The following is a 72089-nucleotide window of genomic DNA, read 5'->3' as shown; positions in this document are numbered from 1 at the left end:
GTTGTGTTAACTTTTCTTCATAAAGGTGCACGGTTCAAGCAAACATGTTTTCTTCGCTATCAAATCTTTAAATGAATGCTCTTCACACTCCTTTGATGGTTCAGTTAGTAAATGTACTGACCAGAATGAAACTGAGACACCCTCACCAGGGAAATTCTAGGCTCAGTCTGTTTTCTATCTTCAGCCAGGGTGGCACCATGGGTGTTACCATTGGATTCATCTCTCATGAGCTAGGGTGGGAAGAAAATAGACTAGTGGCCCTGCTCTTGATTGCTACTCAGTTATCCTTGCTGAAAGGTGCATATGTGTTCCTTTGATTGTCATGCCTTAAGACTGACCATTCTGATTATACTTTTTCATTGATGCCCCGTCAATCGGTTTCCTGTACCCTCAAGACTGGAGAGAAGAAAATTGGAGGAATAATAGTCTCCACAGATTTAGATATATACAAAGTCCTAAGAGGGAGGAGACATGATGAAAAACCACTTAATATGCAGACACATTACCAGAAACATGTAAATAATCTCCACACTACTGTTTTTCATTATATGTAGTACAACCTTTGAAACCAAATGAACCTTCTTACAGGCAGTTCCTAATAATATAATGATAAGTTTCAACTTTGAGAAGGGGCAGATGATGAAACCAGTGGTCTCCCTGAAATAAATACAATTTAATAACTACCCCATCGCCAAAAAAAACATAGACTTTTTTATATTTCTACTTATCAATTTTGTACACTCCAGTTTTTTATGTTCAGTAATAATGCAGCAACAAGCTATCATTACTTCTGAGCTTAGCTGCAATGGTAAATCCTGTAGAGCATATTACATGATCTTTCAGAAGTTTCTCCAGCCAATGATATACTAAGCTAATTTCCTGTTATTATTACTTGCTGAAAGATAATTACATACCATCGAAAAGATGGGAGTTTGCATTGTAGTTACTTTGTGACTGGGGTTTAATATCTGGCCTGTGATGCTAAAGGTGGGGATGATGATATGATTTCAAGCTTACTTATTAATCAGAGAAAGAAAAGTTGTCTATTGAGTAAAATGTATTCCATATGTTTTTTGTTAGTAATGAATGAAGCATTCTTTGTCTGTCTCATTCATCACTAATAAAGCAACCATTGAATAAAAATGCATTTCAATGGGGGAGTGAACAGACAGGGACTGACACAAGGTCATGTAGTTCCATTGTATGAATCTTGACCTGGATAGAGTATAAGCCTGTACCTTGCATATTGTGATTTTGCCAGTGGACGTAGCTATTCTGCAAGGATTGGAAATTCTTGTGTTAGCTTATGAATTGGAGTAAAGAAGAATTGAGAACCATGTTAAGGTCCCTGAAGCACTCACAGTTTCATGCTGTCTTGGGGGTATGGTTAAGAACTGCTACTGTGAAGTCAACGTGAATAGGCAGATGACAACTGGAAACAAATTAGACATTGTTATGTTAAAGATAAAGGAACCAACATATCTGCGTCCATAACTTAAAGGTATTATTGATCTCAAAGTATGAGTATATCAGAGCTTTCGTCACCCATTGTTTATGAAGCTTATACCAAAATAAATACTACTATCGTGAGCCTCTCACTCCACAACACTCATAACCTCATGTTCATTGCTGCTCTTTTCAACTGTTAACACCGACTATTTTCTATTAACTGTTCAACTGGGTGACATATTTCATGCTTAGGTTGCAGGTGAGAATATAATCACGGTCTTTAAATAAAACATGCTTTTATCTATTCAAAGCAAACCTGCTCAGATAAATCATTCTGGAAAATGCTCTTTTTTTTTGAACATTGGGTGAAAGTTTTACTTTCGCTGTTCGGATTGATTAACTTTGAGTATGTCTGAAGTGACAGTGCCACTAGCACACGTTAATATGAGAGGAAATTAATAATATTAATAGAAAGGTATCTCCTGGAGGGGCCTTGAACTGAAACCCTGGAAAAAGGAGAGTTGTGGGAGATCATAGAAATACAAGTCAAACCAGTACTGATTTGTGTGGAGCACAGGGTATTGAATAATGCTAGAAAGATGTGAAATAAATGGTGAGAAATGGTTCTCAGCTGCATCTGTACTTATCCTCTCCATTAGACAGTGCAACCTATTCCTTTACTAAATCAGCAATGACTAAAGAAACTGCACAAAACATTGTTTAAAAATATGAGCAAAATTATATCTTTATCCAGTGTAACGAAGTATCAAATCGGAAGCAAAGTTTAAGTAGGAGCTGTTTTACTGGGATTCATTACTTTACTTTTGAAACCAACAGTCCATTTTAATATTCACATCAGTCTACAACCATCAGGGAGCTGGCTTTTCTTAAATGCCATTTTTTCTAAATCTTTCTTTCATTCTCAGCAGCCCCTTCAGGGCAGGTTTCATCACAAGATAATTTGTTTAATCCTTCCTTTTGATTAACAACCACATCAACAAACAATTTAAAGAGAGCTGGCTTATATGAAGTCTAGACAATAATAAAATAAATCATATTCTTTTCCAAAACACTTCTAGTCCCCTCAATATTAAGTAATACTTTTAAGTTAATGATGAAATTAAATTGCCCTTTTTAGTAATGAATTCCAAAGATTAATCTATGAATTATATTGCACCACATCCCTGGCCTATGAGCCAGCAAGGCATTCAAAAAAAAAAATCAAGTGACTGTCGTTTATTACTACCCAGCATGCACGGTGGCTCCAAATTGAACATACCCGAATTAGGAAAATTGGAATCGACTTGTGTTTTTCTATCCGTAGGCATTTCTTTTAAATTTGCGTGCTTTTGGAATGAACATGGAACATAAAGTCAGAACAAATCGAGCATTTGTGTGCACTTATTCCTGGGAACACTGCTACTAATACTTCACTGGTTAGAGAAGAAAATAACTTGCTTTTATATCCCACCTTCCCTGGCCTCAGGACGTCCCACAGTACTTTACAGTGAAAGAAGTAGATTTGAAGTGTAGCCAGTGTTGCAATGTTGGGAAGTGCCACAACCAAGTTGCTTTTGAATATCGCACATAAACAATCATTGATGGACAGGGTTAGAAAATGCCACACAGCTGTTTTTTACTGGGGAGGCGGTGGCTTAATGGTATTATCACTGGACTAGTAAGCCAGGATAATGCTCTGTGGACCCAGGTTCAAATCCTGCCACTGCAGATGGTGAAATTTGAATTCAATAAAAATTTGGAATTAAAAATCAAATGAGGAACGTGAAACCATTGTCGATTGTCGTGAAAACCCATCTGCTTCACTGGTGTCCTTTTGGGAAGGAAATCTGCCATCCTTACCTGGTCTGACCTACAGGTGACTCCAGATCCACAGCAACATGGTTGACTCTTAACTGCCCCCTCAAGGGCAATTAAGGCTAGGCAATAAACGCTGGCCCAGCCTACGACACCCACGACTCATGATCAAATAAAAAAACTGGATTGATTCACCTGAGGAAGGAGCTGTGCTCCGAAAGCTAGTGATTCGAAACAAACCTGTTGGACTTTAACCTGGTGTTGCTAGACATCTTACTGTGCTCACCCCAGTCCAATGCCAGCATCTCCACATCAAATAAAAAAAAGTTCACGCTGCATCTCTCCTTCAGAGATAAATTATTAATTGCCAATGTCATTAGCCATTTACAGCAAAATCTCCGTAATAATCCTCCGGTTTGTATGCAGAATATAGATCCCAGAGTCAGAATGTCTACCAATTAAATGTAACCATCTTAAGTGCATTTAACCAGTTACACACTTGTTAATCACGGTCTCAACTTTTTAAAATGCTTTTAATATTTTAAATGTTAGGGTACAATGTGATAATGACAACATCATCAATGAACTACGGAATGCTGCACTGTTTTTTAGCCCAGGGACCTTCATACAGTTGCTCCATAGATGCCTTTATTGCCTAAATATTGCACCTATTGAAAAATATCCCCAACAAGTCTCAATGTTGTGTATGCAGAGTTTATACTGACCTCCTTTGTTTAACTTGCAAGTCATCTGTTTCATAAATATTGCATTTTCTGAAGTAAATATATTTGCATGCTGTAAAACTGAAAGAGAGCAAGTAACAGCTTGATTTCAGTGACCCCTTTTCTTTGCTCAGCATGATCAAAGGATTAGTGACAAATGCAGTTGAACATGTCAGCAATCTTTTGGCACTGCTAATTCTCTGAAGTTTCCAAACAGCTTTTATTTGAACTGAATATCGATTGTCAACATTAAACCTACAAAAGTGAAACATCTGTTTTTAACTTATGACTAGCATTGTTTTGGGAAAAAAACAAAAGCACCATAGTTTAGAAATCTGACCAAAAAAGAAATGTGAGCAGCAACTGTTACTCCATTCAAAGCACAAAATCTAGCATTACTTAAGATTTGATTAGCAAGCAATTTGTTTGAACACAATCAAGTTTACTGTGGGAGAATAACATTACTGAACATGAAGTAAATGCCACTCGGTCAAACAGGTAAAGCTGGTTCAAGTGTTACATAATTAAATGCTGCTAAGAGTCTAGTACAGACATGATGCACCAAATGGCTTATTTCTGTGCTGTAACTGTTCTGTTTCTGTGGGCGGTATTTAGTGAGGCCTGTAAGAGCAGGATACATGATGAGATTGTGAGATAGTCAGGGGCAGAGCGGACAAGATATTGCCAGGTGGTGGGAACCCATTTACCATTCATTTGCATACCATGAATACTCATTATTCGGGATTAGCACACCAAATTAAGTCCTACCTTCAAGATTAAATCAGTGGCGCATGGAAAACTCATGCCTCCTGTTTTCTGATAGTTTAAAGGTGGTGTGCACCGCGCAACGTTATTCAATCTTTGGATCTGAAGTGAAGTTTTGTCTTTGTCTAACTCTGTGACACAGGGGAGTGAGGTGGGAGAGGCTGGACAGTCTGGTAGCTACAAGATGAAATGGAGGGTGATGGGGTCCTCAAACGCCACAGCAGTTGGGCTGACAAGAGTGTGGTGTTGGTGATCAGGTCCATAAACAGCAGCACTGAAAGGTACTGGTAAGTTTGTGGGGGCAGAAAAGGTATCTGAGAGCATCTGATCTTTGGCCTGTAGGGCAGGGTCATCATTGCAGTGGTCTTGGCCTGTGTGGCCAAGGGAGGCAGCTGCATCACGCATGGCAAGTCAACAGTCAGGAAAGGGACTTGAGTGACAAATACCCAGTTCACAAAGGCCACCAAATTTATCAGGTTCTCAAGATGCTGATAGACAGGCTTCCATAGCAGTTGAGTTCAGGGCCATCACGCAGATAACACAGGTACAAGGCATAATTGATTGCACACATACGACCATCAGATCTCCTTGGGAACAGCCAGCAGCTTTAAGAACTCAAAAGGAGTTTCACTCCCTTAAAGTTCAATCTGTCTGGGATATCCAGAAAATAATTAAGCAGGTGTGTGCTTGTTTCCCAGTCAGCCCCCATGATGCATACTTCTTTAGGAACTCCCAGCTGTCGTGACTATTCAATGTCCCTGCCCATTTGCATGCTTGGATCCAGGATGACAAGGACCATTCCCTAGAACATCAGTGTGTCATTCTTAAAGCCCTGCAGAGGAGGGTTACAATGTTTTAAACTGCTCAACAAGGGCAATCATACAGCAGATCACAGGACTGCTCAAACTGCACTTGATCAGCGCTTTACAATATGCACCACAGCACATGTACAGGACTTTCAGCATCCACTGTGCCTTGCATAACCTGGCATTACAAAGGGTAGCAAAATTGCCAGTCGAGGACTTGGTCCCTCAGACCACTTCACTCAACAACAACCGCCAAAAAGGAAGCATGACAGTGCAATATGCCCTCCGAAAGAGAATGTCGCAATAAATACACACAATGGTCGATGAAACAAAGTATATTGTGATGTTACAACACTGTCTCAACATTTGTGCCACCATTGTGCCCTAAATATTTCTTATTTTTTTCTTTTACCACTACTACACCTTGGCACAACCCAAGATCAGCAGCTAATGAGGAGGCAGGCTGCCAAGAGTGATACCCCATTGTGTGTGGTGACCTTGGCGACATCTAGTGGTCCGAGGGTTTGAGCTCTCTGGTCTACTGGGGACTCCTGCATGGGTGCAGGGGCACCCTCCTCAGCTTTGCTTATTGTAGGCACTGGCATCATCAGCAAAGGGCATGAATTGCAACCACTCACCCTGGAAGTACACTGAAAGGATGCTCCCAGGGTAGCTGACTAACGCTTCTTCCTCTTGGTGAGCAATGGAATATTCCTATACCACTCGGAGAAGGTGCACATTGGAGAGAGGCCCAGTTGCCTCATTCTCCTCTCACTGAGCCATTGCTGTACTGAGGCCATGGCCAGTGTGATGGAATGTAGCTCTTGAATGCAAAGATTGTCAAACACCATGGAGAGCCACGTCTACCATACAACCCATTAGTGTGTTGGCTCTTTTATACTGGAGGTGTTGATGGATTCCTCCACCATCCAGGCAAAGTTAGAACTCTCAGAAAGCCACATGAGTGTAACTATGCTGTTGGAGCATGAATGTGAGGCAGGCAATGGTACAACCTCTGGGCGTTCTTCATTTTCACCAGTGTTGGGGTAATCTGTTAACACTACCAGCTTTGGCCTTCTCAGCAATGGGGTGGCATGGTGGCACAGTAGTTAGCACTGCCAGGGACCTGGGTTCAATTCCAGCCTTGGGTGACTGTCTGTGTGAAGTTTGCACATTCTCCCCGTATCTGCTGAGGTCCCTCCCTGTTCTCCAGTTATCTCCAAGCCCTCTGTTCCAAAGGCAGGCCCACTCTCAGATCAGCCACCCCTCCTCCTGTCTTGACCCTCTCCCTGGCATTGAATGTCTCCTTATCCTGCATGAGAAATTGGAGACATAGTGGCATGTCAAGACACACGGAACTCTCTTGTCCCTTTGCAGCCCTACACCACATACTGTCCACACAGTCTAACCTCGCATGATGATGCACAACTGCCACAGTGTCTGTCCTCTTTTGCCATGTGGTACAGTTGCTGCGTGTGCATTTCCAGTCTCGCCACTTTCCCCACTTGCAAATTCCCTTACCTTGTTATTGTTTGGTGCAATAGAACATTGCCACTTATCCTGGCTGATCAGATGAGGTTGTCCATCTGTTTATGGTACTGGACCCAGGATCCTGGATGGACCCCAAAGATGCTCACCTCACGGCGATGCCCCTCCAAGATGACTTTGTCAAGCAGGAGGGTCTCCTATTCCTATCCCTGGAGGCGAGCACCTCCATCCTTTTCCAGATGGCATGAAGGAGAACCAACAGAGGAGCATCGCTGAATTATGGGACTGCAATTTGTCTGTGGCAAGACATCTCTGTAAATGAGGAATGGGCAGAGGCAGAAAGGGATCCAAAAAGATAACCATGCAGATGAAGGGGGGGGTGAGGAGAGGGGGTGTGATGGAGTCAGCTGATGCAATGTGTCGAGGGGTGGATGGAGACTGCGAGTTGCATAAAAGACTTTCAGGTGGTCATTTTGGTCAATGAACACTTCTCCCAATTGGAACATGTTCTTCCTGCCTTCAGAGGCTCTGGTGGGATTTTCTGATCCTGAGGCTAAGTGTTTTACGACGGCATCAACAGGCCCCCAGGATCAGCGATCCTGTGACGCACAATGGGCCAGCACGACGCACGCAGCTCCAGCTGCTGATAGCGGCGACAAACGGGCGGCACAGGCCTGCGCATGCACGCTGCAGTCAGCACAAACTCACGCATGCGCGTTACGACCGGCATGAACTCGCTCAAGCGCGCTAGTTGCCTTCTCCGCGCCGGCCCCGAAGCAACATGGCGGAGCGCTTCAGGGGCCCGGCGCGGAGTAAAATAGGCCCCCACCAGAAGAAGCCGGCCCGCCGATTGGTAGGCCCCGATCACGGGCCGGGCCACGGTGGAGGCCCACCCCCGGGGTCGGATCCCCCCCCCCCCCAGGTAGAACCACATGTGAACAGAGCCGGTGGGACTCAGTCTATCTCAGCGGCCACTCGGCCCAACGCGCGCGGAGAATGGCCAGGGGGACCGCTCGACCGGCACCGTGCCAACCGCGCCGGCACCAATGGCGCCGATTCTCCAGTGACCAGAGAATCGGCGGACCGGTGCCGGGGCGGCGTCGCGCGAATCACGCCACCCCGCCCGGTGATTCTCCGACCCGGCCCAGGGTCAGAGAATCCCACCCTAGATGCCGGCTTGGAATTGACACTTCCTGACAGCCCCCAGCGTGTGACTGCAGATCACAATGTAATAGGGTGCATGGACAGCTCCTGACAAGTGAGCAGAAGCGGCCCTCTGGTTCCGTAATCGAGAGCCACACTCTTATTCAATGCTGCCTGACATTTCTATGTTCCTCCTCAGTATCTGAGTGCTCTCTTAGCCTTGCTTCATGCCACTCTAACCAAGCCTCTCAAAATGGATACGAAATTTTCTACATCGAGAGAACCCGCCACATAGTTTAATAACTTTTTACAAGTGCTTGAATACTCATAAAAACAGACAATGGACAGGATTCTCCGTTGCCCGACACTGATATCGTAATCGGCGATCGGGTGGAGAATCCAGTCCATCGACCAAATCGGGGCCAGTGCCGATTTGACGCTGGTCAGCCGTGCTCCGCCCCCATGAAGTGGTGTAATCGCGTCACGCTCCGCACGGCGTTGGAATGCCGTTGGCGTGTCATCGGAAGGCCCTCCCGTGATGCTCTGCCCCCGATGGACGGAGTTCCGGACCGTGTGGTTGACGTGTGGCCTGAGAAGTCAGGAACCCGGCGTGGCGGCTGCGGACTGTGTTGGGCGCCCCCACACTCGGCTGGGAGCCAGGCCGCTGTCCGGAGGTGGGGGCTTTCGTGAGGGCTGGGGGGACTGGTGGGGGGGTGTCCAGGGGGCGGCCAAGGGGTGGCCTGTCTGCACATGGCTGGCGACATGTTGCACGGCTCAACCGCTGCAGGTCATCGCCGTGCGCGCACCCATGGACCCGACCATTCTCCGACCGTTTCCGGCGCTGGAGCCGGGAATTTCACCCGGCGCCACTGCTAGCCCCTCACTGGTCCCGGAATCGGTGAGCGTTCGGCACTGCTTTTGGCATCGTAAAACGCCCACAAATACTTATTTCAGCCGACACTTAGCCACTGAAACAGAGAATCCAGTCCAGTAACTTTTGACGGCTGTATGTCACAAACTGATATCAAGCAGCAGAACCTCACATCTGCACATCATTAAACTTTAAGGATAGATATTGTAAACAACAACAAATATCCTCCCAGAACTGAGAGAAGTTACCTGAGCCTCTTATGACATCCATAAACCTCAAGGCAGTACAGTCCTCCATATTCAATGATAGAACAACTGCTTTGCAGTTATAAACCATCATTTACAATCCACCCACTGTGCAGTTTACTGGAGGCGGGGCAAAGGGGTGAGCAATCAACATGCTCCGATAAGGGGAGGTTAGCAGTTTAAATATTTAATGAACTAGGCAGCCTCTGATTTGATCTGCTGGTTAGGCAGGAGTCAGCAGGACATTATTTAAATGAGACCATCCCATTAAAGTTTGGCAGGGTCTCCACATTCCATAATCACTGGGTTCTTCCGAGGCTTCCCTGCTCCCCGGCACCTTTCCTCGCCATTAACATGAGGCTATTGATTTTTTGAGTATTGTGTTTCCTACAACATAACTACACCTGTGGGCAGGATTTTCTGGCTCACTGCAATGGGTTTCCCAGTAGCGGGTGCAGCGAGCTAGCCAAACGTGCATTGACTTCGCCGCCGGGGATCAGTGCCGGAACATTCCAGCCTATGTCTTAAAATCACTTCATGGGCTAGAGAAAATAGGAGCAGGAGGAGGCCATTTGGCCCTTCGAGTATGTTCCACCATTCATAATAATCATGGCTGATATCCAACTCAGTAACCTGTTCCCGCTTTCCCCCCATATCTCCGGGAAACATTCTGGGCGGGTTTCTCCAGTCTCCGACACCAAAATTGCGTTCGGCGATCGGAGACCGGATAATCCACATTGGTACTGAAATCGGGGGAGCACCCCTTTGCGATGCTCCGCCCCCTCCAAAATGGCGTACTCTAGGAGTATGCCGCACGCCGTATTGACGGCCTCAGGACGTTATCTGAGGCCCTCCCCCAATGTGTTCCCTGACGGGCCGAGTTCCCGACGGCGTGGGTCACTCCTGCTATCATGCTATTTTTTCTCGGTGTGGTCGTATGCATTAGGGGTCATGTGGGACTGTGAAGCCGTGATGTCATTGGCTGACAGATCCCGGGTCCTGGTTGGCTGTTGACCTCTAGCTCCGCCCTGAAGGCGGAGTATAAGAACCTGGAGCTCTCCCCCGCAGGCCAGTCAGCTACTGAACTGCGGGGAACAAGTCACGCTTAATAAAGCCTCATCGACTTCATCTCTATTCGTCTCTCGTGAGTCTTTGTGCGCTACAATTTATTAAGCGTGCTTAAAAGAACTATGGAGCTCAGGATCATCCCGGAATGCCTGAGGATCAGCCCCAACGCATTGAACTCAGCAGCAGTTTTCAAACACTGGCAGACTTGTTTCGAGGCCTACCTCAGAACGACCCCCGGCCGGGTCACAGAAGCCCAGAACTACAGGTCCTGCACTCGAAAGTATGCCCGGAAATTTTCCCTCTCATCGAAGACGCAGAGGATTACCAGACGGCGTTCGCAGCACTAAAAAGCATCTATGTTCGCACAGTGAACCAGATCTACGCACGCTACCAACTCGCAACGAGACGGCAAAGTCCCGGAGAATCGATAGATGATTTCTACGCCGCGCTACTAATTTTGGGACGGGCCTGCAGCTGCCCGCCGGTAAACGCGATGGAACACACGGACATGTTGATGCGTGATGCTTTTGTGGCTGGTATGAACTCTTCCCAAATCCGCCAAAGACTTTTAGAAAAAGAGTCGCTAGGACTCCCAGAGGCACGGGCCCTTGCAGCCTCACTAGATGTGGCCGCGCGAAACGCCGCGCCTATGGCCCCGACCGCGCGGCAGCCCCTTGGGCTCCGTGGACCCCCATCGCGACAAACCCCCCCTCCCCCCCACCCCACAGGCTTGCACGGTTCAGACGCCAAGTCGTCCCGGGGGAGCCCGCTGCTATTTCTGCGGCCAGGCGAAACACCCCCGGCAGCGCTGCCCGGCCCGCGCAGCGACTTGTAAGAGCTGCGGGAAAAAGGGCCATTTCGCGGCTGTGTGCCGGTCCCGGGACGTCGCCACAGTCCCCGGCGAACAAGGATTCCTGCGCGCTTCTAACGCTCCCCAACCCCCCCCAGCGCCCCATGTACGACCCGCAGGCGCAACCAGTTTGGGTCCCGGCCACCGCTGTCCAGCGCCCCATGTACGACCCGCAGGCGCAACCAGTTTGGGTCCCGACTACCGCTGTCCCCGGAGAACAAGGCGATCTGCGCGTTTCTGACGCTCCCCAACCCCCCAGCGCCCCATGTGCGACCCGCAGGCGCCGCCATTTCGGGTCCCGGCCAGCACGAGGGGAGGAGGGGCGCCGCCATCTTGGGATCCCCCAGACCTGTGCGACGAATGGGGACGGCCATTTTGTCCACCCCGCCGCCATCTTGTGACCCCCCCAGCCATGTGCGATGCATGGGGGTGGCCATTTTGTTCACCCCCGCCGCCATCTTGGACGGCAACAACGGACCCCAGTGTCGACGGCTCCACAGGGTTCGAGGAAGACGCTCAAATCACGTCTGGCCTCAATGACGCTGGACCAAGCACGGCCCCGGACGCTCCAGACGACGACAACAACGGTGCTGATAAACGGGCACGAGACACCATGCCTGGTCGACTCCGGGAGCACGGAAAGCTTCATCCACCCCGACACGGTAAGACGCTGTTTTTTGACCATCCGTCCCAGTGCGCAAAAGATTTCCCTAGCTGCAGGATCCCACTCCATACAGATTAAAGGCTTCTGCATAGTGACCCTAATGGTGCAAGGGAGGGAGTTTAAAAACTACAGGCTCTACGTCCTTCCCCAACTCTGCACGCCCACATTACTGGGATTAGATTTCCAGTGCAACCTGCAGAGCCTAACGTTTCAATTCGGCGGCCCAATACCCCCACTCACTATCTGCGGCCTCGCAACCCTCAAGGTTGAACCCCCATCCTTGTTTGCAAACCTCACCCCGGATTGCAAACCCGTCGCCACTAGGAGCAGACGGTACAGCGCCCAGGACCGGACATTCATTCGGTCCGAAGTCCAGCGGTTGCTGAAGGAAGGCATAATCCAAGCCAGCAACAGTCCCTGGAGAGCACAGGTGGTAGTAGTAAAGACAGGGGAGAAGCAAAGGATGGTCATAGACTATAGCCAGACCATCAACAGGTACACACAACTACCCTCTCCCCCGCATATCCGACATGGTCAATCGGATTGCCCAATATAAGGTTTTCTTCACCGTGGACCTCAAGTCCGCCTACCATCAGCTCCCCATCTGCCCAAGTGACCGCAAGTACACAGCCTTCGAGGCAGACGGGCGATTATACCACTTCCTAAGGGTCCCATTTGGCATCACAAACGGGGTCTCGGTCTTCCAACGAGAGATGGACCGAATGGTTGATCAACACGGGTTGCAGGCCACGTTCCCGTACCTCGACAACGTGACCATCTGCGGCCACGATCAGCAGGACCACGACGCCAACCTCCAAGAATTCCTCCAGACCGCTAAAGCCTTGAACCTCACATACAACGAGGACAAGTGCGTGTTTAGCACAAACCAGCTAGCCATCTTGGGATATGTAGTGCGCAATGGGATAATAGGCCCCGACCCCGAACGCATGCGCCCCCTCATGGAATTTCCCCTCCCGCACTGCTCAAAAGCACTAAAACGCTGCCTGGGTTTTTTTTCATATTACGCCCAGTGGGTCCCCCAGTACGCAGACAAGGCCCGCCCCCTAATACAGACCACGACCTTCCCCCTGTCGACAGAGGCTTGCCAGGCCTTCAGCTGCATCAAAGCGGATATCGCAAAGGCCACGATGCGCACCATCGACGAGTCCCTCCCCTTCCAGGTCGAGAGCGACGCCTCCGATGTAGCTCTAGCGGCCACCCTTAACCAAGCGGGCAGGCCCGTGGCCTTTTTCTCCCGAACCCTCCACGCTTCAGAAATCCGCCACTCCTCAGTGGAAAAGGAAGCCCAAGCCATAGTGGAAGCTGTGCGACATTGGAGGCATTACCTGGCCGGCAGGAGATTCACTCTCCTCACGGACCAACAGTCGGTAGCCTTCATGTTCGATAATGCACAGCGGGGCAAAATTAAGAACGACAAGATCTTAAGGTGGAGGATCGAGCTCTCCACCTTCAACTATGAGATCATGTACCGTCCCGGAAAGCTGAACGAGCCGTCCGACGCCCTGTCCCGCGGCACATGAGCCAACGCACAAATTAACCGCCTCCAAACCCTCCACGAGGACCTCTGCCACCCGGGGGTCACTCGGTTCTACCACTTTATAAAGTCCCGCAACCTCCCCTACTCTGTGGAGGAGGTCCGTACAGTCACACGGAACTGCCACATCTGCGCAGAGTGCAAACCGCACTTTTTCAGGCCGGATGGTGCGCACCTGATCAAGGCTTCCCGTCCCTTTGAACGCCTTGGTCTGGATTTCAAAGGGCCCCTCCCCTCCACCGACCGCAACATATACTTCCTGAACGTGGTGGACGAGTACTCCCGTTTCCCCTTCGCCATCCCCTGCCCTGACATGACAGCGGCCACAGTCATTAAAGCCCTTAACACCATATTCACACTGTTCGGTTGCCCCGCATACGTCCACAGCGACAGGGGGTCCTCCTTTATGAGTGACGAGCTGCGCCAGTTCCTGCTCAGCAACGGTATAGCCTCGAGCAGGACGACCAGCTACAACCCCCGGGGGAACGGGCAAGTAGAGCGGGAGAACGGCACTGTCTGGAAGACCGTCCTACTGGCCCTATGGTCCAGGGACCTCCCAGTTTCACGGTGGCAGGAGGTCCTCCCGGACGCTCTCCACTCCATCCGGTCGCTACTGTGTACTAGCACTAACCAAACGCCCCATGAGCGCCTCCTTGTCTTCCCCAGGAAGTCCTCCTCTGGAACGTCGCTGCCGACCTGGCTGGCAGTCCCAGGACCCATCCTGCTCCGAAAACATGTGCGGGCGCACAAGTCGGACCCGTTGGTCGAGAGGGTTCGCCTCCTCCACGCGAACCCGCAGTACGCTTACGTGGAGTACCCCGACGGCTGACAGGACACGGTCTCCCTGCGAGATCTGGCGCCCGCCGGCAACACACACACCCCCCCGACACCAATCACCCCCTCCCTGCCACCGGCGCACCCAGCGAGCGCCCCCTTCCCGGGGGGATCGGCCCTCCTCCCAGGTCCGACCAGAAGTGAAGCGGAAGCAGAAACCGTAAGGCTCCCAGAGACGACAACACGGGAACAAGCACCACCACCGGGGCCGAGGAGATCGACGAGGACGACCAGACCGCCCGACCGACTTGTGGCATCAATGTAACACTACTATATTGTGGACTGTAACGAGAACATTTTCCTTTTCCCACTTTTACTGTAAATAGTTCAAAACAAAAAAAAAAACCTCTGTACATGCAAAAGTTTTCCTCCCAGGACCAGCCTTGTAAACCCTTACCACCATACGAAGCACCACCCCGCCGGGTTCATTTTTAACAAGGGGTGAATGTGGTAGTATGCATTAGGGGTCATGTGGGACTGTGAAGCCGTGATGACATTGGCTGACAGATCCCGGGTCCTGGTTGGCTGTTGACTTCTAGCTCCACCCCGAAGGCGGAGTACAAGAACCTGGAGCTCTCCCCCGCAGGCCAGTCAGCTACTGAACTGCGGAGAACAAGTCACGCTTAATAAAGCCTCATCGACTTCATCTCTATTCGTCTCTCGTGAGTCTTTGTGCGCTACACTGGGGAACTCGGCGTGGTGGCTGCGGACCAAGTCCAGCGCTGTCACAGTCGGGGAGAGCCGATCCGCGGGCCGGGGGGGGCTTTGGCAGGGGCTGGGGGTACTGGTGAGTGGTGGTCCAGGGGTGGCGAGCCTTAGCAAAGGTGAGGCAGCGTCCGTACGCGGCCAGCGCCGTGCGCATGCGTGGTCAGGGACCCAGCAATTCTCCGGCCGTATCCTCAGCTAGAGCCGGGGGCTCTACGCTGCATGCCTGCTAGCCCCCCACTAGACGGGGGATCGGTGGCATTTTTGCGCCATTTTTTTGGTCGTAAAAGGCCACCGTACCCACGCCGACGTCAGCACTTATTCTCAAAATCGAAGAATCCAGCCCCCTAAACGAATTTATGGCAGGTTTTACAGGGACTGGTGAGTTCCCCACCGCTATCCAATAACATTTAGTCACTTTTTTGGGCCCTGGGGAGTTTCTCACCGGTTTGGCACACACTTAGGGCTGGATTCTTCCGTCCCGCCCGCCCGCCGCAAGATCGCCACAGGAGGGACGCAGACCATGTAAAGGTCCATTGACCTTGGGCGGGAACGTCCGTCGCCGGTCCCCCACGTCACCCATCCATGGGCAATGTCACCCCCCACACACATGGACACTACCCCACACCCTCTAAGTGAGGACACCCCACAATGGGGTCCCTTGGAGCCCCACCTTCAGACCCTCCAAGCCGCCTTATAGCAGCACCTCCCTTTCAGCACCCTCACCGTCATCCAACCTCCTGAAGACCGCAACTTACCTGCCCTGCACATCACCACCCTTCAAACCCCCCTCCACCCTCCTTTCATGAGTATGGCCTCCCTCAGCCCCTGGTCCTTGGCAGTGCCACCCTGGCACCTGGGCAATATTGCACTGGCACCCTGGCACACAGGCAGTGTTCCAGCCAGCTTGGCAGTGCCAGGGTAGCAGTGACAATGTGCCAGTTGGGTTGTGCCAAGAATCCCACATTCCAGGGGGAGGACCAGGGGCCACGTTGCACTATTCCTGACCAACCAGGGGTCTCCGATAACCCAGGAGACCCCCTGGGTGCCTTTCTGCCTTGTCCACGTTCTTGTGAACCAGTACTGATTGGCGCCTGGCTGCAGCCTCCCTGGGAAGGCCGGAGAATCAAGGGAGGCCGGTGTATCCCAGGTAAGTAGGCCTCAAGTAGGTTTAAGACCTGCTTCTATGAACACCGTTTGGTCCTGTCCCTTTTGGGCAGAATTCTTATTTTGTTGCCTCACGGGACTGGGGTGAATCCTGCGAGGCGAGTAGGCTGCTGGGAGATCCGCAGGACAGCGCTCCCGGGATTCTCCGGCCGCATTGCGGCCCCACATGGACCCCTGTAAGAGTAGGCCCCCCCCCCCAGAAACCCCTCTAATAGGGGACCCCCACTGCCTAATGAGATACCCCCACAGACTACCCACCTCCACAGAAGCCCCCCCCCCCCCCCCCCCAGAAATAAGACCCTCATCTAGAACCTAGAGAGCAGTCCAGACAGGGGCAGTGAGAAGAATTACAGCTGTAACACTTATCTTGCAGCTCCACATGTCCATTCCTGGAGGGAAAGCAGCTATGACCTGCCTCTGGTACCCACAGATCCATTAGCTGCAAGTCTTTCATAGCTTTCTAGTGGTGGTCTGTGATTGACAGCTTCTACAAACCACTTTGATTGATACATCTCCCTTCACGGTTCAGTGGCCTAAGTGGTGAAACCCTAATATTTGTAAACATTGACCACAACAAAGAGAGGTAAGTGCATTCCAAACCCCGACTAATGTTTTTACATGTTCTCAATTATCTTTAACGTTTTCCCCTATAATTCCCTGGTGGTTCAGGTATCTGCAGGTTAGGGACTTTATTAGGAAGGAGATGCTGTCAATACCGGCGCTGCTGCCCCCGGTGCTACAGGTTAAGCCTCTGTCCAAAGATGAAGTTGGGGAAGGCAGGTTTGCGGACATGTATGGGGAGCTGATGAGGAGGGAGATTGTTCCTGTGGAGGAGGTTAGGCGCAAGTAGGATTAGGAGTTGGGGGGGTGTTGAGGGCTGGAGTGTGGAGGGAAGCTCTGTGGCGGGTGAATGTATCCTTGTCGTGTGCTAGGTTAAGTCATATTCAATTTATGGTGGTGCACAGGGCCCACATGACGGTGTCCAGGATCAGTCGGTTCCTTCCGGGTGTGGAGGATAGGTGTTGGCGGTGTGTGGGGACCGGCGAACTATATACATATGGGGCGAAATTCTCCGGAAACGGCGCGATGTCCGCCGACTGGCGCCCAAAACGGTGCAAATCAGACGGGCATCGCGCCGCCCCAAAGGTGCGGAATGCTCCGCATCTTTGGGGGCCGAGCCCCAACCTTGAGGGGCTAGGTCGGCGCCGGACGAATTTCCGGCCCGCCAGCTGGTGGAAAAGGCCTTTGTTGCCCCGCCAGCTGGCGCGGAAATGACATCTCCGGGCGGCGCATGCGTGGGAAGCTGTCAGCAGCCGCTGACAGCTTCCCACGCATGCGCAGTGGAGGGAGTCTCTTCTGCCTCCGCCATGGTGGAGACCGTGGCGGAGGCAGAAGGGAAAGAGTGCCCCCACGGCACAGGTCCGCCCGCGGATCGGTGGGCCCCGATCGTGGGCCAGGCCACCGTGGGGGCACCCCCCGGGGCCAGATCGTCCCGCGCCCGCCCCCCCAGGACACCGGAGCCCGCCCGCGCCACCTTGTCCCGCCGGTAAGGTAGGTGGTTTAATCTACGCCGGCGGGACAGGCATTTTAGCGGCGGGACTACGGCCCATCCGGGCCGGAGAATCGAGCGGGGGGGGGGGCCCGCCAACCGGCGCGGCGCAATTCCCACCCCCGCCGAATCTCTGGTGCCGGAGGCTTCGGCAACCGGTTGGGGCGGGATTCACGCCAACCCCCGGCGATTCTCCGACCCGGCGGTGGATAGGAGAATCCCAACCCTGATGTCCCAGGAATCTGAAACCCTCTCCCTCGCATCATCTTTTCAATCATGTATTCATCTAGTTCATCCTCCTACTTCTGCTCTGACTAGCACGTGGTACTGATAGTAACCCTAAGACTACCTTTGAAGTCTTACTTTCCAACTTATTTCCGAACTCCCTATATTCTGCTTTTAGGACCTCATTCCTTTTTTACCTTTGTCATTTGTAGCAGTGTGTACCATGGCCACTGGCTGTCCACCCCTCCCTCCAGAATGTCCTGTAGCTGTTCTGACTCATCCTTGACACTTGTATCAGGAAGCAACATAACATCCTTGAGTCTTGTTTGCAGTCACTGAAATGCTTATCTATTCCCCTTACAATTGAATCCCCCACAGATATTGCGCCACATAATTTTCAATCCTCCCCTGTGCAGCAGAGCCAATCATGGTGCAAAATTTGGCTGCTGCTGCTTTCCTCTGAGAGTCCATTTTCCCCAACAATATCCAAAGTTGTATATATGTTTTGCAGGGGAATGGCCAAAGGGTATTCTTGCACAGCCAGCCTAGTCCTCTTGCTCTGCCTGTTGTTACCATTCCCTTCCTGCCTGTGGAGTCGTTGCCTGTGGTGTTCCAACCTCTCTATTTATGCTATCCACGATCCTCTCTGCCTCGCGGATGCTCCACAGCATCACCAGCTGCTGCTCCAGTTCCTAAACCCGGGCTTCCAGGTGACACTTTATGTATACATGTTGGTCCCGGGCATTCAAAATGATCCTGGTTTCCCATGTTGCCTTTTTTACCTGCTATAAATATGGTAATCAATAAAGTTGCCCTTCTTTCTTTAGCTATCGATATTATATTGCTCAGTCGCCAGGTACAAATGATACCACCACAAGGTTCAACCAGATATTGATCAAAGAGCCAAACACCAGTTAGTTAGTTCAAGATCAAGGGTACTTTATTTACACACAAGATTAATCATGCAATATAAACACTACTAATTAAACTACACCTATCAACTATGACAACCTGTACTTAACTTCAGGCACCCGGCTTAGGTCAGAGGAACAGTGACCTTTGTTCAAATCTGGATCTACTGAGTCTGCAGAAGTAACTGCTGCTCAACTGGGCTCATCCGTCTGGTAGCGGGTGTTGAACTTGAACTTGCTTCTGGTGGTGCTGCAATTGGAGGTGGACATTGCCGGAGCGCCAGGTCCAAGAGAGGCCGAACACATGGTGGTCTCTCTCTTTATCCTTGGGGGTTTTCGTGCTCTTTTGGGCGGTCCTTTGGTTTCGACCCCACTAATTGGGTAATTCTTGATCACTGTGTTCGATCTGAGCCAATAAAGGGGCAGGTGCCTTGATGGCTGGGCATGTCCTAAGCAGTCATTGACCCTGTTGTTACGCTTCCTGAGTACAGGGAGTGGCGCCGAATGTCTGGGATTGTATCGGTTGCTCAAGTTTCAGTCTTTTGTCTTACAGAGATGGGCCATCAAAATGCTAATCGATTGGAGGTTTTGATGCTGTCTGGATTCTTTGCTCACAAACATACATTCAGGCTCTGAGCCTGCCTGAATCTTACATTGTCCATTATTCCCTTTATGCTTTGCGAACGTCCATGTTTCTTGACGTAAGTGGCCATCCCAGATGTCTACAGTCCGATCTCTTGATCCTCAACGCGAAGCGTGAAGGATCACACTACTGAATCTTCTCCTGTTCTCTGGTTGCCGGGTACCCTCAATCAAGGACAGGTTCTATCCTACTCTGTCCTATGGGTCGAAATATTTACCTAAGTTTTCCCTAATACAACACATATCTACAAAAATTATAAGGGGGCACTATAACATTCAAACATACATTTCAGTTTCTTTACACAAAAGGGGAACCTCTTCCTGTCCTTAACTAACCTACACTCATGCTGCTATCTAATAATCAAAGGAACTTATATTCCAGTACAAAATAAACAAAAGCAGCATCACATTCCTACTTAACACTTATGTCAATTTACAGAGAACGTAATTTATTTTTAGAAAACGGAATTTATTAGGAAGAAAAAGGTTCAAAAGGAGTATGGGGTCTGCTGAAGTCCAAGAAAAGGGGCTCTGAGTGTGTATACTGGAGGGCGGGGTGCTCTCCTTCGCCATTTCCGAAGTCTACTCGTCTGGATGACACTGCAAAGTATAGCTATAATTAATAGGGCTTCTACCGTGTACGATAGGGAATACCACTTTATGATATTATCACACCATGTGGGGTATCAGTGGCTGTGTCCGTGTGTGGTGTAATGTCCGGGCTGGAGGTGTCGTGTTGGGTGGTCATGTTTAGGGGCAGTGTGGTGAGGGGTGTAGGGACGGATAATACACGCAACTGTATTGATCCAACGACGATCATGATACAGATCATCAGGTCCGTTTTCATCTTGTCTGTGTCTTCCTCTGTCTCCTGGTATATTCGTATCGTCCCGGGGGTACAAGCATAATATCTGATATTATCTTGTTGTTTAATATCTCGTTTGTCTGTCTGTTTCTTCATAATGTCAATTTCCCGTTTAGAATCGTCACCATATGTGACTCTCATTTGTTTTTTTTAGCAACCATTTGGGAGACAAGACATCCGAGAAAAAAATAATTCTGTCACAGTGCGAGCACTCTCACAGCCTGTGTCTGATGGGCTGAGTGGGCGGGCAATTACTCCGTCCAGTGCAAATTTGTTTCTACCAAGTGTTTTAACATGTAAATAGCAAGTGGGGGTTAGCAACCAAAGGGTCGCCAGAAAGGAAACAAAAGTTATGGCAAAGTGCATTCTTTAAACCACATTTTTAAAAGAACAGCAAAAGAGTTTAGAAATGAACTTTCTGAATGGGGTGCGTATGAGCCGCGGCAGGGCAACAATGGGTGGAATCCTTGGGTAGGGCAGTGATCAGTGCCGTTACTCCACTACCCGAGCTTGGCTGACCAAATACATAGGGGGTCCTCAGGCAGGGCGGGGATAAGTGCTCCACTGCCTCAGTGACCTTACAAGAACAGTAAGAATTTGAATATTTATGGACTTTCAACAAACCTGTGCCTTTAACTACCATGTGGCGTCAAAGGAGTAGTCATAACTGTATCAAGAAATTTGCATGAGATCGACAAACAAAGTCGTATGAGAGAGAAACATTCAACATTAAAAAACAAACTAAAGAAGAAAGCGGGCAGGTTCCATCAGGGAGTAGAACACCGTAAATCGCAATCGGTTCCTTTCTCTCATCATCTGGACACCTCAGGGTTCCATTCCAAAAGGGGTCTCAAAGGGGTTAGCATGGTGGGAGTCAAACTCTGAGTCATCACCATCTCCCGGTTGCCAAACTCGTGACTGGAGTTTCAGTGCCAACGCGGCGTGGGCTGATGTGGGATCCATCTCGTTGTTTCTTATCAGTCGATAAGAATTGTCGTGGTGCCATTGTTTCTTACCCTGTAGGGCGGTAGGGGCAACGGGGGTGTCGCTATCATCGGGCGGTGGGGCAGGTTCTGGTGACAGCAAATAAATTGTCTCTGAGGGGCTGAACATATTGTGGTCGGTGTCACTGGGGCCGTAGTGACTGGGGCCTGGTCTGTTTTTCCATTGGTGGGGAATATCAGGGGCATTTGTTGTGGTTTCGCTGTCGCTATCGCTATCGCTGTCGCTATCGCTAGCGGCCGAATCAAGTGTGAGTCTGAAGTTTGCCTCTGGGGGCGGAGTCAAGGTCAGGCTGTCTTGGCTGGTGGAGGGCTGGATTGGGTTGCCAGTGGGCGGGTCTTCGTTGTCTGCCATTGCCAGTGAAATGTGGTGTGAGTGGCTGCACTGCATTCCATAAACCTTAAGCTGGTTTCTATGGAACCATCCTGATTTTCCATTTGGATATGCAATCTTGTAAACTGAGGGGCTTACTTTATCGGAAATTGAGTCCAAATAAATACTCGGTGCCCTTCATGGGCCGTCTGGTCATGAGGGTATGGGGGATGTAACCTGTCGAACTCGACACCGTGTTTCTAATAAACATCAGTGCGAATGGGAGCACTGTGTCCCATGTCGTATTGTGCTGCTGTACCATCTTCCTAAGTGTTGCCTTTAGGGTCCGGTTCTTGCGTTCCACAATGTCGCTGGACTGTACGGTGATAGGCAATGTGTAACTTCTGTTTTATTCCGAAAATCGTCAGGACGTTTTTCATTACTCTGCCTGTGAAGTGCAAACCTTGGTCCGACTCAATACTACGGGGGAGTCCCCATCTAGTACAAATGTGCTCGGTCAGAATTTTCGCTGTTGCTTTGGCCGTGTTTGTTCTTGAAGGGAATGCTTCTACCCATTTTGTGAAGGTGTCGATGATGACCAACACATATTTGAATCCATTTCTGCAGGGCGGGAGGGGACCAATATAGTCTAACTGCAAGTTCGTCCATGGGCCATTAACAGGGTGGGTGTGTCCTAGCTGACCTTTCTTTGCATGTCTGTCTGGATTGTTCTGGCCGCAAATCAATCAATTCTCAATGTAGTGGGTTACACCAGTTTTTAAATCGGGCCAACAGAGAGGTTTGAGGTGGGCAAGGGTGGATTCTATCCCTTGGCGTCCGTGTCTGCCATGGAATTGACAAATAATCTGGTTCCTGTCCTGGGTGGGGACCACGTAAATACCATCCTTTAATATGATTCCCTCGTGTATCGTTAAAGTGTCTTTAAATCTATCATAGGGAGCTGGGAAGTTTCCTTTTAAAATTTCCTTTGGCGTGTCATCTTCCTTTTGTGCCTGTGCCAAATCTTGAATATTGGTCTGTGAGACATGGACCGCGTGTACTGGGGCACGCTCGGGGGGTTGCCAAAAGTGGCCATGTTGTGAGCCTGCTTTAGCTAGGGCGTCTGCTTTCACGTTACTGGGTGGGGAGGAACGATGGTGGCTTCTAACTTTTATGATTCCGTATTTTCGACCTTTCGCTGCCTGGAGAATGTGTTTTAGTAATGGCGCTGAGGGTAGGGGGTTTCCCGTCGGCGAATATAAATCCTCTAGATTCCCACAGGGGCAGGAATTCTGTCAAGCTGTTGCACACATACAAACTGTCTGAATATATGTCTGCTGGGGACAGGAACAAATCTGGGTGCTGCACAGTGTAAGCAATGGCTGCTAACTCGGCTGCCTACGAACCTAAATGTCCAGGCAACTTTAACGAAATTTCCTCTAAAGCACGTCCCTGCGCGTCCTCTACATAATTGCCACATCCTGTGATCCTTTTTCCACCTAGAACTGTGGTGGAGCCATCTACATCAATTCTTAGAGCTGTGTCTGTGGGCTGGGTCGTCTGTGGTCGGATGCCTGTCTTTTTCGGCACCGATTTGGGAACAAAGGGGCCTGTGTTGTGCTTGGCTGCAATGATCTCACACTCATGTGGGGTTCCGCATTTGTAAATTGTCGGCCAGAAACGTGTGCGTCTCTGTCCTCTTGACCGTAATGTCGCGTCCTTGTAGGAGTAGGGTCCAGCGCGCTGCGCGAATTTGGCTTACTGTGCCGTCTTTTAGTAACATTGTGGGGCAAGGGCAATTTTACAATTGAATTGATCTGTTTCTGTTCTATCTCACGCTTACCATGTGTAATGACCGTACCTAAATAAGTGACCTTTTCTTGGAGAAATTGGGCTTTTTTGGGGTTGATTTTGCATCCAATGTCTGTTAGGAGTCCCAATAGTTCCGAAAGAAGCGAAATGTGCTCTTCATTGGTGTCAGTCTGTAGGAGCAAGTCGTCCACATACTGAATGAGGCATTCAGGTCGGGAAAACTTTGCTAATCCGTTCGCCAATTGTCTGTGAAAAATGGAGGGGGAGTTGTGGAAGCCTTGTGGAAGGCATGCCCATGTGTATTACTGTCCCTGGAAAGTGAAGGCAAATTTGTACTGGCACTTTTTATCCAATGGAATGGACCAAAAGCCATTGCTAATGTCCAAAACCGTGAACATTTTTGACTGAAGTCCCTGCTTTAACATGGTCTCGGGACTCGTGGCAATGGTGGGGGCTGCTAATGGAGTTAGTTTGTTTAATTCTCTATAATCGATGGTCAGTCACCATGAACCATCTGGTTTTCTTACGGGCCAAATAGCGGCATTGTTCATTGAGGCTACGGGCCGAATTACTCCTTGGTCCAATAAACTCTGGATTACTTTAGCTATCTCTCCCTCGGCTTGCTGTGGAAAACCGTATTGTCTCTGGGGCTTAGGATCGGCACCTGTAATGTTGACAATTCCTGGGATTTTACCGCAATCGTGCTTGTGCTGGGCAAATGATGCTTTATGTCTCTTCAAGACTTCTCTAACTGTTTTGTCTGTGGTAATGGTTTGTGGATCAAACCAGTACTCTCCCACTGAGCTCATCCTGTGTGCGTAGTCTCCTACTGTGAGCGTGGCGGGGGCTCGCGCCATTTTCCACACACATTTATTTACGGGGTCGAAAGAAAGGTTGTGTGAGCTCAAACATCTATCCCTAAGATGTGCTCTGCTGTCTGGGGTAAATCTACCAAAACGACTGAGTGCTTAGTTTTAATGTTACCGATCTGGATATCCGCAGTAGTATGTCCCTGCTGGAGGTGACCTGTAAAGCCACTAAGTGTGATGGTGTCTGTAGTGGGCCATATATCTCGCTGGTATATCATGGAGGAGTTTAACGTGGTTCGGGACCCTCCTGTGTCCCAAAGGAACTCTACAGGGTGTCCCCGGAGTGTGCCTGCAACGACCGGTCTTCCGGACTTGTTCCAAAGTGTGTTGCAGACCCAGTTGGGGAGTCCGAACACCGTCAATCGGTGCTGTTTATGGCCAAATTGTCTGCACGGGCGCTAACGCTGTGGATAGGTCTGGCATTGTTCTTAGGTGGGGCATTTGTGGGTTGATTCTGTTGCTGTTTCGGGGGTGGCATTGCATTCTCGGGCATTATGTCCCTCGCGTCTGCAATTGTAGCATCCCTGTGCTTTAGGATGCTGCCTGTTACCTCTACCTTCATTTACCCATGCGGGGTCTTGGTGTGCCCTTACTGGATTCATGTTGGCGTCTACTCTCTCCTGCTCTGTCTTTTCCTGTAGGGATTGTTCCCAAGCTCCAGATAGTCGCTACAGTACCCACACTTCATTGTGTGCCGGGTCTGAGGGGTCGTAATTCGTACATGCCTTTTGTCCTGCCTCTGTGGCGTGGGAGACTAAAATACGGGTCCATTTGGCCGTATTGTCTGCAGATAAATGGCCGCGTGTTAAATCACCGAATACTGCGGTGAAGAGGATCCAGAGGCGTCCAGCAAATGCTGTTGGATGCTCTCCCTTTTTCTGTCTGCACTGGTTGAGTCCTTCAACTGGATCTCCTCTTTTGTAGCCAATGGCATCTAAAATGGCTGTTTTCATATCTTGGAGACTACCTCCTTCTACATTTTGTGGGTCGGGAAGGGCTGAACGAACCGACGGGTCAAGGTTCACTACAATGAGTTTTACTTCTTCCTTTTCATCCAGAACGTACATGATGGTCTGTTGCCTAACTCGTTCGAAAAAGTGGTGTGAGTCTGACCGGGGGTAAAAAGTTTGTCGCGGGCATCTCTTAACTGGGTGATGGTTAGTGGGGTGGTGTACACAAAATCGGGTTGGTCTTCTGTTGTTACTCTACGCTGCGTGGTGATGGGATTCATAGGGTTGGGTGCTGCCTGCGCAGTCGGTGGTGCGGGTGCTTTTCTTTTCGGGGCCTGGAGGGCTCTATTCTGACTTTGTTTCATTCACATATTATCGTTGGGCCGTTTCATTAAGTTCCTGCCAATCGGCGCCACCTTCCTGATCTAAATGTGGGCCAAAGGTATCTCTGAACCCATTCTGAACTGAGAGCAGTGATTGCAATCTTGCAATTTGCTGCCTGCACTTGGCATGGTCTATGGAACTCTGCCTCTGTTCCGTGGTGGAATTGTGGAGTGCTCGTAGGGCTGTCTTTAAGTCCTCACATTGCTTTTTCAGCTGTTCTGCTTGTTGTTCTGTTTCCTCTCTTACCAAAACCGCACATTGCGTGTCCTGGTAGGCCTTAGCATATTGGATCTGAAAGCTGCTTAGGTGGGCGAGACAAGATTGGTGTGCCCGTTTGACATCAGCCATCTCCTTGTCCTTCGCCGCCAGCTGCTCTCGGAGTTGCTCATTTACTCTCTCACACTCGCTAACATTTCCCTCTCTACTCCTCTCTTTCTCCTCAAGCTGTCTGCGGAGCGTCCTCACGACCTCCTCTGTGCCTCGCAATTGTGCCAAGCAGGACACGATTGCCATCGGCTTACGAACTCTACTCAAATTCTTCTTGTGGATCTCGGTCAGGTCATCCCACCAAGTTTACCAGGACCTGTTTCCTCATTCGCACAAAACTCAGACCATAGGGGCCATCCTTTCCCCTTTAGTTACTTCCTAATTTCCTCTTCCTATATGGGACACTGTTCTGCTCTGTTGGTCGCTGCGACCTCGGGCTCCTGTGGGTACATAAGGCGTTCCATTGCCTTCATTGCCATCTCTACGATTATCTCTGTTTCTTCTACTGGGAATTTGGGACGGGGGGAATAAAGCGGTGGTGCAAACAGCGGGTATGGCTTAAACTATTTTCCGGTTCACACAACTCCCGAAAGTTTCACGCAACAAAATCTATCGAGGTTACCTTATATCCCTGTTAGTACGCATGCAAATTACACACTTCCGAATCTTGGAGGTTTGATCGATACTGGTCTTATGCTTGTGGTTTCTTTTTACTTTTCCAATTTGGATTTCTAATTCAAACGTTTTCTGGGTTCTCTCGGAATGACACAGTCACTTCTGGGTCGAGTCCCGTCAGATGTCGCCAATAACTGTTGCCTTTATTACCTGCTATAAATATGGCAATCAATAAGGTTGCCCTTCTTTCTTTAGATATCGATATTATATTGCTCAGAGTCGCCAGGTATCGAATGATACCACCACAAGGTTCAACCAGATATTGATCAAAGAGCCAAACACCAGTTAGTTAGTTCAAGATCAAGGGCACTTTCTTTATACGCAAGATTAATCATGCAACATAAACACTACTAGTTAAACTACACCTATCAACTATGACAACCTGTACTTAACTTCAGACACCCGGCTTAAATCAGAGGAACAGTGGCCTTTGTTCGAATCTGGATCTACTGGGGTCTGTAGAAGTAACTGCTGCTCAACTGGGCTCATCCATCTGGTAGCGGGTGTTGAACTTGAACTTGCTTCTGGTGGTGCTGCAATTGGAGGTGGACGTTGCCGGAGCGCCAGGTCCAAGAGAGGTCGAACACATGGTGGTGTCTCTCTTTATCCTTGGGGTGTTTTGCGCTCTTTTGGGCGGTCCTTCGGTTTGGACCCCACTAATTGGGTAGTTCTTGATCACTGTGTTCGATCTGAGCCAATAATGGGGCGGGTGTCTTGATAGCTGATCTGGTCCTAAGCGGTCATTGAGTACAGGGAGTGACGCCAAAATGTCTGGGATTGTATCGGTTACTCAAGTGTCAGTCCTTTGTCTTACGGAGATGGGCCATCAAAATGCTAATCGGTTGGAGATTTCGATGCTGTCTGGATTCTTTGCTCACAAATATACATTCAGGCTCTGTGCCTGCCTGAATCTTACATTGTCCATTTTTCCCTTTAAGATTTGCGAACGTCCATGTTTCTTGTCGTAAGTGGCCATTCCAGATGGCTACACCCACATAGAGCAGGAGGAGCATGCATGGCTTTGAGCTCTCCTGTCACGACTTACCCCATTAAATTAAACCTTTTGGAAGATACTTTAATTCAAATAATATCAATTATTTAATGGCCCTTCTTTCCTGGTCCTCTTGCTACAGAGTATAGCCCTTAAAATCTATAGACTACAAAATATAGACCTTACAAACTATAAGTGATAAAGTCCTCAATACTTACCTGAGCATACTTACCTAATCAACTGCTTCCCGTTCTCCCGCTTCACTTTTGAATCCTGACATCACCTCAGGAACTCCAAACTCCAAGCTACCACTTGTCTCCCTGGCGCCACTCGCAGTCTCCCTCTTTCTCGTGCTATTATCTCCCCAGCTCCACTCTCAGTCTCCCTCTTTCTCGTGCTATTATCTCCTCAGCTCCACTCGCAGTCTCCCTCTTTTTCGTGCTATTATCTACCCAGCTCCACTCTCAGCCTCCCTCTTTCTCGTTGTATTATCTCCTCAGCTCCACTCTCAGTCTCCCTCTTTCTCGTGCTATTATCTCCCCAGCTCCACTCTCAGTCTCCCTCTTTCCCGTGCTATTATCTCCCCAGCTCCACTCTCAGTCTCCCTCTTTCCCGTGCTATTATCTCTCCAGCTCCACTCTCAGCCTCCCTCTTTCCCGTGCTATTATCTCCTCAGCTCCACTCTCAGTCTCCCTCTTTCCCGTGCTATTATCTCCCCAGCTCCACTCTCAGTCTCCCTCTTTCTTGTGCTATTATCTCCCCAGCTCCACTCTCAGTCTCCCTCTTTCTCGTGCTATTATCTCCCCAGCTCCACTCTCAGTCTCCCTCTTTCCCGTGCTATTATCTCCTCAGCTCCACTCTCAGTCTCCCTCTTTCCCGTGCTATTATCTCCCCAGCTCCACTCTCAGTCTCCCTCTTTCTCGTGCTATTATCTCCCCAGCTCCACTCTCAGTCTCCCTCTTTCATCTCCCGGTTATGTTCCCTATAAAGCAACTGAAGAGGTCGTGAAATTTTGAAAAGTACAGTGTAAATGCAAGTTCCAATCTAAATTTGAGTTCTTCAACGCTATTAATAGGACACTTAAAGAATCAAACCCATTTTAGTTTAGAAAGAGAAAATACAGACTTCTATTCTGGTCGAAGATGGTGCAACTTGTTTACATCTCGATCTTGAAATTCAACTTGCCATTTCTTTTAGTGTTTTTCTATATAATAAATAAATTAGCAAAACTGTATTAATATTAAATCATTATATAATCATTTAAAAAAAGAATGCTGAGCTTTACTTCAACTCTTTAGAATTTATAATAATATATTTGGCTTTTTTATTCTGGAATATTAATGAAAATGGAAGAGCTTTATAGAGTGCTTTATCACATTCTCAAAATATCCCAAAGCCCTTTACAACCAACAGCGTATCTTTGAAATAAGGTCACTATTGTTGTCTATGCAAATACAGGAACTTAATATGGTATCAAATTAATATATTCCTGCTTATGCAAACTAAAATTGTCAATTGTGGTAATTTGTTAAATTGTACTCATCTCGGGCAGCACGGTGGCGCAGTGGGTTAGCACTGCAGCCTCACGACGCTGAGGTCCCAGGTTCGATCCCGGCTCTGGGTCACTGACCGTGTGGAGTTTGCACATATTCCCCGTGTATGTGTGGGTTTCGCTCCCCCAACCCAAAAATGTGCAGGGTAGGTGGATTGACCACACTAAATTGCCCCTTAATTAGAAAAAATGAATTGGGTACTCTAAATGTATTTATTTTTAAATTGTACACGTCTGTGCAAACTGTGGCATACTTCATTAATCATTCACACATTTGGATGGACACTCATGCAGTATATCTGTTATGTTAATGTGTAGATTTCCAAACAATCACTTTCTGGGAGATCAGGTATCAGATACTCCTTAACATCTCCTGTTTATCTATAAACAGTGTAAGTGCTCCACAGAATGGTTATCAATTTAATTTACAACAAGGCTCTTCCTTCTTTAATACCCAAGTTACAAATATTTTCTATCCAGTTTTCAGTCTGATGGGTCACTTTCCAAGATTGGCTGTATTCCTAGTTTATGAGAAGAAGCTATTAACCCAATAATCTCTCTCTGTTGAACTGTTGTCAGGCGCTCCACAAAGGTCATGATTCCAAAACTGGCAGACGTTACACTCTGCTCGGTAAATACAAGGTCACAGCAGTTTTAGCTTTAACTGAGGTTTATTTCTAAAGGCAATGTTAAACTTCAATGTAGGTATCCAATGTCACGTTATGCAGCAACAACAACTTATATTTAGATAGCATCTTTACTATAATGAAATGTCCAAGGCACTTCATCCCTCCTGAGTTGGAAAACATTTATTGGTCTTATAATTTGTGATAAAATATGTAAAGTTGTAATTCAAGCCACACTTCATGAGCTGGATTTTGTGTTCTGGGGTTGGGATTTTTTTAATATTCATTTACGGGATGTGGAAGTCGCTGGTTAGGCCAGCATTTATTGACCATCCCTAGTTGCCCTTTACAAAGTGATGGTGAGCTGCCTTCTTCAACCGCTGCAGTCCTTGAGGTGTAGGTACACCCACTGTGCTGTTAGGGAGGGGGTTCCGGGATGTTGCCCCAGCGATGGTGAAGGACCAGCGATATATTTCCAAATCAGGGTGCTGAGTGATTTGGAGGGTAACCGCCAGGTGGTGGGGTTCCCAGGTATCTGCTGCTCTTTTCCTTCTAGATGGTAGTGGTCATGGGTTTGGAGGATGCTGTCTAAGGAATCTTGGTGAGTTACTGCAATGCCGCTGTTCGTCGGTGCTGGAAGGTTTAAATGTTTGTGGAAGGGGAGCAATCAAGCAGGCTGCTTTGTCCTGGATGGTATCGAATATCTTGAGTGTTGTTGGGGCTGCACTCATCCAAGCAAGTGGAGAGTATTCCATCACACTCCTGACTTGTGCCATGTAGATGGTGGACAGGCTTTGGGTGGTCAGGAGGTGAATTACTTGCCGTAGCATTCCTAGCCCCTGATCTGTCCTGGTAGCCACAGTATTAATGTGGCTAGTTCAATTCAGTTTTTAGTAAATAGTAACCCACAGGATGTTGATTGTGGGGGATTCAGTGATGGTAATGCCATTGAATGTCAAGGGGCATTCTAGGAGATGGTCATTGCTTGACACTTGTGTGGCACGAATGTAACTTGCCACTTGTCAGCCCAAGCCTGGATATTGTCCAGGTCTTGCTGCATTTGGACATGGACTGCTTCATTAATATGAGGAGTTGCGAATGGTGCTGAACATTGTGCAGTCATCCGCAAACATTCCCACTTCTGACTCTATGATGGAAGGGAGGTCATTGATGAAGCAGCTCAAGATTGTTGGGCCGGGGACACTACCCTGAAGAACACCTGTAGTGATGTCCTGGAGCTGAGTTGATTGACCTCCAACCACAATCATCTTCCTTTGTGCCAGGTATGATTCCAACCAGCGGAGAGTTTCCCCCCTGATTCCCATTGACTCCAGTTTAGCTTGAGCTCCTTGATGCCACACTCGATCAAATGCTGCCTTGATGTCAAGGGCAGTCACTCTCACCTCACCTCTGGCATTCAGCTCTTTTGTCCATGTTTGAACCAAGGCTGGAATGAGGTCAGGAGCTCAGTTGAATTTCCATATCTCGAATCAACATTGCATCAGTGCCTGAACCGACACTCTGATTGATGAATAGGCCAACTACTGGCCCAGTTGTGGATTTGAAATCCAATTAAGGATGGCGAGTGGGCTCCTTGGGCTGGAGGACCAAAAACAAGCTTTCCATCACTCACTGATCAGCAACCCCACTGTCAGAAGGGAGCGCTGCTCATAAGACCATAAGACATAGGAGCAGAATTAGGCCACTTGGCCCATCGAGTCTGCTCCGCCATTCAATCATGGCTGATATTTTCTCATCCCCATTCTCCTGCCTGCTCCCCATAACCCCTGATCCCCTTATTAATCAAGAACCTATCTATCTCTGTCTTAAAGACACTCGGTGATTTGGCCTCCACAGCTTTCTGCGGCAAAGAGTTCCACAGATTCACCACCCTCTGGCTGAAGAAACTCCTCCTCATCTCTGTTTTAAAGGATCGTCCCTTTAGTCTGAGATGGTGTCCTCTGGTTCTAGTTTCTCCTACAAGTGGAAACATCCTCTCCATGTCCACACTATCCAGGCCTCGCAGTATCTTGTATGTTGCAATAAGATCCCCTCTCATCCTTCTCAACTTCAACGAGTACAGACCCAGAGTCCTCAAACGTTCCTCATATGACAAGTTCTTCATTCCAGGGATCATTCTTGTGAACCTCCTCTGGACCCTTTCCAAGGCCAGCACATCCTTCCTTAGATACGGGGCCCAAAACTGCTCACAGTACTCCAAATGGGGTCTGACCAGAGCCTTACACAGCCTCAGAAGTACATCCCCGGTCTTGTATTCTAGCCCCCTTGACATGAATGGTAACATTGTATTTGCCTTCTTAACTGCCGACTGAACCTGCACATTAACCTTAAGCGGATTGTGAACAAGGACTCCCAAGTCCCTTTGTGCTTCTGCTTTCCGAAGCATTTCCCCATTTAGAAAATAGTCCATGCCTAGATTCCTCCTTCCAAAGTGCATAACCTCACACTTTTCCACATTGTATTTCATTTGCCACTTCGTTGCCCACTCTCCTAGCTTGTCCAAGTCCTTCTGCAGCCCCCTTGCTTCCTCAATACTACCTGTCCCTCTACAGCTCTTTGCATCATCTGCAAACTTAGCAACAGTGCCTTCAGTACCTTCTTCCAGATCATTAATGTATATTGTAAAAAGTTGTGGTCCCAGCACCGACCCCTGAGGCACACCACTAGTCACCGGCTGCCATCCTGAAAAAGACCCCTTTATCCCCACTCTTTGCCTTCTGCCAGTCAGCCAATCCTCTACCTATGCCAGGATCTTACCTTGAATACCATGAGCTCTTAACTTATTGAACAGTCTCCTATGCGGCACCTTGTCAAAGGCCTTCTGGAAATCTAAATAAATCACATCCACTAGTTCTCCTTTGTCTAACTTGCTTGTTACCTCCTCAAAGAACTCTAACAGATTTGTCAGACACGACCTCCCTTTGACAAAGCCGTGCTGACTCAGTCCTATTTTATCATGCGCTTCCAAGTGCTTCGCGATCTCATCTTTAATAACAGACTCTAAAATTTTACCAATGACCGAACTCAGGCTAACCGACCTATAATTTCCCATCTTCTGCCTCCCTCCTTTCTTAAACAGTGGTGTTACATTCGCCACCTTCCAGTCCTCTGGGGCCCTTCCTGCCTTCAGTGATTCCTGAAAGATCATCACCAATGCCTCTACAATTTCCTCAGCTATCTCTTTTAGGACCCTGGGGTGTAGTCCATCCGGTCCAGGCGACTTATCCACCTTCAGACCTTTCAGTTTCCCCAGAACCTTCTCCTTAGTAATGGTCACTGCACTCACCTCTGACCCCTGGTTCTCCTGAAGCTCTGACATCCCACTGGTGCCTTCCACCATGAAGACTGATGCAAAGTAACAATTTAGTTCGTGGAGATAGAAGTGAATGAGACCACCTTAAGATAAAGATGCCATCTAAAGAGAATTCAAAAATGTTTAATGTTGAAAAAGATCACAGCTGCTAGGCCATCATTGTGGAGGAACAGCCTGTGCACTGAAGGTAAAACACCACAGTTTGCCATTGGCCCCCATCCCTCAGCCATGTTTTGCCCTCAGTGGCGGGCGGGGGGGGGGGGGGGGGGGGGGGGTCATATGCGCACTGGAAAATTCTATTTGGCATGTGGAGACTGGCCTTAACAGGACAATGGCAGAAAATTGACAAGCCAGCCGGTGGAAATTGCAAACCCATCCACCACTGGCCCGCCTCTAGCCCTGCCTCTGGCCATCACTCTGGCCCTGCCTCTAGCCCTGCCTCTGGCCATCCCTCTGGCCCTGCCTCCTGCCCTGCCTCTGGCCATCCCTCTGGCCCTGCCTCTAGCCCTGCCTCTGGCCATCCCTCTGGCCCTGCCTCTGGCCATCGCTCTGGCCCTGCCTCTAGCCCTGCCTCTGGCCATCCCTCTGGCCCTGCCTCTGGCCCTGCCTCTGGCCATCCCTCTGGCCATCCCTCTGGCCCTGCCTCTGGCCATCCCTCTGGCCCTGCCTCCTGCCCTGCCACTGGCCATCCCTCTGGCCATCCCTCTGGCCCTGCTTCTGGCCCTGCCTCCGGCCCTGCCTCTGGCCCTGCCTCTGGCCCTGCCTCTGGCCATCCCTCTGGCCCTACCTTTGGCCCTGCCTCTGGCCATCCCTCTGGCCCTGCCTCTGGCCATCCCCCTGGCCCTGCCTTTGTGGCTGTTTAAAAATTCGATGCCATCTCTCAAGGCACAGGCCTTGTTTCCTCTTCAGCTCTTACACAGCGCACGGTCCCAATCAGGTTTTTGTTTTTGTTTATTGGGCAAGTTGTGCCACTTTTCTCTCGTGTACTTCAGGGCATCGCTATTGGTTTGGTGTCTATGATAGATTGCTTCTCTTTGGTGTGCTGTGTTTACATTTTGGGAAGATCTGCCAAATTGCAGGCGGTCTCCATGGGATAACATAAGGAACGTGCTGGCAAAAAGCTAGTCCTTTCATACAGTAACCTCAGCAATTTGCATTTCCTGTTTTCTATTTATCTCCCCGATGTATTGCTAATTCACCATATTGTGTAATCAGTTCATGTTTGTTATGTTCATAACATGCCTATAGGGTCCTGGTGTAAACCTCTTATTGTGAGCGAAACAAGCTACTCGCAAAAAGCTATTAAATGAATGGATACGACTGAAATTTTTCCTTTGAGTCTGCACAAATTAGACCATCCGAGTGCAGCAAAGGAAAAGAGCCACATGGTTTAAAATATCGACAGAATTATTATTTGCAACTTATTGAACTTAAGATAACATAAATCTGTAGTCATTTGTAGACCTTTCTAGAAAAGCTTAGAGACTTGCAAGTTGGAAGTACAGATTTTAGCTGTATTTTTTTATGCAGTGTAACTCGTGTTGGCATGAATTTTCCGAGAGACGATGAAACATCGATGAAAATAGCTGTAAATATGTTTCTTGTTGGGCATTTGATGCTCACATAAAATTTGGAGCTGCAGTTCAAACAATAACAAATTACTGATTTACAAGATAATGAGGGAAGCATGGGTGGAAATTGCAGAAGCACTCATCTTCTCATCCTCTTGAGATTCAGGAGTGGTACCAAAGGACTGGAGGATTGCAAATGTTACATCCTTGTTCAAAACGTTTAGAAGGATGTTTGAAGCAACTACAGGCCCATCAGTTTTTTTTTTAATAGATTTTTTTTTTAATTTAGAGTACCCAATTCATTTTTCCAATTAAGGGGTAATTTAATGCGCCCAATTCACCTAGCCTGCACATCTTTTTGCGTTGTGGGGGCGAAACCCATGCAAACACGGGGAGAATGTGCAAACTCCACATGGACAGTGACCCAGAGCCAGGATCGAACCTGGGACCTCGGCGCTGTGAGGCAGCAGTGCTAACCCACTGCGCCACCGTGCTGCCCTAATAAAAATTTTATTGAGGTATTTTTGGTATTGTAACAACAACAAAATAAACAATGTACATGAAACTATAAACATAGTGCAAAAGCCGTCTCCCTCCCTTACAGGTCCCACCTTTATTAACCCCTTACTCTAAGCTAAACTAACCCCCCCTCCCCTTCTGCTGACGATTAATTTTCTGCGAAGAAGTCGACGAACGGTTGCCACCTCCGGGCGAACCCTAACAGTGACCTTCTCAAAGCGAACTTGATTTTCTCCAAACAGAGAAAGCTAGCCATGTCCGATAGCCAGGTCTCCGACTTCGGGGGCTTTGAGTCTCTCCAAGCTAATAATATCCGTCTCCGGGCTACCAGGAAAGCAAAGGCCAGAACGTCTGCCTCTTTCTCCTCCTGGATTCCCGGGTCTTCCTACGCCCCGAAAATCACCACCTCTGGACTCAGCGCCAACCTTATTTTTAACACCGTGGACATGACATCTGCAAACCCCTGCCAAAATCCCCTAAGCCTCGGACATGGCCAGAACATGTGGACATGGTTCGCTGGTCCTCCCGCACATTTTGTACACCCGTCTTCCACCCCAAAGAATCTGCTCATCCAGGCCACTGCCATGTGAGCCCAATGAACGACCTTGAATTGTATCAGGCTGAGCCTGGCACATGTTGCGGACGTGTTGACTCTACTCAACGCGTCCGCCCATAGATCATCCTCTAGCTCTCCCCCCAGCTCCTCCTCCCACTTGCGCTTCAGCGCCTCGGTCTGCGTCTCCTCCGCTCCCTTCTCCTACCCACCCTCTGGAAACTACCATGTCCTGAATTCCCCTTAGGGGTAGGAGCGGGAAGGTTGACACCTGTTTACGTAGGAAGTCCCGCATCTGCAGATACCTGAATTTGTTTCCCCTTGCCAACCAAAACTTCTCCAGCGCCCTCATACTCGGAAAGCTCCCCTCCATAAACATATCCCCCATCCTCTCAATCCCTGCTCTCCATCATATCCGGAACCCCCCATCCATACTTCCCGGGGCAAACCGGTGATTATTATAGATTGGGGACTAGACCGATGCTCCCTCTGCTCCCACATGTCTCCTCCATTGCCCAGACTCTCAGGGCCGCCACCATCACGGGGCTGGTGGAGAACCGTGCCGGCGGGAACAGCAGAGGCGCAGTTACCACGTCTCCAGACTGGTGCCCTTGCATGAAGCCGCCTCCATACGCTCCTAAGCTGACCCCTCCCCCACCACCCACTTCCTGATCATGGCTATATTCGCCGCCCAGTAATGGTTACTAAAATATAGCAGCACCAGCCTGCCCTCTCCCCGATTCCGCTCAAGCATTACCTTCCTTACTCGCGGGGTCTTGCCCGCCCAAACGAAGCCAGTGATCACTTTGTTGACCCGTTTAAAAAGGACCGCGGAATAAAGATGGGGAGACACTGAAATACAAACAGGAATCTCAGGGGGACCGTCATCTTCACCGTCTGCACCCTCCCAGCCAGTGACAACGGAAGCGCGTCCCACCTCCGAAAATCGTCCTTCATTTGGTCTACTAGTCAGGCCAGATTTAATTTATGCAGCCGGTCCCATTCCCGCGCCACTTGAATGCCTAGGTACCTAAAGCTTCCCCCTACTAATCTAAACGGCAGCTCCCCGAATCGCCTCACCTGTCCCCTCACCTGGACTGCAGACATCTCACTTTTCCCCATATTTAGTTTATACCCCGAAAACCGGCCAAATTCCCCTAGAATTTTCCTGATTTCATCCATCCCCTCTGTTGGGTCCGATATATACAGAAGCAGGTCGTCTGCATAGAGCGAGACTCTGTGCTCCACGCCCACCCCCCCCGCCCCAGGACCAGCCCCTTGAGGCTCTCAGAGCAATTGACAACGGCTCTATAGCTAGCGCGAAGAGTGGAGAGAGGGGGCATCCCTGTCTCGTCCCCCGGTGCAGTCTAAAATAGTCCGATGTTGTCCTATTTGTCCGTACACTTGCCACAGGAGCCTGATACAGCAACCTGACCCAGTCAATAAAGCCCCGCCCAAATCCGAACCGTCCCAGTACCTCCCACAGATAATCCCATTTTACCCGATCAACAGCCTTTTCTGCATCCATTGCGATCACTACCTCCGCCTCCCTACCTTCCGGGGGCATCATGATCACGTTTAACAACCTTCTTACATTGGCCACCAACTGCCTACCCTTAACAAACCCCGTCTGGTCCTCCCCAATAACGTCCGGATCACAATCCTCAATCCTGGAGGACAACATTTTGGCCGGCAATTTGGCATCTACATTCAACAGGGATATCGACCTGTAGGACCCACACAGCTCCGGGTTCTTCCCCACTTCAGAATTGGCAAAATCGTGGTCTGTGACATCGTTGGGAGCAGCACCCCTCTTTCCCTTGCCTCATTGAACATCCGGCCCCAATATCCCAGAGAGCTTTTTATAAAACTCTTCTGTGTACCCGTCCGGCCCCGGGGCTTTACCCGACTGCATGGCCTTCAGACCCTCCACTATCTCTTCCAACCCGATCGGGGCCCCCAGCCCTTCTACCTGCTCCCCGTCCACCTTTGAGAAATTCAGCCCCTCCAAGAAATGCCTCATCCCCTCCGGCCCTGTAGGGGGTTCCGACCTGTACAGCCTACTGTAGAAATCCCGAAACGCCTTATTCACCCCTGCTGAATCTCCAACCAGGTTCCCATCTCTATCATTTACTTTCCCTATATCCCTGGCTGCCTCCCTCTTTCTAAGCTGCTGTGCAAGCATTCTGCTGGCCTTCTCTCCATGCTCATAGATCGCCCCCCTCGCCTTTCTCAGATGCTCCACCGCCCTCCATGTGGTTAACAAGCCGAACTCCGCCTGTAGTCTCCGCCGTTCCCTTAAAAGCCCTGCCTCTGGGGTCTCCGCATACCTCCTATCGATCTGTAGTATCTCCTTTACCAATCTGCCCATCTCTGCCCTGTCCACCTTCTCCCTATGGGCCTGTATCGAGATCAGCTCCCCTCTGACCACCGCCTTCAGAGCTTCCCAGACCACTGCTGCTGAAATTTCCCCCGTGTCGTTGATCTGCACGTAGTTCTGAATACAGTTCCTCAGCCGCTCGCACACCCCTTCATCAGCCAAAAGTCCCACATCCAATCTCCAGTGCGGGCGCTGGTCACTGTCTTTACTAACCTGCAGGTCAACCCAGTGCGGAGCATGGTCTGAGATTGTGATCGCCGAGTACCCTGTGTCCACCACTCCTGCCAGTAAGGCCCTGCTCAAAATAAAGAAATCAATCCGGGAGTACACGTTATGCACCTGTGAGTAGAAGGAGAACTCCTTCACCCTCAGCTGCACAAGTCTCCATGGATCCACCCCCCATCTGCTCCATGAACCCTTTTAGTTCCTTTGCCATTGCTGGCACCCTGCCCATTTTTGAGCTTGACCGGCCCAAGCCAGGGTCAATAACTGTGAGTCCCCTCCCATGACCAGCCTGTGCGAGTCCAGGTCCAGTATACAGGCCCATCAGTTTAACCTCACTGGTGGGAGGCGATAATATAGGATAAAATTAACAGCTCTGAAGAAGAGTCACACAAATTCAAAATGTTAATTCTGTTTCTCTCTCCAGACATGCTGGCAGACCTGCTGGCTGTATCCAACGTGTCATCTGAGAGTACCTTTAAGACATGGATGTTTAAGCAATGTACCTTTAAGAAAACAGTGATGTCAGAGAGTGGGTGGAGCTGAGGTCAGGTCAGCCATTTTGCAGTTTAGTTTTGCAGTTTGAAAAAAGCAGCTTGGGTGTGTCTGTGTGTTTCCAGAGAGCTGCAGTTTGGAGGAAAAGAGCTTGGGAGTGTCTGTGTTTGCAGTGAGCTGGATCTCTGACATGAAAGACTATCTCTGGATCATTTGGGTGATTTAAACTCATAATAGTAAAGCCTTTACCTGATGTGATTCTGTTTAAAGGTGCTAAGTCTCTTGGAAGTTTGAAGGAACATTTTGAGGAATTATTTACTGTTGCAATATTTTCTGAGTTATCTTTAAAGTAAGGGGTTTTAAGAGATCCAATGTTTATTTAAGATGTTAAGTTGAGTTCATGGAATAAACATTGTTTTGTGTTTAAAAACCCACGTGTCCATAATTGTAATTCCACACCTAGGGAACAAGCCGTGTGCTAGGAAAAGCAACAAATCCATTAAAGGGAGAGGTAGGTTGAACTCCATGATACATTTTGGGGTTCTGAAAACGCCTCGCCCATAGCAAACATTTTCTGTTTTTACTTCATATTTGCAGCATCCACAGTATTTTGCTTTTACAAAATTAACAGACATCTGGACATATGTGGGTTAATGAAGGGAAGCCAACATGGATTTGTTATGGGCATATTATATTTAACGAACTTGACTGAGATTTTTAAAGAGGTAACAGAGAGGGTTGATAAGGATAATACAATTGATGCGGTATACATGGACTTCCAAAACAAGAAATCGAAGACCAAAAAGATTGGGCTAAATTTCGCCTTGGTGGCAGGGATCCCAATGAAAGTCTTTAAAGCTGGGGCGATCCCACAGGAATATCAGATGCATTAAAACTCTGGCAGGCAATTAATTGGTTGCCTTTGGGGTTGATGTCCCTTTAAAGGATGGTCACCTGCTCCTAGAAGCTGACAGGCAAATGGAGTGGTCTTAGCAATACCACTGGAAAGAGTGATCAGTGCTGGAATTGTGTTCGGAAGACATGGCAGATGTTGTCCATGGGACCGCATATAGAACATACTGTCAAAAAGCTGATACTTTCATATGGTAACCTAATCCATTATATTGTGCAATCAGTTCACAGAAGCAGGCTGCCCTCCCAACCAGGTACGTGGGGTCTGGGGGCACTGGTGCAGGCAGGTGAGAACCACAGTGAGGGGTGTTGATGAGTGAAGGAGACTGTCACCAGGGTAGGTTTCACTCCATGCAGTGTATGTCCCACTCGCCGCTGGTAAAACACCAACAGCAGCTGCAGGGGGCCCTTAATTGGCCGCTTAAATGGCTCAGTTGACCTCTGGAGGAGCCTCTTGCACCTTCCCCACAGCTGATAAAATAGAATTGCAGTGAGAAGAGGACAGGACTTCAATACTGCCCCCACCCACTCCCATTGGGGACACACTAATGTGAATCATGATAGGTTCCCCCTTGATGCGCACCTGGTGAGCAGGACCCGTTAAAGGTGCACAGGTGATACAGCCCCTAAGGGGGAGAGGGTCATGTCGAGACAATACTCTGGCATTGCCCACTGGCAATGGGCCCCGGCATTGCACAAGGGGCAGGAGGCAGTGCCCAGACAGTGTCGGTGCGGGTGGAGGGGGAATGGGAGCTGTTCCATAGGGGGGGGTTAGGGTGAGTGGGTTTTCTATTGGGGGGAAGGAAGTTACCCCATTTTTTAGGAAAATTCCACCTAAAAGGTGCAATTCTAAAGGGGATGCTGGAACAGAGAGACATGGAGGAGCAGCACGGTAGCTTAGTAGTTAGCACAGTTGCTTCACAGCTCCAGGGTCCCAGGTTTGAATCCCCGCTGGGTCACTGTCTGTGCGGAGTCTGCACGTCCTCCCCGTGTCTGCGTGGGTTTCCTTCGGGTGCTCCGGTTTCCTCCCACAGTTCACAGATGTGCAAGTTAGGTGGATTGGCCAGGCTAAATTGCCCCTTAGGTCCAACAGGTTAGGTGGGGTTACTGGGTTACGGGAATTGGGTGGAGGTGTGGGCTTGGGTAGGGTGCTCTTTCCAAGGGCCAGTGCAGACTCAATGGGCCGAATGGCCTCCTTCTGCACTGTAAATTCTATGAAATTCTAATGAAATTCTATGAAATATGCGCACGAATCATTGAGGGTTGGAGGGCAGATCACGGAAACAGTTACGGGCTTTATAAATAAGAGGTATGGAGTACAAAATCAAAGAAGTTATAAAACATGAGTTTGGCCTCAACTGGAGGTAAGTGACACTTTATCAAACACCTTTTGTAAGACCTTGTATTTTATTGTGCTAATTTTAAAAACTCAATTAAATTAGTTGAACATGATTTGCTTTTAACTCATCCATACTGACTTTCCTTAATTAATCCATGCTTGTCCAAGTGGCTGTCAGAGCTAAGTAAGTTTCTAATACCTCTTCTTTTAATATCTCCTCAAATGTTAGCCCATTCAGTGTCTCAACGACCACTTCTTTCACTATGACTTTGACAGCATCTTCTTCCTTGGTTAAATAGATGCAAAATACTCATTTAGTACCGTCAGCCATGCCCTCGCCCTCTAAGCATAAATTCCCTTTTAATTCCTAACTAGCCTCACCCCCATCTTACTACTGTTTTATTATTTATACCTCTATAAAATACTTTTGGATTCCCTTAACGTTACAGATTTACCTAAAAGTGTTTGCTCCAGTCGACTCTGGCCAAATCATACCTGATGCTTTTAAAGATAAAACTTTCTCTTTGCCTTTCATTTCTCTTTTCACTTCCACTCTGAACTTGTTATATTAAGATTGTTCTCACTTGTATTACCAATTTGATATCTAACATGTGCACACTTTTCTATGTTTTCAATTTTTCAATTTAGGGGGCAATTTAGCGTGGCCAGTCCACCTACCCTGCACATCTTTGGGTTGTGGGGGTGAGACCTGTCATAATATACATCTATGTATACAATGGAGTGCAGACAGGCAGTGATTGACACACAGGATGACCAGTAAGCACACAGAACAGAGCAGCCAATCACCAGACAGAACACGACCACTATAAAGCCAGAGGACACCAGTTTTCCCACTCTCTCGGGACCCAGCCTCTGAGACAGTCAGAGCTTGTGAGCTAGCCAGTGCCGACACCATGTGGTAGCTAATTTAGTCTGGTCAGGCTAGTATCAGGTCTCCAGTCAAGCCAGCATAGTGTCGACCCACAGTTGAACATGTATAATAGTTTGGATGTTGAATAAAATCGTGTTGCATTTTATCAAGTGTTGGAGGTCTGTCTCTCGCTTCACTGCATCAAGTGCAGTTCACCTCGACCCAGCCTACCCAACACATCAAGACGCACTCAGACATGGGGAGAATGTGCAAACTCCACATGGACAGTGACTCAGGGCCGGGATTCGAACCCAGGTCCTCGGTGCCGTGAGGCAGCAGGGCTAACCACTGTGCCGCCCATGTGCACACTTTTGCAGCTTCATCTTACTCTCTATCTCTTTCATTATCCGATGGATCCAGATTTCCTTCACCTTTCTGCTCCTTGGGGGAATGTATCTTTATTCCATCGAACCAATCTTCCTGAAATGCACCTCATTGGTACATTATAGTTTTTCATGCCAATCTTTAATTCCAGTTTACTTGGGTTAGGTCTGTCCTCATTGGCCCTTCTCCAATTAAGTATTTTACGTTAGATTTCCTCCTGTCCTTTTCCAAAGCCAACCTACAATGATCACTGTTCCCTGAGTGTTCCCCTGCAGACGTTTGATCTATTTAATGCAAGGAGTCTGACGAACAAGGCAGATGAGTTTAAGGCACAAATTAAAACATATGGGTATGATGTAATTGATTGGTCGCTCAGTACTCCAGGCTATAGGATCTTCAGGCGAGATAGGGAAGGAGGTAAAAGGGGAGGGTATGTCGCAGTTCTGATCAGGGAATCAATTACAGCAGGAAGGAGGGATGACATCTTAGAGGGCTCTTCAAATGATGTCTTATGGGTTGAATCTAAAAACAAAAAGGAGCAATCACATTGCCGGGCGTGTTCTACAGTCTCTCTAACAGAGAAATAGAAGAGCAGATATGGAGACAAATTTCAGAGATGTGTAAAAATAATGGGGTAATGATAGTGGGAGGTTTCAACTTCCCCAACATTAACTGGGGTGGCCATTGTGTGAAAGGTTTAGAGGGCGCGGAATTCTTAAAATGCACACAGGAGAATTTTTTAAGCCTGGACGTGGAAGGTCCTACAAGAGGGCGTGGTCCTCGATTTAAATTTTGGTAATGAAGCTGGGCAGATGGTTGAAGCTGGGGAGATGGTTGAGGGGCTGTTTAACACAGGGCTAAATCGCTGGCTTTGAAAGCAGACCAAGGCAGGCCAGCAGCGCGGTTCAATTCCTGTACAGCCTCCCTGAACAGGCACTGGAATGTGGCAACTAGGGGCTTTTCACAGTAACTTCATTTGAAGCCTACTTGTAACAATAAGCGATTTTCATTCATTTAATTTTTTTCAATTATCAGTGGGGGGGGGGGGGTCATTTTGCAGACAGTGATCATAACTCCGTTTGATTCAAGTTTTTTATGGAAAACGACAAGGATGGGCCTGAAATCAAATTTCTAAACTGGGCAAAGGCCGATTTTAATAAGATTCAATATTATTTGGCCAGAGTGGACTGGGAGCAAACACCTTTAGGTAAATATGTGACAGAATAGTGGGACACATTAAAGAAGGAAATAGGGGGAGTACAGGGCCAAGATAGAGTCAGAGTCATACAGGTCTACAGCACAGAAAAGGCCATCCAGCCCATCGTGTCTGGGCCAGTCAAAAAAAAACAATTAACAAATTTAATCCCATTTTCCAGCACTAGACCCAAGGCATTGTATGCGTTGGCATTGCAAGTGCACGTCTAAATACTTCTTAAATGTTATGAGAGTCTCTGCCTCCACCATCCTTTCAGACAGTAAGTTCCAGACTCCCACCACCCTCTGGGTGAAAAAGTTTTCCTCACATCCCCTCTAAACCTCCTACCACTGACCTTAAATCTATGCCCCCCCCCCCCGGTCATTGACCCCTCCACCAAGAGGAAACGTTTGTTCCTGTCTACTCTATCAATGCCCCTCATAATTTTATGCATCCCAAACATGTGTCTGCTCAATCTCCTCTGCTCCAAGGAAAACAAGCCCAGTCTATCCAATCCCAGTTCATAGCTGAAATTCTCCAGTCCAGGCAGAATCCTGGTAAATCTCCTCTGCGCCCTTTCCAGTGCTATCACATCCCTCCTATAATGTGGATTCCAGAACTGCACACAATACTCGAGCTGTGGCCTAACCAACATTTTATACAGTTCCAGCATAACCTCCCTGCTCTTAAACTCTATGCCTCGGCTAATAAAGGCAAGTATACCATATGCCTTCTTAACCACTATATACACCTGCCTGCTACTTTAAGGGACCGCTGTACGTGTACATTAAAGTCCCTCTGATCCTTGGTACTTCCCAGGGTACTGCCGGTTATCATGTATTCCCTTGCCTTGTTTGTCCTGCCAACGTGCATCACCTCACACTTTTCCGGATTGAATTCCATTTGACATTGAACAGCCCATCTGACCAGCCTGTCTATGTTCTCCTGTAATCTAAGGCTATCTTCTTCACTATTTACCACCCTGCCAATTTCACCTGAGGAAGGAGTAGCGCTCCGAAAGCTAGTGATATGAAATGAAATGAATGAATGAAATGAAAATTGCTTATTGTCACAAGTAGGCTTCAATGAAGTTACTGTGAAAAGCCCCTAGTCGCCACATTCCGGCGCCTGTTCAGGGAGGCTGTTACGGAAATTGAACCGTGCTGCTGGCCTGCCTTGGTCTGCTTTCAAAGCCAGCGATTTAGCCCTGTGCTAAACAGCCCCTATCGAAACAAACCTGTTGGACTTTAACCTGGTGTTGTAAGACTTCTTACTGTGCTCACTCCAGTCCAACGCCGGCATCTCCCCATCAATTTTCATATCATCCCCGAACTTACTGATCAACCTTCCTACATTCATGTCTAAATCATTTATATAAACCACAAACTGGGACAACCTAGAGTCAGAATCATAGAGGTTTACAGCATAGAAAAGGCCCTTCAGCAGATCGTGTCTGGGCCGGTCAAAGAAAACCAACTAACAAATTTAATCCTATTTTCCAGCACTGCTGTGAGGTGAATTGGTCATTCTAATTCTCCCTCGGTGTACCTGAACAGGCACCGGAGTGTGGCAACTAGGGGATTTTCACAGTAATTCATTGCAGTTTTAATGTAAGCCTACTTGTGACACTAATAAAGATTATTATTAGTATACAATTATGAGGGGAATATATAGTTGACAGGAAAAAACCTTTCCCCTTGATGGAGGGATCAATGACCAGGGGCATAGATTTAAGGTAACGGGCAGGAAGTTTGGGGGGGTTTGTGAGGAAAAATGTTTATACTCAGAGGGTGGTGGGAGTCTGGAACACACTGCTTGAAAGGATGGTGGAGGCAAAGACCCTCATAACATTTCAGAAGTATTTAGATGTGCACTTGCGATGCCAAGGTTTAGCACACTGGGCTAAATCGCTGGCTTTTAAAGCAGACCAAGGCAGGCCAGCAGCACGGTTCAATTCCCTGAACAGCCTCCCCGAACAAGTGCCGGAATGTGGCAACTAGGGGCTTTTCACAGTAACTTCATTGAAGCCTACTTGTGACAATACGCGATTTTCATTTTTCAAGGCATACAAGATTATGGGCCAAGTGCTGGAAGGTGGGGTAGAACAGTTAGATGGTTGTTTTTGACAGGTGCAGACATGATGGACCGAAGGGCCTTTACTATGCTGTAGACCTCTCTGACTCTATGACCTCTTTACCTAGAACCTGATCCAGCAATGCCTCCTTCCTCATGAACCAGGAATACACTGATCAAGAAAATTCTCCTGAAAACATTTCAGAAACTCTTCCCCTTGCTGCCCTTTAATTATAGCTTTTGCACTTCTCTGTAATTCCCTGCAAATTTGCTCACCATATCTTTCCCACTGAATGATTTTCTACAGAATAAAATGCAGTCACCTAATGTTACCTTTATTGCTTTCTAACACTAATCAAAAAGATTCTGTCCTTGACCCCTCCTGGATACCCTCTCTTTCTCCAGCCCTGTAATATTCTGTTTCATCAATACTGCCAACCCTCCTACTTTCTTTCCTTCCATATCTCTCCTGAACACCTTGCATCCAGAAATATTTAGTACGCTGTCCTGCTCTTTTATGAGCCAGGCCTCTGGTCTCACCACAACATTATATTCCCATGTGGTTTATTTGTACTTGCAGCTGACAAGCCTTATTTACCACACTTTGTGTGTTAACATACATGAACTGCAAACCTAATTTAGACCTTGCTGCATTCCCTCTCACGCTGACCCCACTTAGTACCTTACTATTTATTGATCTGGTGTTATTTATCTCCCAATCCGTTGTGCATTTTGTTTCAACTTTTTAATGCTTATCCTGGTCCCCAGCCCTCCAGCTTTGTTGCCAACAGCACCAGCAAAGCACCTTGCATGCACATTGGTCCCCACTCTGTTGAAGTGCAACCTATGCAGCCGGTATAGGTCCCACCTCACCCTCAGCCAGTTACAATGTCCCAGGAATCTGAAGTCCTCCCTCCTGCACCATCTATTCAGCCACGCATTCAACTGCCCTATCCTCATATTTCCCATTCTTGTCAGCGCTTCCTCTTGAAATTGAGAATGATGTCCATTAGGCTTGGTGAGTTTTTGGATGGCGAGGGCGGCACAATGGCACAGTGGCTAATACTGCTGCCTCACAATGCCAGGGACCCGGGTTGGCTGTTCACCCTATCTCCTCAGAGTGCTCTGCAGCCATTCAGAGACATCTTTGACCCTGCCACCAAGGAGCCAACAGTCCAGCCTGGATTCAGTATTGTTGTTACAGAAACACTTGCTCTCCTAACTGCAGAATCCCTTATCACTAATGCTTTCTCCAGTCTCCCCTTTGCCCACCTGTACAGCTGAACCACCTGTGGTGCCGTGGACATGGCTCTGGCTACAATTCCAAGAGGGACCCGTCACTCGCCCAGTATTCAGAACGGAATGCCAATTGGCAAGCAGGAATCCTGCATTACCTAACCAGTCCTCCTTGACTAATCAGCACTCATCCATTCCTTCTCTGCCTACACAGCAGAGTGACCACAACTAGAAATATTCTGTCCACGTAGCTCTCAGCCTCATGGATGCGCTGCAGAGATGTCAGCAGCCGCTCAATCTCCAAAAACAGAGCTCGAGCAGATGTAGCTGATAACATTTCCTGGTGTGGAATTTGAACCCACACCCTTGTGCTTCAGAGGCCCAGATTTTTGCTCCAGGGTAGAGTGCACAGGGTCAAGAGAATTCCCGGCTCTACAAGCATGACGTTAGAAAATGGCAACCCACTGTTCGGAATTTCATTCCTGGGGGCACAGATTGGATTCGAAGTTGAGGCAGCTGCCCCCGGAGCGAGTGTTGAGGCTGCCAGATGCAGATGTGGACCGGGCAGAAAGCTGCCTCTGTGCTCCAGCACATTGTTACAAAAAAACGATTCAAACCAAAAGAAGCCCTCCAGTCCCTACACAATCCCATGTCCCGTCCGTGCCAACCTATGCCACCTCAATCCCCCCACCCATCCCCAACGCCCTTCACACCCTCTATGGCTACCTATGCCATTCCATACACCCATGGCCATCATCCCGCCCCGCCCCCCTATGCACCCCACATCCTCATGCCCATTTATAGCCCCTGTGCCAAACTAGCAGCAACTCCTGCCCTTACCCCTTCCATGCCAATCACCTAATATTCTTTTGACAGTTCTTTGGTGCTTTTGTAGTTCCAATAAGTTTATGCACAATCATTTGTACTTTTAACAATCCCAAAGGGTGCCTTACCTGTCACCAAAGGTATCCGGGGACCATATCTAAAGGGTACGTATCTCTCCAAAGGAGAGCACTGTCTAACAGATCCGTCAAGTTCAGGCCTTCTTTTACCTGGTATAATCTTCACCACCCTTTGTTTCTCACTCACGGCCAACCAAAGTTTCACTTCAGTGGAGATAGATGATGATTCAAATGTCCAGCTGCCTCCGGAAAATGCTCACGTACGAATCCTGGCCCAGCTTCAGTCCCACCCTGTGCAAGTAGGAAATGCCATGTTTGCGGATGGGACTTGGGTTGTGAGGTTCTCTCAGCCCACGCCGGGTCAGAGAATCGCTGGGCCGGGCACGATTTACACGACTTACGCGACGCTGCCCCGATGCCGGTCCACCAATTCTCTGGTGACCGGGGCTCTACGTGGCCCCCCCCAGCGATTCTCCGCCCGGGATGGGCTGAGTGGCCGCCCAAAAAAGCCCGAGTCCCGCCGGCGCCTTTCACATCTGGTCTTACCCGGCGGGACCTCAGCGTCCAACCTGTCTGGGGCGGCCTGTTAGGGGGAAGGGGTTTCGGACCCCGCGGGAGGCCTCCACCGTGGCCTGGCCCGCGATCGGGGCCTACCAATTGGCGGGCCGGCAAGTCGTGGTGGAGGCCTCCTTTGCTCCGCGCCAGCCCCTGTAACCCTACACCATGTTGCGTCGGGGCTGGCGCGAAGAAGGAGGCTACCGTGCATGCACGCATTCGCGCCGGTCGCAGTGCGCATGCGTGCATTCGCGCCAGTCGCAGCACGCATGCGCAGACCCACAGCGTCCATTTGACACCAGTATCAGCAGCTGGAGCAGCGTGGGTCGCTCCAGTGCCGTGCCGGCCCCCTGTAGGGCAGAGGATCGCTACACATAGCGGTCCGATGACGCCGTCATTAAACTCTCCAGTTTTTACGACGGCGTCAACACTCTGCCTTCAAATGGGCGAATTCTGCCCAGGATTTCTGGGCTCATTCGTCATTTGCACCGCGATGGAGACTCTCCAGCATGGCCAAAATCTGGGCCAGAGTGAATGACCAAAAGTGAAATTGTTGGAAGTGCTGAGGGTTTTGGCCAAGGGTGGTATCATGATTGGAGGGCCGAAGGGCCTGTTCCTGTGCTGCATTGTTCTTTGTTCTTTCTTCCATTCCCCCAAAACGAATATTGAACCAAATAAAATCGCAAAACAAAAATTTGAATAAGGACAAATAATGAATCCTGTGTACTGCTAAGATTAATTTTATTGATGTGAGGAGGTGTGCCGGAGGTGTGATACTGTACATACACCCCGACTCACTCTGTAGATGTTCATCAGTGGAAAGAGGTGGAGTCTGAGTGCCTCATGCCTTTTATAGTGAGATACCACCCCTGAGTGTCCTGCCTGCTCATTGGTCATGTCCTGTTCTCTGTGTTCATTAGCTGCATGTCTGTGCCTGTCTGTATATCATTATCTTCGTGTCTGCACATCATGACAGTTTTCACAGTCAAATATCCCACTCAAAGCCAAGAAGTGTCTAAACACATGAAGAATGGCTGTTTGAGCTGTGTTTGCATGACTACCAGCACGTGTAAAGCTCTTTGAGTCATTTGCCTTCAAGAGAGAATGGCGAATCATATGTAAACAAAATAAAATGGATACTTAGAATTCTAGTTTTGCGTGTTACCCTTTGTGCTGTGCTGTATTTTGCCACTTAATCAAGTTCTTCACAATATCTTCTACCAATGGAAAAGGATTTATTTGCACTAACATCTGGTTAAAACAGCCAATGCTGTTGAAGCATAAATGTTATTTTAGTCTTTGGTACCAAACCTTTTTTATGTTATCAAAGAAACGGGCACCAGTGAAGAAAGTTTCCACAGGATTCTGTGTACATCTGGATTAGTTTCAACCACTCAAGTAAAGCAGATTCATTTATAGACCAGTTAAAACTTGTATCTGTTTACGTTCTCTTTGCAAGCCTCCAGTTCAAAGTGTTCAGGTTTGGGTTTCCCAGGAACTGATCCGATTGTTTCCTTAAGCAGTCAAGTTTAAGCAGTCAATGAATCAGCCTGTAAACATTAGCACTTACGCTAGTTTAACCTGAATTAGTCTAAAATAAACAGTTTCTGGAGAGGTTTAGATCACAGTAATCTGAACCAGTTATTTTGCCACAGGTCATTATCGGCCTGTTTAAAAAAGAAACTCTAGGCCCCAGCAGTGTTGGGATCAGCAGTCCTGTTCTGGTGTCCAGTAAATACTGCATGATTAGATGAGGCTGGTTGGTGTTCAATAAAATATTCCAGTAAACGCAGTTCTCATTGCAAGGCTCACTGTGAAACCGAGAGCAGATTTTCACCAAAATTTGTCAGTGTCAGGTTCTGAATGAAAACTAGCGTGTATCTCCCCAGCTGCACAGCCGGGTTTTTAGACCAGACTTTCTTGCATTTGGTGCACAGAGGATCTGGAGGCGTAGTTTGTGCCGTCTCTCTGGCAGGGCAGGCAGTCGACAAGGCCGTTCCACAGATATTGGGGAGCCATCTTTACAGGGCGCCCCGATCTGCGCTGTAAATAAATGCCCCCCCCAACCCCCATACATCAGGGACCCTCCCCCACACCCCAGCACACAAGTATTGGGAACACACTCCTGCCCCCACCATCACACAAGTATCGGGGGGTTGGGGACACTCATGCCCCTCCCCCACTACTATCGGGGGCACTCGTCCCTCCCGCCCGCCCACCACCACACAAGCATAGGGGGCACTGCCTTCCCTCCTCCCCCCCACCAGCAACACCATGGGAGTATCGGGGCACCCTCCGCCAACCCCCCTAGTTTCAGGGCTCTCCACCCCCACCCTCATAGGCATCAGCCCTCCACCCCCCAACACACAAAAGGGGAATCCACCCACGGGGCCCACCCCTGGAACTGCCAACTTGTGCCATCCCTCCAGCCGCTGCGCTCCCTCAAAGGTGGCTGGGATCTGCAAACACAGCAAAATGTAACTGTCATGGACACTCCCCGGGAAACACACCTCCATGATGTGCATTGTTGAGTTGGACATTTCACTGGAGAACTCCCGATTACAGGGGTCCCTGTGAAGGTTTCCCTATTACAGGGGTCCCGGGAGGGGCGGGTTGGGTCACCCACATACCTGGGGGTTGGGGGGGCACCCAGGCAATCCAGGAGTGGTGGGCTGTGGTGCAGGGTTGGATGGGGTTTGGGGCCGTCCGCAGGACCTCGTTATCAAGATGGCGACTGTCATAATATACACCAGTATATCATGGTGCAGAGACACACTGATGGACACACAGTGGGACCAATCAACACACACAACACTGCAGCCAATCACCAGTTAGAGCACACGCACTATAAAGACAGGGAGCATCAGAGTTCCCGCTCTTTCGAGTTGCAGCTAGCTAGGAGGACATAGCTCACAGCCTGCAACACAGACATTCACCATGTGCTGAGTGCATCGACTGGTTAGGACAAGGCAGAAGTCGTTAGTTAAGGCTAGTATCGTATTAACCCACAATCTAAGTATGATTAAACAGTTAATAATTCAATAAAATAGTGTTGCACTATTTCAAGTGTTGGTGACCTGTATGTGATCCAGAACACCCAACACATCATACCAGGAGTGGTGGGATACTAGCACTTCTTAGACCTACCAGCAAGTGATCTGCCTTCCGCCAGCATTCCGTCATCCTGCAGCATGGACAACATCAGCCCGCCGCCGCCGCTCCGCATCGCCAGCAACCTCGGGGCCAACTGGTAGATTTTCAAACAGCGCTTCCAGCTCTTCCTCGAAGCCACGGACAGGGAGGGCGCCTCGGATACCAGGAAGATTGCTCTTCTCCTCTCCACGGCCGGGGACCATGCCATCCACATTTTCAGTCCTCTCACCTTTGCAGATGATGAAGATAAGACGAAGTTCAAGACGGTCCTCCTCAGGTTTGACAATCACTGCAGTGTAGAGGTGAATGAAAGTTTCGAACGCTACGTGTTCCAGCAGCGTTTGCAGGGTAAGGACGAACCTTTCCAATCCTTTTTAACGCACCTCCGCATCCTTGCGCAATCTTGCAGCTACGGGCCCACCTCCGACTCCATGATACACGACCAGCTCGTTTTCATTGTTCAGTCAGACCCCCTACGTCAGCAGCTCTTCAAAGTAAAGCAACTCACCCTAGCGACCGCCATCGAGACCTGTGTCTTACATGGAAACGCCACGAGTCGGTATTCCCATATACAAGCGGCTGAAACGGTCCCACGAGGCGGAACGGGTTCAAGCGATTGAGCACCTCCAGGGCCTCAGCCTGGATGAGGGCAGCCATTTCGCGCGCTTTTCGCGGACTCCCGCGCTTGTACGCACCAAACGCTTCAGCCAGCCTCGCAGGAATGTTCGGGTAATTCAACCCATGGTCACAGAGTCCGATGCGGACCTCCCACACAGCAGTGACACTGAGGACCCGAAGGCGCCTCTTCGAGTCGGCGTCGTAACGAAAAACAGGCTGTCCCCGAAGCAAAGACACCAGCCGCTGTCGGTATACAGCATCGATCCAGACGATGAGTGGTGTACCACCCTGACGGTCAACCGGTCCCAAATACGATTCCGCCTGGACACTGGTGCCTCCACCAATCTCATGGCGTGGTCTGCTTTCCAAAGCCTTTGTGTCAAACCAGCCATCCTTCCATCGGCCTGCCAGCTATTGGACTACAATGGCAACATAATTTCTGCTACCGGCTCGTGCCAACTTGAAGTGACGCACGAGTCATGGAAAGCCAGCCTTCCTTTCGAGATTGTGGGCTCCTTGAAGGACTCCCTGCTTGGCGCACATGCATGCAAGCTGTTGAACCTCGTTCAAAGAGCTCACTCTCTCTCTCCTGATGACACACCTGCCTTCCAGGACGCTGACTTCAGGGCGCAACTCGACGCCATTATCGACCAGGTCCGCGATGTCTTCGAAGGCATGGGCACGCTCCCATATACTTACAAGATCCTACTCAAACAGCACGCCACGCCTGTGGTGCATGCACCTCGCAGAGTCCCAGCCCCCCTCAAGGACCGCCTCAAGCAGCAGCTGCAGGACCTCCAAAACCAAGGAGTGATCTCCTAAGTTACGGAACCAACCGACTGGGTCAGTTCCATGGTGTGCGTATAAAAGCCTTCCGGCGAGCTGAGAATTTGCATTGATCCCAAGGATCTGAATCGCAATATCATGAGGGAGCATTATCCAATTCCCAAGCGCGAAGAGATCACATGTGAGATGGCTCGCGCCAAGCTCTTCACCAAACCTGACGCCTCGAAAGGATTCTGGCAAATCCAGCTCGACAAATCCAACAGGAAACTGTGTACCTTTAATGCCCCCTTTGGCAGATATTGTTACAACAGGATGCCATTTGGGATCATATCAGCTTCAGAAGTGTTCCACAGGATCATGGAACAAATGATGGAAGGCATTGAAGGTGTTCGCGTCTATGTCGACGACATAATCATTTGTCCACCACCCCACAGGAGCATGTCAGTCGCCTCCAGCGCGTGTTCAAACGCATACGGGAGCAGGGCCTACGCCTCAACAGAGCCAAATGCTCCTTTGGTCAGATGGAACTCAAGTTCCTCGGGGACCACATCTCCCAGTTGGGTGTGCGGCCGGTTGCGGACAAGGTGGCTGCCATCACAGCCATGAAAACACCAGAGGACATGAAGGCGGTCCTCCGATTTCTGGGCATGGTCAACTTCCTAGGGAAGTTCATCCCTAACCTCACCTCTCATACCACGGCTCTCAGGAACCTGGTCAGGAAGACGACAGACTTCCAATGGCTTCCTGCCCACGAGCGCGAATGGAGAGAACTCAAAACCAAACTCACCACGGCCCCGGTCTTCGCCTTTCTTGATCCAGCGAAAGAGCCAAGAATTTCAACCGATGCCAGCTAATCTGGCATTGGGGCAGTGCTCCTGCAACACGATGAGGCCTCATCATGGGCCCCCATTGCATATGCGTCACACGCCATGACCCCCACGGAACAGCGCTACGCACAGATAGAAAAGGAGTGCCTGGGCCTGTTGACCGGTGTCGTCAAGTTTCATGATTATGTGTATGGCCTTCCCCAATTCACCGTCGAGAACGACATCGCCCGCTGGTCAATATAATACAGAAAGACTTGAACGACATGACGCCTCGCCTCCAGCGTATTCAGCTCAAGCTCCAGCGATACAACTTCCAGCTGGTATACACCCCGGGCAAAGACCTAATCATTGCCGACGCTCTCTCCAGGGCAATCCCAGCGGGATTTGTCTGCCAGGTTCACGCCCATGTGGCCTTCGTGGCCTCCAATCTACCTGCCACGGATGAATGCCTCGTCCAAATTCGCCGCGAGACAGCAGCTGACCCCCTGCTACAGTGTGTCATGCGCCACCTAACAGACGGGTGGCTCAAGGGCCAATGCCCGCAGTTCTACAACATCAGAGACGATCTGGCGGTAGTCGATGGTGTTCTCCTGAAACTGGACCGCATTGTCATCCCGCACAGCATGCGCCAGCTCACCTTGGAACAGCTACACGAGGGCCATCTTGGCGTGGAGAAATGCCGCCGACGGGCCCGAGAGGCAGTGTACTGGCCCGGCATCAATGACGACATCGCCAACACAGTGCTCAACTGCCCCACTTGTCAGGGCTTCCAGCCGGCCCAACCACATGAGACCCTACAGCCCACGAGCTGGTCACGTCCCCTTGGTCCAAGGTCGGCATCGACCTGTTCCACGCGCAGGGCAGGGACTATGTTCTGATTGTAGACTATTTTTCAAACTACCCGGAGGTGGTACGTTTACACGACATCACATCGTCTGCAGTCATCTGTGCCTGTAAGGACACCATTGCTCGTCACGGCATCCCACTCACTGTGATGTTGGACAATGGCCCCTGCTTCGCAAGCCAGGAATGGTCCAACTTTGCCAGGAGGTACAACTTTGTGCATGTGACATCCAGTCCCCTGTACCCCCAATCCAATGGCAAAGCGGAGAAGGGCGTCCACAAAGTCAAATGGCTCCTCTGCAAGGCTGCCGATGCTGGGTCCGATTTCTACCTCGCCCTGCTGGCCTATCGCTCGGCCCCACTGTCCACTGGCCTGTCGTCAGCCCAGCTGCTCATGGGTCGCACCCTGAGGACGACGGTGCCGTCCATTCATGTCCCAGACCTCAACCACGTTCCGGTCCTTCAACGAATGCAACTGTCTCGTGCACAGCACAAGGCTGCTCATGATGCCCATGCAGCTGATCTCCCTGCTCTGGCTCCAGATGACAACGTTCGCGTCCATCTTCCGGATGGTGGCTGGTCTGCAATCGCTGTGGTTCTTCGGCAGGTGGCTCCCCGCTCGTTCCTGGTTTATCTCCCGGATGGCTCCATTCTGCGCCGCAATTGATGTGCCCTTCGTCTCGTTCTGCCCTCGCTACTTGATCCTCTGCCAGTGCCACGCCCTCCTGTTGACCCTGACCTGGACTATACAGAGATTCCGGTCACTCTGCATCCTCCTCACTCTGACGCAGTCCAGCCCGCTCCTCAGCCGGCGGCTCCCGACCCACCCTTGAGGCGGTCAACCAGAATTCGTCGCCCACCTCATAGACTTAATTTGTGAACTTTGTGAACTTATGGACTTTCTGATTTGTTCTGTTCTTCGGTTTAATCGTTCAAGTGGTTAGTATATCGTGTTCATCTCGTTATTCTTGTGACACACTGTTTTTTTTCTGCACCAGGCACCTTCCCATGTAAATATGTACATAGTCCTGTAAATATTTTGCACACACGTAGCCAGGAACATTCACTATACACTATTTATTGCCACGCAGGTACATTTTTTATAAAAGGGGGGATGTCATAATATACACCAGTATATCATGGTGCAGACACACACTGATGGACACACAGTGGGACCAATCAACATACACAACGCCGCAGCCAATCACCAGTGAGAGTACACGCACTATAAAGACAGGGGACATCAGAGTTCCCGCTCATTCGAGTAGCAGCCAGCTAGGAGGACAGAGCTCACAGCCTGCAACACAGACGTTCACCATGTGCTGAGTGCATCGACTGGTTAGGACAAGGCAGAGGTCTTTAGTTAAAGCTAGTATCGTATTAACCCACAGTCTAAGTATGTTTAAACAGTTAATGATTCAATAAAATAGTGTTGCACTATTTCAAGTGTTGGTGACCTGTATGTGATCCAAAACACCCAACATCAGCGACCTGTTTGTGGGATTCCCTCCTATTTTTCCAGCCCCACACACTGAGGAGGGAAGCACTGCAACTCCCATGCAGCCCTGCCAGGCGCCCCAGGGAGCACCTGCCAAGGTCATCTTGGGCAGCAGGGTGCCTCAACCTCAACTGTGGATCTTGGAGATACACCTGGACGTAACAGGAGGGTAAGAAACAACAGGCACCTGGTGGGAATGGGTGAACCTAGGCACTAGTAGAGATAAGTCACCATTGTAATATCGCCCTCATACAGATCCTCTACCCTGTCATTTTATGGTGCCATGCTCTCCGAATCCGCATGCACACTCGGTGCTTCATCCCTGTGGAGTGTTAGAATAGCAACGCTATGTCTCTCCCACCTCCCACACTGATAACTCAGTAAAGACGCACTGCTGCCGGCGTGGCCTACTCAACTGCACTGCCCCCAACCCTCCCCCACCCCCCAATTCATGGAAGGTAACACCCATCCCCACGCAATATCAACAGTCATGCCTCTCAATCTGCCACTCTTCTCCATGATGAGGATGCCCAGGACTGACAAAGTGTTGAGATCCGGCCCACCATGAATGTAAGGAGAAAACACCAGGACCCTTAACCCTCAGTACCCTGAGGGGGCAAGAATAGCTGGGATTTGTCATCCGGGTCTGAACCCTATGATAAGTGCATTCATCGGCAGCATGCATTCAACTGTCAGTCAAGCAGGAGTCAGACACATCGCTGAGGATGAGAGGAGCGTTGTTCTGTCCTTAATGCAAGTCATCATCATTCTCCTACAGCTTGCAGCCAATGGCTTTAGAGGCCTGTCCATGAATGTAGGAACTATCTTGAGGACCTTCCACAGGCACCACATTAGTGAGTTGATGTCAGGCCCAATGGTGGGAGAGCTCTTCACCCCCTAGTCCTGGTCATCCGCAAATCAAGATACTCTGGGGCATCCCTAGCCCTTCGCCACATGAGGGCACTGGCCATTGGCTGAGACCTTTCCTCCTCCTCCTCCATGCGTTGACCTTCTCTTCCGAGGAGATGTGACGCTTCTCCATGTCCTCCTGGTCCAGTTGCCTTCCCCACTGCAATGCCAGGTTGTGGAGAGCACAACAGACCACAGTGATGCAGGGCACCCTCTGGGGGCTGGACTGGAGGGCTCCCCCTGACCGGTCCAGGCACTGGAACCACATCTTGAGCATTCCAATCGCTTGCTTGACCAGCACACATGTTGACACATGAGCCTCGGTTGGTGATTGTGGCCTTTGTACTGGCGTCAGTTACCTCCTGAGGGCGTACCCTTTGACCCCGAGGAACCATCCCTCCAGCTGTAGCTCTTCCTCAAAGGTGGCTGCGACCTGCAAGCGCTGCCAGATGTAACTGACATGGATGCTCCCTGGGCTGCGCATTGTGTAGTCACTGGTGAGCTGGACATTGAGGAAGTGGTATCCCTTGCAGTTCTTAAATGTTGCCCCCATGCTGCTACGGAGACCGCAGGGCCATGTGGGTGCAGTTGATGATGGCCTGCACCTGGGGCATGCCTGCTATGTGGTTGGAGCCCATTGCCCTCGTGCTCTGACTCACCTGGTCCCCGGTCCAAGTTGATGTACATGTGGGCCCTCATGAACAGCGCATCTGTGTACTTGCGTGCAGCAGACTGGGATAAACCGCACATCCCACCCATGCAACCCTGAAAGAGACACTGGCATAGAGGCTCAGAGTGGCAGTAACGTTAAGAACCTGGCCGCGTGCAGCAGCATGTCTATGTCGCTGCTGCTGGTCGATCGCAATCAATAGAATTGCCAACTCGACTAGCTCCATGATTCTCCTGAATCAGAAACTGAAAGGAAGAGAACATCAAAGTGAGCGATGAGGAATCCTGACAATGCCGTGACCCATATTCCTCTCAGAATCTGGGACATTCACCTATTAGGATCTCCCTATGTGATCGCCTTGCCACTGAGCCTCCCTCCCTCCCCTGTCGCACAATAGCCACTTCTCCACAGTCGTCCCTCCCAACTCCACCTGAATAAATCGTTTCAACCCTTGAGAGTCTGGCCATTCTCACTGAGGGCGAACACGGACTCAAAATCACTCCCTTACTGTTCACAACCTGCATGAAAAGTTACACACTATTCAAGCCCAATTCGTTCCTTTACTGAAAAAAAAAATGATTGTAAATCATTTCCATATCTGATTTTGCACAATTTACAATAACTTTTTTATCCTCTGACAATAGTTTTAAGTGATTCAAGATTTGTTTTTTTGTAGATTTTGGCATCCCCTGAGTCTTCAATGATAGTACTTCCATGTAATTATTCCCAGGTTATCCGTTATCCTAAATAAAAAACGGATGCCTCTTTCTCTGCCTGCTGTACTCATTCTTGACAGGACAATACTTTTAAGATTCGAATTACGGACAGACCCATCTGAATTGTATGAAGTCTCTCGCTGTAGCACAGCCATAATGTATTATGTTTCCACCAATAATCCGAAGGGAAACTCCTTGTCACTGAGCTAGCTGCCATTTTTGTTTTCAATTAAGTCAGAGCTAAGTAGTAGTGACTCTCAGTGGGTGTCTCAGAAACTTGAATGTAATTTTCAGTGGAAGTCCAATGGTTGGATCTTGGCCAGATAAGTACTTCTGAATAATAATGGCTACTCTTCCATTGTTTGGTCTCTAAGATTCAAATCTTTCTGGACTCTTACATCACGAAGGAGAAAAGACCCAAGTGTGGCTTTATGTTACAATTTTCATCTTTGTGTGGAGGTACAGTCAATGCTTTTACTGCCAGCAAATTGCTTTACAAGTTTTAAGTCCCACCACATGCTTCCCTGGAGGACTAGGCTCCGTTGCATGTTCACGACCTACCTGAGCTTCTGGCAGAAAGGGGAAAATGATCTCATTGCCAATGGCTGGCATACACACTCCATTAATGTCAGTGCAGAGGCCATAGTACATGTGTGTTGTTCTGGCAGACTGAACGTTTAATCCCAGTAATAATATTTCAGTGTGAAATTCTTGCTAAAGATGGGCTGCTGCGGAGTGACTAAAATAGCAAACCCCTTTTCATTTAGAAAGAATCCCTCCAATGGTCACAGCTGGAGCTGAGTCAATCCACAACTGTATGAACTATTGTGCTGGGCCTGTGAACCACAAACAAGTGCAGTAAATTACCTTCTGGTTGGAAGAACTGTCAAAGTTTTAAGTGAAAGTTATTTTGAAAAACTCTCACTCAGACCATCTGAAATTAGGTTTCGCCACAATGCTCTCCAAAGTAGTTCAGTCATAGCTATTGTGGGCAGAATCTTGTGGAGACCATGGGGTTCTCAGTTGTAAGTTGGTGAGCCGCCGAAAGCTCCGCATTACAAATGTACAAAATAGGAGCAGGAGTAGGCCATTCGACCCCTTGAGCCTGCTCCACCATTCAATAAGATCATGGCTGATTTGTTTGTGTTGAGTTCCATATTCTCCATCTATCTCCGAAAACCTTTGACTCCCTTGCCGAAAAAGAATCTATCTACCACGTTGCCACCGTCTTCTGAGGCAGAGAGTTCCAAAGTCGTACAACTCTCGGAGAGAAAAATATTCCCCTCATTTCTTTCCTATCAATCTAGTAAATGTCCTCTGAACTGCCGCTAATACATTTTTCCTTAAATAAGGAGACCAAAACTGCACACATTATTCGACATGCAGTCTCACTAACACCCTGTATAACTGAGGCATAGCATCCTTTGTTTTGTGTTAAATTCCTCTCGCAATAAAGGACAGCATTCCATAACCTTCTTGATTAAAAATGTCATCAGCTGCTATGGTGTGATTTGAGCCCATATCCCCAAAGCATTAACCATTCAATGGTAGAACCATTATATCACCATCTCCACTATTTAGAAGGCCTGCCCCATTTGTGTCACTCAGGCACTTGACAGGCCAACGGAAGGCTTCCCAGCAGGCTCGAGGACCCAGGGGCGAAAGCCCTGACCGCCAAAAACTGCTGACCAATTAGAGCCCAGCAGCTCCCAGCAGTGCCACCAGGGAGGCAGTGGCAGCTGCCAGTACTACAACCACTGAGGTCTCAGATTGAGGAGGGACCCAGGAATATGCGAGTGATTGAACTATAAAGGGGCTGTGGGGTGGAGATGTCATGGGGGAGGGTGGGAGAGGCCCGTCCACAGCAAGGGCTGGGGGTTGAATTTCAGCGGCCCTGCCTTCCAAAGGTGTTTGAATGAGGGATCCCCATTCCCCCAGAGGTCTGCAAGTAAACATGCCAAATTTGATGTCACGCTCTCCACATGACAATCCCTGTGCCTGCTGCTGGGTTAATACTTGCGGTGGTGGGCATTAATTAACCACTTAAGAGCCTCAATTTGTGGCAGGGCATAGACTTAAATGGGGCAGAAGTGGGAAGATTATGTTGCCTCCCACCTGATTAAATATGCCCCCACTACCAAATGTGCCATGAGGGAGGGCACAAGATTATGAGATTGATAATGGGAGAGATCTGTAAACATTCTGAACTCGCGGATTGCCTCTGGAAACTGGCAAACCACATTGCAAAGCTGCAAGGCAGAGTCAGACGAAGCAAGCTAGTAAACTGACAGCATTTTCAATGTCGTGCTATTATCTGCTTCTCGATCGTTTGCCAAAAACCTGCATCTTTTGTACAGCAGGCCCACTTTGCCTACCTCTATTTTAATTCTTTCATGTTACGATATTAAACATTTGCACCAAACGCTGAGTGAAACGAACAGGGCTCTAGATTTAACCTGAATATGAGGTGCACTCGGTTTCTAATAAGTTGCTTAGCAATGAAGGTGATTTCTCTCTGTCAAAATCAATCACTGCCCTCAGTTTTGATCAGATACAGCTGTCAGTTCCTCCGAGATAAACGGTTCCATAGACATTCCCTTCCCATACTGCATCACTGTTGGTATTGCAAACATCAGTGCTTTATTACCAAATAAGATTGTTGATATTCAATAGCTCATTTGTATAAGCAACTACTTACATCAGCATTTGGATGGATTTTATTCTAAGGCCAGTTAGCTCTATGGCTGACATAGAAAATGAAAACAATACTTTACTGTTTCTATTGCCATTCATGTCTACTTTTATTTCAGCGTAATACAACACATTGCTAGGGGGTATTTTCTTAACACTGCCAAGACTGAATCAGGATCTACAGAAGATGTTTGTGTTGGGCTAGAAGTGGCCCTGGCTAATAACTACGTGATGATGTATACATGAATTCCTGCTCGTCAGGTCCTCTGTGACACACAAATTAGCCTCGCCCTTATCTCCTAAGACATCTGGACCAGTGTCTGGGTTTTTAATTTCAGAAAGAAATCACGAGGGACCAGACTTATGTTATGTTCCGATGAACAAAGTGGAATGCCTCTGCAGAAACTCAGAATGGATTAAATCGGATAGACTCTGGAGGAGCAAAGACATTACTGAATGTTCAATGAAGTAAAACAAGATCTGTCATGCTTCCAATCGTACCAAAGATCAATAACTTTTTTCCAAATGACATTGGGTTGTTTATTTATTCCTAACATTTGGAATTGACAATGTTACGCATTTTACAAGTCTATTTTTGTTGCTGCAGTAAAAGACTGTGAATAGGTGAGAGTTTGTATGAATAAAACAGACCCTAAATTAAGCCTTTTCTATACTGCACTTTGAATAGTTCTAGGATTCTTATAATGCTGTATAAAACCTGCCTTAATAAACATTGTTTGTGGAACCATTAACAAGCAAACAGTTTCAAGACACATTTTGAAAGGTATTTATTTTCACACAACGAAGGGAGAAAAAAAGAAAGTTGTCAAGAGGAGGAATGAATGAAGGAAAAGGGGACCGAACACTGTAAAATACAGAAGTGGCTAGGAAAGCAGCAGGAGAAACAAAGTATTTTAAACGCTGTGATAGCATTCCCATGTTCGAAAAATATACCTTTCTCTGATTTGCAAAACACAGACCCTTCATTTATTACGTCACCAAGAATCAGAGAGCTCTCCAAGGAATTGAAGGCCTCGTCTTCAGGAAATGGGCAACATAAGCAAAATTTGCAGTTGGGTCAAACTATTTTGGTAATTTGAAATACATGTGTTGATTTTGTAACTACTGTTTACTGGCAGAGTGTTAGGAAGCAAATTACAGGTCAATGTGAAAACTCACAAGCTTGTGCCATGCACAATGCTTCCAAGTGCTACAAGAGGAGATGGAGCTAGTGTATGGCAATGTGGATGGTTTATAGATGATAATAATAATAATCATTTATTGTCACAAGTAAGCTTCAATGAAGTTACTGTGAAAAGCCCCTAGTCGCCACATTCCGGCGCCTGTTCGCGGAGGACGGTACGGGAATCGAACCCGCGCTGCTGGCCTTGTTTTGCATTACAAGCCAGCTGTTTAGCCCACTGTGCTAAACCAGCCCCCTGTACCAATTAGTACCAAATTATGCAAATCATAATGCCATGCATGCCATGAGAGTGTAAAAAGCTCTGTGGAAGGAGATGCAAAATGTGAAGGGCCTGAAAATATTATTCGAAAAATGACTTCCTCATGAAGAGAGCAAGTGACACTGTACCAACCCAGAATTGTTTCACATTTGGAAAGTTTAAAGGAATACAAATGAACAATTTGTTACAGCAAAATGTTGTCAAATTTCAAAACAAGGGACAGCATTGCCACAGAGTATTGTTTATTTTGCCCACTCCTCGGACAGGAATTGGAAAGTAATCCGTGGAATCTTGCTTTCACACACCACTGTGAATTGGGCTAACATGACCGGTTTCTCTGCACCCCTCCTACTCCAACATATATCATAGACCCAGCTTCACCCTGTGCTTCAGCATAAATAAGAAGAGCAAATTCATTTGATTGCTCCGATTAAATTATTTTCTGACCAGTTTGTTAACAAGCTGGAGTAGAACCTGCATGGTAAACCGTCGGCATTTTAAAACATTTTTTTAATAAAAGGGTGACCCTAAAATGTGTCACTAAAGTATTTGAAAATGAAGACGGGTCAGCAAATGTTTTTAATTAAATCAAGCTATGTGACAAAGGATAACATAGAAAGGCCAAAGGCTGCAGAAGTTGATACTATTTTCCATGCTGGTCTAATCCCTTATATATTTTTCTTAAAACGTACCTCATACCTGGAAATCTGAATATAGCCCTGATTTTGACGTGCTGGTGAGGCTAACAGTACTCACCATTATTAAGGAGGGAATCAGATAAAAACTCCGATGTCCGCACATGCACATTAAATGTGAAAGTCAGGAAATTGCTGTTCAGACAGCTCCTTGGCAAGCTTCATCACACTGGTACCTTGCCGAGTGACCTGGCATTCGCACACATGCAGAGACATGAAGTTGAGTAACCCACGGGGTACACACTGAATACACCTGAAAAGGTTCAGGTGAGTGCGTTGAAGTGTAAGTTAATTTTTAACAGTGGGATGAGACTTACATATAGCTAAGCAAACTCTTTGGCACTGAAAAATGCAGTTTTATAAGTGTGGAATCTTATTCTGTCAGATTTTATATAGGTGGAAATGTTTTTAAAATTGAAGAATAAAATAAATTTAACCTTTTCTTTTTGTCTTTTATATGTCTTATTCTCATCTTTCTTTCCCTCCTCTTCATTTTGATTCCTGTACATGATTTAGTATTGAATTAACTATTTCAACTCACATTTTCTGGTTCAAACTCTGCATAGCTCAGTAAAGATTCCTCGGTCCGATAGGTTAAGGAGATACAAGTTGCTTCTTCTACCCACACAGGTCCCAGATCCGCCATAGAGTGCATCACATTATTTCAGCTATTCAGTTATTATAAGTTGCAGTGCAAAATCACACAGTACATCTGTTGGCAAGTTTAAGTACAATGGGCAGCCGAAGATGGTTGATATCACTGCAGGACTTCCTCAGGGTAATATCCTCGGCCCAATCATCTTCATCTGCTTTATCAATGACCTTCCTTCCAAGATAAAATCAGATGTGGGGATGTTTGCTGATGATTGCACAATATTCGTGACTTCTCAGACATGTGCAAATGCAGCAAGACCTGGACAATATCTAGGTTTGGGTTGGCAAGTGGCAAGTAAAATTCACATCACACAAGTGCCAGGCAACGACAATCTCCAATAAGAGAGAATCAAACCATCGCCTGTTGATATTCAACGGCATTACCATTCCTGAATCCCCCAATATCACCATCCTGGGGGTTACCATTGACCCAAAATTGAACTGGACTAGCTGTATAAATACTGTGGCTACAAGAGCAGGTGAGAGGCTAGGAATCCTACGGCAAGTAACTCACCTCCTGACTCCCCAAAGCCTTTCCACCACTTGCAAGGCACAAATCACGAGCGTGATGGAATGCTCCCCACTTGTCTGGATAAGTCCAGCTCCAACAACACTCAGAAAGCAGTCTGCTTCATTGGTACCCCTTCTGCAAACATTCGCTTCCTCCACCATCGACTCACAGTAGTAGCAGCATGTACCATCTACAAGATGCACTGCAGGAACTCAGCAAGGCTCCTTAGGCAGCACACTCCAAATCCACGGTCACTGCCACCTAGAAGGACACGGGCAGCAGATACATGGGAGCACCACAACCTGGAAGTTCCCCTCCAAGTCACTCACCATTCTGACGTGAAAATATATCGCCGTTCATTCATTGTCACTGGGTCGAAATCCTGGAATTCCCTCCCTAACAGCACTGTGGGTGTACCTACACCACATAGACTGCAGTGATTCAAGAAAGCAGCTCATTACCACTTTCTCAAGGACAATTAGGGATGGGCAACAAATGCTAGCTGAGCCCCCGAAGCCCACAACCTGTAGAAATGAATTTAAAAAACAGACATTTGTTCACTGTTGATTACAAATGCCTTTATGTTAACTAATCCAGATATAAACAGGATATCAAATGTTTTGGTATAAAACACTTACACATGGGGTCTACTGCTGACAATGGAATACATTTAGAACTTTATTATTTATCAGTTAAAATAGAACAAAATCGAAACATATTTTCCTCCCCTTTTAATATTACAAGGAACTTATATTGTAAAAACATGAAGTACCGAACTCAAATGGGTTAAAAAAAAGTGATAGGCAGATAAAGAAAAATAAACGAGAGGGATGGCGGTGAAGCACTCAGGTAAACAGAGTAAAGAATCCAGCTCTGTATTGCAGATGGATATGAATTAAAGAAAAGGATTAGGGTTCTTTGTTAACTGAAGAGTAAACCTAAGTGCTGGCATGCTTGGTACTTGTGAGAAGCAAGTGATCAAAGCAACATTTAGCACTTCACAAATACGCTAATCTTCATGTTTACATAAAAGTGTCAGCACTTGCCTTACATCACACAGGTTTTACTGGAGTCTAAAAGCCTGAAGATTAATTGCCTCCAAAATTTCGGATTGCCGACATGCCATAAGTGAATAATGGCTCCAGAATATTTCTGATGCAGAGACAGTTTGCACGAGGTACTACCAATGCCAGGGCAATTTATTTTACTCTGCAACTCTTAAATATTATTAATATTTATAATTATCTCCTGCCGTTACAAGAGCCCTCTGGTGACTGTACATAAAAGAGGCTGAACAGTTCAAGACATTTTGTAAGCACATATCAATTATGGAATATTATTTCCAGACACAAAATGGCAATCATGTCAGTTAGCACTTGAAGCCTTTAATTAGAACTATAGTACTTTTATATTTGACCAAAATTCAATCTCAACAAGTACACAACTAATATTCCATTTGAGGCTCTGCTATTATACAAGGCATGGAATTTACATTGGCTTTGCAATATTTTTGAGTTGCCAGCATATTTTACAACATCCCATTTAAACAGTTAAATTGACTTTATTTTGTGAAATTTATCATGCACGTAAGTCACGTGCACCCTGCAGCCTCCAAAGCTTTAACAGTTTCTTTGCTGAAATAGATATTTCAAAGCATCCTGTTGGTGGATTGTCTTTTCCCCACTCCAAATTGGATGGTCAGAGCAAAAATGGCAGTGAACTCAATGAATTTAGCGATTCACTCTAAATATCAGATCACACTCGCACAATCACCTAGCTTGGAGGTTCAGCAGAAAGGACTGCATCAGCACTGAATCGCAGTTCAGTTTACCGAATGGGACTCCAAGAGCATGGCAGAAATACGCGATAGAAGAACAAAATAATGTTGTGACAAACACGAGGAGAAGGAAGAACATACAGGAAATGAGTATGACACACACAATTAAGAAGTGAATGCTGGATGAAAAATTCTTTACATATCATAAATGGTACCAGATACTGGTAGCTCAGTACATCTTATCAGCTAGCATCATCCAAAGCCTTTTTGATTCTCCCTTTATAATGATGCAGAGGAGGCTGACGGTAAACATTATATAGATTTATTTACAAATTTTTACGATGGCCTGCATAACGCAGTGTCTCATTCCCAGTGCAATCCTAGCTGCGAGGACTTATCTCACCAGGCCCTGGTCTGGCCTGCTTTTAACCTTTGCTCAGAATGAGCCCCAGGTGGTAGGCCTCTACCCCCTACCTGGGGAGCTCATACTCCAGGGGTCCCACAGGGAGATCAATGAAGGTTTCCCCGTGGTCCTCTAAGGGGTTATGACACCCTCCCTCATTGTTTTATAATGTAAACCACCTGCCTACCTGCTCTGTGTTTTACCCTATTGTTATGCGTGAATCTTAAATTAAACACAAGAGTGGTGAGGATAAAGAGAAGCTGATTAACTGCAAGGTAATTGCTTTCTGCATTACATCCTCTTTCCCATTATGATATGTAAAATATATAATGTAAGTTGTGTAAACCTGATAGTTTTGGTTCTATTACCTTACTAGCTACATCTTTTCGAACATTTTTCAATTTCAATGCAATGTTTTAGGCATATAATTGTGATAAGTAGCAGCTCTCTTCATTTTATTAACCTCACGCTATCAAATAATGATATTTAGTCATTTTTATTGTTTAAGTTATAAAACATATTTCAGAGCTTCAATAGGCTTTCTGAACAGTTGACAGCAAGCACCATTTTGCCACAGATGGTATTTCCCATGCATAAATGGGAGGCTTTAATATTTCAGAGGCTACAGTATATCCAAGGTTGATCTGTAAATCTCTGTTTCTCAACTTGCTGTGCAGTTATTTTTCTTCAGCTTTGAATACCTGGGGTGAAATTCTCCGGAAACGGCGCAATGTCCGCCGACTGGTGCCCAGAACGGCGCAAATCAGTCGGGCATCGCGCCGCCCCAAAGGTGCGGAATGCTCCGCATCTTTGGGGGCCGAGCCCCAACCTTAAGGGGCTAGGCCGGCGCCGGATGAATTTCCGCCCCGCCAGCTGGCGGGAAAGGCCTTCGGTGCCCCGCCAGCTGGTGCGGAAATGACATCTCCGGGCAGCGCATGCGCGGGAGCGTCAGCGGCCGCTGACGGCATTCCCGCGCAGTGGAGGGAGCCTCTTCCGCCTCCGCCATGGTGGAGACCGTGGCGAAGGCGGAAGGGAAAGAGTGCCCCCATGGCAGAGGCCCACCCACGGATCGGTGGGCCCCGATCGCGGGCCAGGCCACCGTGGGGGCACCCACCGGGGTCAGATCGTCCCGTGCCCCCCCCAGGATATTGGAATCCGTGTATCCCGATCCCCTGGATTACTAGTCCAGTGACACTATCACCACACATCTCCCTATTGTAACCCTGGACGATTTTCAGATTTAGCCAGATAAATAAATACATAAACATAAATTAAGTTTATTTAAAACAAAATCCTGGAACTCCCTCCCTCAAGCACAGGGACTGCAGCGGTTCAGGAAAGCATCTCACCGTTACCTTCTCAGGGGCAATTAGGGATGGACAATAAATGCTGGACTAGCCAATGGCACCCATGTCTGTAAATGAATACAAAACAAAAAACTGGGATACTTCTGCACATTGTCCACTGTTCAAGAATCTCTTTACAGTCCATTACTGAACTTGACATGTTGCTCCAATAGTGGTTTTGAAATCGTGCTGAATTTAGGAGCTGCTTGGGTCACTGCTTGTCCCGATTTACTAACGCTAATTGCCCTTGTTTTGGATGCACTCACCAAATATCGAATTGGTTCCCCTATCCCACCACCCAAAAAGAATATTGCATGAGAATCCTGCTGACTGCGAGCTGCCCTTAATATTTTAATTTCACTAATGTCCAATCAAGTCGGCATGCCCCATTAGCTCACCAATTTTGAAATTCTAATCCTTAATTCAAATCCCTCCATGACCTCACCCTTTAATTCCTATCTCTGTCACTCCAGCCCTACAACCCTCCAAGGTCTCTGCACTCGTCCGATTCAGGCTTCTTGTCATTCTCAGATTATATTCATTCAGCAATTGGTGGCCATGTCTTCAGCTGCCTTCCTAAATTCCCATCCTAAATCTCTCGGCGCTTTCCTCCTTTAAGACTCTTTTTAAAGCCTCACTCTTTGAGCACCTTTCACCCACCTGTCTTAATAACTCCTGACATAACTCGGCGTCAAACTTTGCTTGATGAGGTACTTGTGAAGCTCCTTGAGGCATTTAATGACACGAAACGCAATGTACAAACACAACATCATTTGTCATTGAAGAAGGGTATCGATGAAGATGATAGCCATCAAACCACCCCGTCCTTTCCAATAATGGTGAAAGACTACAGAGGGGAAGAAAGTAGAAAGAAAGAAAATAATTAATTTGGTCAAATTGTCTTCCAAAAAAATAAACCCACATAAAGAAACTGGTAATATTTTCCTGTTCTCCTCACTGCTGTTTTATCACATCCAATCTCAGAGAAGACGCCCCTTTCAAATAGCCACCATTTATGATGAACAAATTGAACTAAGAGACGGCAAAGAATTAATACCCTAAATAGGTTTGAGAAACTGGAATAAAGATTTTAATGTATTCTCATCAACAGTTACCTCTTGTTACAGTGCAACAGACTCATGCACAGGCTGGATTAGAAATGACAACATTTTTTCAAACTTCAGAAAAATTCTTCAGTGTCAGTTGAAGACAAGTTTGTCTCATTATTCGCTTTACTTTGTTTTTGGCAGGATGCAAATTTCTTATGTTTTTTTTAACCCAATGTCATATTCATTTACACGACAAGGAAGCTGATTGTTTTGCAAAATGTTCACACAGTCTGTGGAAACAGCAGTCTGAATCCATCATGTGATCTCAAACTACAGCTTGACATGCCTGTCTCACCAGATCAGACTAATAGGCCGAACACAAGTGATACACCAGGTGGAAGCTAAACCAAGCAAAGTTTCATCTTTCTACCCTGCCTCAAGTGAGTTTTACTTAGGGATTGTGACACCGGATCAAAGCCCAAAAATCATTTCTGCTCCTCCAAGTTCTTCCCACCACTTTGGAGTATGGAATGCAACTCAGGCCCAGAGCAACTCATTTAATACCTCTGGAGTTGTAATGAAATCTTGCTGCAGTTAAAAAAAACCTGGCTTTTCCTGTCACTTAGCAGCTTTTCCCTAAAGGCGTAGATGATACTCAAATCTGTTTGTCATGATGTGGAAACAGTTCAATTGATTGTTGTGAGCTTCCTTCAAACTGTTTATTCTTTATATAGAGGGCCAAGTGCCGTGAGCAGAAAGTGGAGATAGCAACAAAAGTGACACAGACGAGAGACGGAGGGGGAAAAGGGACAGATGGATGACATACAACTTTATTTTTTGATCCCATTATAACAGATGAAAGCCGATATAACGCTACCTCCTCTTTGTCTTTGCTATGTATTGAGCTGGGCAAGCTTTGGTGAAATTTTAGCATCATGTGACTATGAAGTCACAATCTTCCAAAACTAGCCTTGAAAGTACAAGACTTATTTTCTATGGATAGATTTTTTAACGGATTTATTCCTAAATGGGCTGGAATTTATTGTTCACATTTCCAGTTCAGTTTTCTCCTTCCCCTCCCACAATTTGACTAATAGCTGGGGTAATGTAACGTTGGTGCAAAGAGACCTCCAAAATCTACCGGCAGACTATTCAACCATGGGGCAAATCAGCCACGCATGCACGCATGCCCTCCCAGTAAGGGTCACTGGATTGCTATTGGCAGCGGGAGCTCTGGACCAATGTTCCCTCCATTACAAGAGTGTCTCGAGGTTCATTTCAGCGTCGCTACCTCCACCTTGGCTGAGATCAGTGTAAATTATGCATTAAACACAAAGCCCAACACCCATTGCAGTTGCATTTCACATTCTAACTGAACTTTTCAACTTATTTAAAATTCTTGAGACTTCCAACAAATACTCAACAATCCCCTTTGCCTCGCCTCAATTAAATTTAAATTCCTCTATTAGCAGCCAATGTATTTCATGGTCCAGGACAGTTTAAAAAAAAGATCTTCACATTTATCCTACTTTATGTGCTGTACAAAGTAAAATTTAAGGTTAATCTTTAGCATAAACATAAATTGTATTGCATATCATTGGTCTAACTGACAGCACATTTCCATGTTTATGGGTGATACACTCAATTAGAAGCAAGGCATTGAAAACCGAACAAACATACTTAGTTACTACACTGTTCAATAATTGGCAAGTGTTATGTTGCATTAATGCTGCAGGTTGATGGGTTTATGTCACTCTTCCCTCATTTATGAGTCATTTGACCCCTGACAGGGACCTTCAGGAGTAGATCAAACTGCTTTTAAGACTTCATCATCAAACTTTACAACAGAACTGGCTGGGGAAAAGGCTACGCAAGAGGATGGTATGTGCTTTAGGGCATTTCTGCACAGCAGCTAAAGATTTCTTCTGTGATAAGAGTACCATGAGCTAATACTTTGTTTATTATGAGTAGTCTCATTTTCTCCTCCCACTGCACATCTACTTTTTTTTTCTCAACAGAAGCCCAGTAAAGTTATTTCTTTACGTTATTTACATTTATTATTTTGGCAGTGGCTGATTTTGTTGTTGTTGATTCCCCCTTCTTTAACACCCTTACCCCTCACGGACACGTTGTGAACTCACCTCAATTTCCCATTCCCCATTACACTTATTTCTTGAGCCTGAGAGCTGCACGGAGGATGACAATTATTGCTTGCAGCTGAAACCAGTTTGCACTCCATCATTCTCTGACAAAACAGTTACTTCCGCGAGGAAGAAAAGAGCTTTTAGCTCCAAGTTTGAGGTGGCAATTCCAGCTATTGGCTGGGGAATTTTCACTGTCAGCTTTTCTGCACGTTTAAATGAGTGGGGCAAAAATTCACAAATAAAAACTCTAGCTATTGCCGTCCATTATGACCTTGTGCAATGAGCGAAAGCAAATCAACAGACTCTTACATTCCTCCCTATTTTATATCCATTTTACGCTATTGCACAAAGTACTAGTCAGCTAAAAATGCTGTTTAGATCTCCTCCCACAATTGCCACCAGTAGATGCGGCAGCTTGCTTTTAAGTGGTGGTTATACTACAGATTTAAAATGGCCTCACCGAGTATAATGCCTGAAAATGTATTCCGCAAACATTTTGTTCGTGACTTCAAAGTAAATTTTGTACTTTCAAGTGTCAGGTCATGTTCCACATGTGCCAGCTGTGGTTTCGTTGGTAGCATTTCTGTCTCTGGTTCAAGGTTCAAGTCTCTGCTTCAGGTTCAAGTCTGACTCTAGGGTCACCAGCACTAAAATCCAGGCTGACACTGAAGCCCGGTGCTGAGGGAGTGCTGACACTGTCGGAGGTGCTGTCTTTCGGATGAAACCTTGAACCAAGTTGACGTAAAAGATCGAATGGCACTAGTTTGAAGCAGAGCAGGGGAGTTACCTGGTGTCCAGGCCCTCAGTCAACATCACAGAAAAAAAGATTATCTGATCATTATCATGTTGAAATTTATGGAAGCTTGCTGTGCACAATTACAACTGCTTTACAACAGTGTCTACGCTTCAAATGTAATTCATTAGTTGTAAAGTACTTTGAGACTTTGGACGGAATTTCCCCCAAATTTATCAATGTCAGGCTCTGACTGAAAACCGGCGTGTTTCCCTCCAATAAA

Source organism: Scyliorhinus torazame, chromosome 10, assembly GCF_047496885.1.
Source record: "Scyliorhinus torazame isolate Kashiwa2021f chromosome 10, sScyTor2.1, whole genome shotgun sequence".
Classification (NCBI taxonomy): Eukaryota; Metazoa; Chordata; class Chondrichthyes; order Carcharhiniformes; family Scyliorhinidae; genus Scyliorhinus; species Scyliorhinus torazame.
This window is presented reverse-complemented; position numbering follows the sequence as displayed.